Source organism: Gorilla gorilla, chromosome 12 (genome assembly GCF_029281585.2).
Source record: "Gorilla gorilla gorilla isolate KB3781 chromosome 12, NHGRI_mGorGor1-v2.1_pri, whole genome shotgun sequence".
In the NCBI taxonomy this organism is placed as follows: Eukaryota; Metazoa; Chordata; class Mammalia; order Primates; family Hominidae; genus Gorilla; species Gorilla gorilla.
Window position 1 is genome coordinate 121,307,171 of NC_073236.2, and position 72,089 is coordinate 121,379,259.

At 38.5% G+C, this 72,089-nt stretch overlaps 2 protein-coding genes and 1 non-coding gene across 10 annotated transcripts; all 3 read left to right on the forward strand.

Moving 5' to 3' along the window:
• The first annotated feature begins 12,820 nt into the window (after positions 1 to 12,820).
• Positions 12,821 to 41,401, forward strand: NT5C1B (5'-nucleotidase, cytosolic IB). Of its 8 annotated transcripts, none has more exons than XM_055378762.2 (11): positions 12,821 to 12,962; positions 14,810 to 14,899; positions 15,229 to 15,408; positions 16,011 to 16,154; positions 17,426 to 17,890; positions 18,147 to 18,314; positions 19,409 to 19,538; positions 25,471 to 25,593; positions 25,998 to 26,182; positions 38,214 to 38,488; positions 41,275 to 41,401. In XM_055378762.2, the coding sequence occupies exons 1-11, from the start codon at positions 12,933 to 12,935 to the stop codon at positions 41,324 to 41,326; spliced, it is 1,842 nt and encodes a 613-aa protein (XP_055234737.2). In that variant the 5' UTR covers positions 12,821 to 12,932; the 3' UTR covers positions 41,327 to 41,401. The 8 variants fall into 8 exon arrangements, with proteins under 8 accessions (XP_055234737.2, XP_063552118.1, XP_004028931.2 ...); XM_063696047.1 differs by having other exon boundaries at positions 12,822 to 12,962; positions 16,011 to 16,148; XM_063696048.1 differs by lacking the exon at positions 15,229 to 15,408.
• Positions 18,934 to 19,035, forward strand: LOC115933587 (U6 spliceosomal RNA). The gene has a single exon (XR_004069464.2). It is a non-coding gene; the product is annotated as a U6 spliceosomal RNA (small nuclear RNA).
• A 240-nt stretch (positions 41,402 to 41,641) lies between the features above and the next one.
• RDH14 (retinol dehydrogenase 14) lies at positions 41,642 to 47,622 on the forward strand. The gene is made up of 2 exons (XM_019021545.4): positions 41,642 to 42,172; positions 46,536 to 47,622. Exons 1-2 carry the CDS (start codon positions 41,780 to 41,782, stop codon positions 47,151 to 47,153), a joined length of 1,011 nt encoding a protein of 336 aa, XP_018877090.2. The 5' UTR covers positions 41,642 to 41,779; the 3' UTR covers positions 47,154 to 47,622.
• The last annotated feature ends 24,467 nt before the right edge of the window (positions 47,623 to 72,089 follow it).

The following is a 72,089-nucleotide window of genomic DNA, read 5'->3' on the forward strand; positions in this document are numbered from 1 at the left end:
GCAAGATTAAAATTTAATAAAACATTGACTTCCTTCATAGAAATATATGAGCGGGATTTTAATTGAATAATTATTTCAGACACCTATGTATATACAAGAACTACATTAAAAAGTTCTTTTAATGAAAATATACAGAACTTGTAGGCTTTTCATTACCATAAAAATGTTCTTGAACACAAATATTTCAGATAGCCACAAGATCTTCACAGTATATTCAAAGTAAATATGAACACATAAAAGTTGGGTTGGAATTGAAGGTACCAATATAAACCCATAGTTTTTAATGTCATAGACAGGCAGGTAGATAAAGAGGTATTGGGATAAGCGTGTGTGTGTGTGTGTGTGTGTGTGTGTGTATGTGTGTGTGTGTAAACCAGAGTTCCATCCACTGACAGGGCCTAGAAGCAAAAAGAACACTTAACACCTACATATCGACTTCTAAACACTATTGTTCACCAAAAAAACTAGAGCTGTGAAGAAATGGCTAATTCAAAGATGTGAGAGAAAAAGTACAAGATAAGTTTGGAAAATTTTGTTATTCTGGAAAGTAAGAAAGTGCTGAAAGAAACATGGGGACATTTCAAAAGCAAGGGAACCCACTTGACAGGGTTTCCAATGGCCAAATCTGGGACAATTTGAGCATCTGCATAAATCACGAACTATACCTACTGAATAAATAAGAATCTATGAGTCCATACTTACAGAAATGAGTAAATGTGAGAGAATAGGAAGTACTTTACTGAAATAGAATACCATCTAATCAACATAAAAGGAATAATGGAGCTAGGAAATCATCAATGGAAGCTAAAACTACTGATGAAAGTTTGGTCAGGATTTACACATTTCATCACAATTGCATATTACTTACACAGGGACAATTAGTAACTGAGAAACTTGGAGGGCACAAATTCAACCAAGTCACCAAATAATATTAGGACAACTTGACATTATCATTCGGAACGACACAACATCACTTCAGTGGCATTCCTGCCCCAAATCCATAACCTGAATCCAATAATAAGGAATTGTCAGAAAACCCCAAAGGAGGGACATACTACATAATATTTTGCTTATAATTTCCAAAAAGTCAAGGTCGGCTGGACATGGTGGCTCATACCTATAATTTCAGCACTTTGGGAGGCCGAGGTGGGCTGATCACCTAAGCTCAGGAGTTCGAGAAAACATGGTGAAAATCCTCATCTTTACAAAAAATACAAAAATTAGCTGGACGCGGTGGCACATGCCTGTAGTCTCAGCTACTCGGGAGGCTGAGGTGGGAGGATCACCTGTGCCTGAAAGGTCAAGGCTGCAGTGAGCCATGATTGTGCCACTGCACTCCAGCATGGGCTACAGAGCGAGACTCTGTCTCAAAAAAAGAAAAAAAAATCAAGGCTGAAGAAATATACCAGTGATAGAAGACTAAAGAGATGAAAACTAAATGCAACGTGTGATTCTGGATTTGATCCTAAACAGGGAAAATAATAACTTTAAAGAACCTTATATTGAAGCAGTTACCAAATGTGAATATAGACCATAGATTTGATAATAATATTACATCAATGTTAATTTTCAAGTTTGTGATAGCTACACTATGGTTATGTAAGAGAGCATCCTTGTTTAGTAAATGCACACTGAACTATTTATGAATAAAAGGGCACATTGACTACAATTTGTTCACAAACTAGAAAAAAGCATCTATGTAAGAGGAAGAAAGAAAAAAAGAGACAGAGAAATCAAGTGGAATAAAATATAAACAATTGGCAAATCTGAGTTAAACAAATCTAAGAATTCCTTTTTATAATTTAATTTCAAATTATCCTAAAATTCAACCCTGTATTATTTATTTATTGAATGAACATAATTCCTGTTGTCAGTTAATGGTCTAGTAGAGAGAAAGATATTTAAACAAACACAAGAAACGTCTTATCAGTAGAGATTTTTACTCTCAGCACAGTTGTGGCCTGAAATAAGAAGTGATTACCTCAGTTTGGGGAAGTCAGTGCACCTGGTGTTGAAGTTTGTATCAGAAGCGAGAAGGGCAGGAACTAGACAGTGAGCAGGAGGAGGGTGCAGATACAAGAAACATTACAGAAGATGAATCAGCAGAACTCAGTGACCAAATGAACAGTTTCATGGTGGAGCCAGGAGAGGCTTTGCATGCCTCTCCAGTCCTGCTCAGGTAACAGAGCTCACTGGAATAAGAAACAGAGGACGAAGAAAAAATTTTGGAGGTAGATAATAAGTCCAGTTTCGGACATGTCAAGTTGTAGGTATTCCTGGGTCATCAGGGCAGCACTCATACCTATATTTACTTAGAATATCCTCTGCCAAGCTCTAAAGGGGACTAATCAATTACTGAATGTGTTTTGGCTGAAAGTTGGAAAAATTCAAATAGGCATAGTCTCATTAGAGCCCAGGGTTGATGGAGATAGGATTGGGAGTCTCATTTTATGGTCCTAGAAAGTGCCTCCTCAAACCCTTGTCTACCCTATGACACAGAAAGTCTTTCTAATTGGGAACACATGATTTTTTACTCATTCTTTTATTCATTCAGGAAACATTTTGTTGAAACGCTGTATTAAGCACTGGGGACGCAGAGATGAATAATGCATAGGCTCTGTCCTTGAAAGGCGTTCACAGATTAGTGGAAAAGAAAAACATAAGAACAAGTAATTATAACTTGGCAGGCCTGGGGCTTAGGACAGAGAATGCACAGGGTGCCACGGAAGGGCCCATGGTAAGACGCTAGACATGCAATGCAGCTGTGTGTCTGATTTTTACTGGTATTAAGGAAGTCAAGCCAAAAGATGCTAGAGAGAAACAGGATGTGACAGGGAGGAAAATGCAGCAATCTGTGATTAATTTGGGATCTTTCTTGAACTATTGATTGGGAGGATGGTGGTCCTGGCCACAGAAACAGAAACATAGGAGTAAAAGCAAGCTTTTTAAAATTTTACTGGACAGGAAGAAGTGGGAAGCCAAAGGAACTAAGTGGAAAAGAAAACAAAGGTCATCGATGCCAAAGCCCAACGTTAAAAAACTGAAAAATGTCACTAGAGTGAATTCTATCCGTTTTCATCACCAAAAATACAGAATCCAAGCTGGTCCAGACTTGGGACTCTACTCTGAGCTGTGCTGCACTGAGGACATTGCTGACAGTATCGGGGGTTGGGGGCCCTCTAGGAACAAGCTGCTCACTCCTCAAATATAATAGCAAACACACATATTTTCTCACCACTGATGGGGCTTTTGCCAGGAAGTCACACAGACCCAAAATAAAAAACAGGCCAAAGGAAAACAAACAGACAAGACACACAGTCTGTCACCCATGGGGCACTGGGGTTCAGGGCAGGGCCCTCCCTAGGTGGTCACAGGGTCCAGATAAAACCCTACCCAGAGTGCCTGAAATATGTTTATGCAGGTGAATCGTGAGGCAGGGAACCTGGGAAGACGATGGTTACTGAGTGCCTGTCCTGTGCCAGGCATTGTGCTTGATCCTTCACATTCCTCATTTCCTTTCTCTCTATGAAGTCACTATTATTACCATTCCTATTTTACAAATGAGGAAATGGGCTGTGAGGCTAAGCAACTCTCAGAGACACATAGGAAGTGGCAGCACTAATATGAAAAGCCACATCTGCAGAGTATGAAGATGTTTCTTTTCTTGGCAACATGTTGCCTGTCTCAAGGAGGTGAGCATGCCACTTGGGAGCTCCTGGTGCCTGAAAGCTCCTACGAGGACCACCCTCACACAAGAAATCCCTTGGTAACAATGCAGGCAAGGTGTGATTAACTGTGTGTACGTGCAGATGCCTTGAGCCTATTTGTTTGATTATTTTCCTTTCTTAAAAGCTACCTAATAGAGAAAGTCTCCTCATCCCCTCAGTCCCTTTCAGATCATAGGTTCTCCTAGCAAACTGATAAACTCCTGAAGAACCTAGGCCAGAAGTTATTGTCCTGCGTTCTTCTACTTAAGGCCTGGCCCTGGACAGCAGAAGCATTAGGACATCATACAGAACCAGTCAACACAAAGACAGCTTCTGTGAGATCCAAGACATGATCGCCTAAACACACCACGATTCCAGGTGCAGCAGCTTAAGTGCCTATGTAAGTCCTACTTAGCACCTGTTCATCTGGCTGGCGTGGAGCAGGAAACTGGATTATTTTCCCTCTTTTGGATGAGGCATAGCACGCTGATTAATGATGTGAGGGAGAATGAACCAAAGACAGGAGTTCTGCACACAAATGTCTTTCAGGAAAGCTATCACAGGCATGGGGAAAGAAAGGTGAGCATTGTAAGGAGGGGGTGGCAGACAGCATTTGGTTGATTAGGGTTTGGTTAATGCTGGTGAGTGTCGAACGTTCCAATTCATGGCTATTACTAATGGGAGAAAGGGGTTATTTGTTAATTTTACTTACTAAAGTGAGTGTTGAAGGCAGGATGGAGGGGAAAAGGTGAACATGCACCATTTTGGCTAAGCCTAATAAAACGTGGAAAAAATTCCTCACGATTTTCTTAAAAAGAGGAAGACATCGATTGTGCACTGGCACCAAGCTCCCTTACCTTTATGAGGAAGTGGTCATCAATTTCCACTTAGCCTGCCCAGTTTTCAAGTCCTTTGGCCATCTTCCAAGTGACCTATTTCTTTGTTCATCATGCAGATTTTTGGTGGATGTGTTATAAAGAACTTCCTGTGAACTTCCTATGTGCTTTTCTTTGCATGACCACGTTCACTTTCACAAAAAAATTGTAAGATGTGCATAGGCATTTAATTCCTATTTTACAGATGAGAAGATTGAACTTCAGAGCCCTAATCTATGCAAGTAAGTGGAACGTTTATTTTTCAAGACCTTATATTTTATAGAGCATCTTTACATTTGAGACTACCTTCCCCAGGATATTTTTAAAAATTCTTTTCTTAAAGTACAAGTGCTTTTTACTTTTTAAAATTTTTTTCCCAATCCATCAAAGGCATTCTATCTAGTGTCCATGGACAGAGTTCTCTGGTGCTCTGACTCCATAGTAACCCTTGAATCATGTGGATGGTCAAGATGGACTGATTCAAGAACTATGAACTTCAAAGAAAACTTTTTTCTTCGCTGATGACTTCTGAGAGACATGCTCACCTCTCTGGATAACGTTCCCGGAACTTGTATTTTTCAGCTTTGACCTACATGAATGGAATGTTGATGTAACTGCCATCTGGGAAGAGGCCAGTAGATACATACTGACCTCTAGTCGATATTTTGGACAAGGAATTTTCACTTACCAGCGTTTGGCAAGAGTATTCTGCATATGCACCATGAGCAGGGCCAAGCTCATGAGAAGCTGCTCCTTTATCATGATCTGAGACCTGTAGAGACTTTTAGAGTGATAGGGTTTGGCTGTGTCCCCATCCAAATTTCATGTTGAACTGTAGCTCCCACAATTCCCACGTCTTGTGGGAGGGACCTGGTGGGAGACAATTGAATCACGGAGGTGGTTTCCACATACTGTTCTCCTGGTAATGAATAAGTCTCACAAGATGTGATAGTTTTATAAAGCGCTTCCCCTTTCACTTGGCTTTCATTCTCTCTTGCCTGCCACCATGTAAGAAGTGCCTTTTGCCTTCTGCCATGATTGTGAGGCCTCCCCAGCCACATGGAACGGTGAGTCCATTAAGCCTCTTTTTCTTTGTAAATTGCCCAGACTTGGGACTGTCTCATCAGCAGCATGAAAATAGGCTAATACATAGAGATACAGTCTCATTGGATGAAGCTCATACTTAGAAACTATAATGACTTTACTTATCCAATTTTTTTACTATCCAATTAATTACATAGGATTCCAGATTGGCCTATTGTTAAGATAGGTATAAAAGACCAGGCCACGGTAGAAGAGAAAGTATGATTAAACAACTGTCACTTCGCAACTTCAGGCAAGTTGTTTCACTCTACACTGCTTGGTGATTAAAAAGTACTAAACAGCATAAAATGCAATGTGTCTAGCATGTACTCAAAAATATTATTTCTTATTGTCCTTATTTTCTTAACATGAAGATTTCAAGCCACCCCATGGAAGCAGCATTCCAAGAAGATAGCCTTGGAAAGCACTGCAAGCCTTGGGAGTCCTGGGCTCAAGGACTCACATAATGTTATTTTCTCTGCATTATATTAGTTAAAGCATATCACAAGACAGAGCCAAATTCAAAAGATGGGAAATAGAATCCAGCTCCCGATGGGAACAGCTTCAAATTATTGTTCATGACTCAACTCACCATAGACCTTAACCACAAACCAGTACTTTGGGTCAAGCACATTATATGTGCTACCCATTTATTTCTTCCTAAAAACCCTCCAACTAGGTATAACACCCATTTCATAGACATAAAATAAAAAGATTTATTGAAGTTAAGTAACTAGCCTGATGTTAAGCAAGCGGTCAGTAACAGAGTTGGTTTTAAAACTCAAATTTATTTGACCCCAAAACCAATACTGTTACTTTAGTATATGTAGAGACCAACCATGAAATACACTTCCATTTCTACAAAAAAGAACTAAGAAAGATATACCACTTTATCCTTGTACTTAATTTTAGGACTATTCCAATGAAGACATCTTGAGTTTGTAAACTTTCTCTGAAGTGTCCATGTGCTCCTACATCTGTTCCATGCCCACATCAACAATCACAGACCTCAGAAAGGTACAGGAGAAAGTACACAACTCCTCCAAAAATATCCACACAAGCACATCCAGGGGACTTAGTGACAGGCTCTAACACATCCATACATGTTATATTTCCTAGTCTATACTTTTAAAAACAGAATATATCTTCAAATCAAGTGCCCATACTAGCCCCAGATAGTCCATATGCACTGAAACAGATAATGGTGGTCACCAATTTGCAAGCCTGGGTTTTATTTATTTAGTTCCCTATTTTGGGGATTCACTTAGGCAAAGTCAATTAAATGAGTGTGGAGGACAAAATTCTAAGATGATCCCTCCAAAGACCCTCACCTTTGTATAATTCCCTGCGCTGGGAATACAACGGGGCATCACTCCCATGATTATGTTATACATGGCAAGAAAGGTTTTGTAGATATAATTGAGCTTACTCATTAGTTGGTTTTGAGTTAATAAAAAAGAGATCATCCCAGTGGGCATAACCTAATTATCTGAGCCCTTTAAAAGGAATTTTTTTCTGACGGATAGGATTCAGCACAAGGAAGATTCTCCACTAATGAGATGGAGGGAGCCATAGAGCGAGGGCCTGAGAGTGGCCTCTAGGAGCTGAGGGTGATTCCCTGGTTGACATCCAGCAACTTGGACTTCAGTCCTACAACTAGAAGAAACTGAATTCTGCCAACAACCCATATGAGACTGGAAGTAGATTCTTCCCCAGAGCCTCCAGGTAACAGCTCAACATGGCTGACACCTTGATTTTACCTTTAACAGATTCTAAGGAAAGAACCCAGGTGAGCTTCCCCAGACTTTTAACCTAACAGAACTGTGTGATAATAAATGCACATTATTTTAAGCCAGTAAGTTAGTAGTAATTTGTTACATGGCCATGCAAAATTAATACAGCAAGCTGATCTAAGTGACAGGTGGAGATGATAAGAAAATGTGATGCTTTCCCCCTCTCCACAGCCTTTCTGTGAGCCTCAGGAATTATGCACCTATGCTGACTAATCTTAGGCCTGATATTTCCAAAACTATCCACCCCGTGACCTAGATTGAGTCCAGTGCTAATCATGTTAAATTTTTTAAGACAGTCTTGATTTGAAATATCACATTAGCCCACATATTATTAAAATCTGAAAGTGTAGTTACTGCTGCCATGGAGTATCTAGTTATTGGTTATAGGATCACAGCAATGATTTTTTTCAAAATTTTATATTCATAATTCACTAAAATATAATGATAACACCTATCTATTATTGCCAGGCACCTTATTATACTGTCAATAACCCTCACAGCCTGTATGAGAAGTAGATGTAACTTTTCCAATTTTGATGGCAACAAAACTGAAGTTTGGATGGAGTAAGTGATCCAAACATACAGACTAGCTAAGGTAAGATTTAAACCTAGGTCAGTCCTGCTCCAAAGTTCAGAACTCTACTGGGTAGTGATGCATTGATCTGTAAAATGGGTTATGAAGAAAGCAAATTAATGATTACTCAGGGCTGGGCAGGGGATGGGAAGATAGGGGTTGTATCTAGAAGATACTGAATTTATTTTGGGGATGTTGAAAATATGCTACAATTCATCTGTGTTTATAGTTGCATGACTACAAATATTTTAAGAACCATTGAATTGTACACTTTAAATGGGTGACTCATATGGTGTGTTAATTATATCTCAATAAACCAGGATTTTTTAAGGCAGTGAAAGTGTTTTGTTGGGGAAATCTAGATACGAGAGGCTTGCAAAGGAGGCAAGGAATGGGAGAAAGACTCGGTCATGGAGTCTTGGATATCATACTAATTTGTTTCTTGGGGGAAAAAAGGGTTCTCCACAAAGGGTTTTAAATAAGGGAGTGAAAGAATCTATTAGTGTTTTAGAAAGATCTCTTCAGTGGCTATATAACGATGGATTTGAGAAGGACACAATAGTATAGTTGAGGAGATTGGTGAGGAGACTCTTGCATAGCTCACTGGAAAAGATGAAGACTTGGCAAAAGCTAATGGAATGCAAGGGTGCCTGGTGTTTGAGAGACACTGCTGAGAAAAAAGACATGCAACTTGTAAGAACCTCAGATAAGGGAGAGAAAGGAATGTTAAGACTGGGGTTTCTACCTTGGGAGTTCAGCTTCTTGAGCAGGTGCTGCCTCTCCTTTGTGGAATCTGGGAAACTGGACCCAAGGCAATGTGGGGACAGGGAGGAAAGAAGGTAGGTACCTTAGAAATTCTACTGAGAGCCTAGGGCTCAGCCCTCCAGTCAAACACAAATGATACTGATACGTGGGTCTTACATTCAGAGATTCTAATTAAACTTGTCTGTGATTGTGACCTGGAAAGATCCAAGGCACTGGGATTTTTAAAAGCTCTCAGGTAATTGTAATGTGCAGCCAAGGATGTGAACCTACAACTTGGACAGTTCCTTTCCAGCTGAGGCAGTCAGAAAAGGACACAGCTGTTGCTGGTGAACTGCTTACAGTCCAACCAATCAGACAGGGCCCTACTGAAAAAAGGTGAGGCTTTGTCTTGAGCATTGGAGTCTGACAGGCCCATTCTAGAGACTGTTTCACTGATGATAGTCTTTACTACAAGAAATGATATTTAAGATGGTAGAGGATTATTTGATGTTGTTCACATGAAGTCGATGGACCAGCTAGAGCTTACCTGTGAGTATGAAGAATTCCTAATTACTCTGGCTTAGTGATTATCAAAGTGTGGTGCTCAGTCCAGCAGTATCAGCTTTATCTGGGAACATGTTACACATTTAGGTTTTGGGCCCTATCCAAGTCTACTGAATCAGAAATTCTGGGGGGAAAGGCCCAAAAATTTGTGTGTATGTGTTTTTTAAAAAATTCATTAAACTTTTTAAAATTTTTGAAATAATTGTAGATTCATAGGCAGTTGCAAAAAAAAAAAATACAGAATGATCCCATTACCCTTTGCCCAATTTAGACATCCTACAAAACTACAATATCACAGCCCAGGTGTTGACACTGATACAACCAAATAAAAAATACAGACTTTCTATCACCACAGAGATCTCTCATGTTGCCCTTTTCTAGTTACACCCACTTAACTTCACCCACCTCGTCATGCTGGCAACCACTGACCTGTTCTCCATTCTATAATTGTTGTCATTTCAAGAATGTTATACAAATGAAATCATATAGTATATAACTCTTGGGGACTGGCTCTTTTTTTTACCCAGCATAATTCACTGTGGAGTCATTCAGATTATTGTGTGTATCAATCGTTTGTTTCTCTGCATTGCTGAGTAGTGTTCCATGGTATGAATGTGCCACAGTTTAACCATTCTCCTGTTGCAAAGTCACTTTAACAACCTCTCAGAGTAATGCACTGATGCACTCTCAGGCTTGAGAACCCCTGATCTCTAGAAAAAAAGCTTTAAAGGACAGGAAAGAAATACAGCACTCTTCTGGGTTTTCTTCCCATGAACTAACTTCATGGTCCTCCTCAAAGGCATAGGGAAATGACTTTTTAAAATTTCCACCATGGCCGGGTGCGGTGGCTCACGCCTGTAATCCCAGTACTTTGGAAGGCCGAGGCGGGTGGATCACCTGAGGTCAGAAGTTAGAGACCAGCCTGACCAACATGGTGAAACCCCATCTCTATCAGAAATACAAAAATTAGCCAGGCATGGTGGTACATGCCTGAAATCCCAGCTACTTGGGAGGCTGAGGCAGAAGAATCGCTTAAACCTGGGAAGTGGAGGTTGCAGTGAGCTGAGATCTTGCCATTGCACTCCAGCCTGAGTGACAGAGCAAGACTCTGTCTCAAAAAAAAAAAATTCCACCACTACTGTTACCGTAATATTCCGTATCCTGCTTATCACTGTTAAGTAAATGCATTTCTTAAAAGATTCATGTATTTATTCAACAAATATTTATGGAAGTACCTCCTAGTAACTATTCTAGGCAAGAAGAAAGCAGCAGTAGAAAAGATGTATAGGTCGCTTCTCACAAGCAGCTTTCGCTCCAGCGGGACCAGAAAAGACAATAAGCAAATAAACTCTTGTGAAACAAAGTCAGGTTGGAATAAATGTTATGATTGAAAATAAAGTGATGTAAGGGTTAAAAGATGAAGGAAATGAGGTATCATTTTTAGTGACAGTCAGAGAAGTCCTCTCTGAGGAGACCGCTTGAGAGCAGAGTTAAAAAAATAAGGAATTAAGGCACGTGAATATATGGGCCGCTGCAGCGGATGGAGCAGCAAATTTAAAAGTCTTGCGACAAAAACATGGTTAACCCATTATATGGTTTGGATATTTGTCCCTTCCAAATCTTATGTTAAAAGATGACTCCCAGTGTTGGAGGTGAGGCCTAGTGTGAGGTGTTTGGGTCATGAAGGTCAATCCCTAATGGATGGCTTTGTGCCTTCCCAAGGTAATGAGTTACGAGGATATCTGACTGTTCAAAAGAATCTGGGACCTCCTCCCTTCTCTCTTGCTCCTGCTCTTGTCATGTTACACATTTGCTCCTTCTTTGCCTTCTGTCATGATTGGGAAGCTTCCTGAGGCCTCGCCAGAAGCACATGCCAGCACTATGCTTCCTGTATAGTCTGCAGAACTGTGAGTCGCATAAACCTCTGACTCAGGTCAGTTCATGCTTTTGCCTAGGCTTCCAGACTGTGAAGGAAGGGACTCCAGCCCACAGCCCTAGATTTGGGATGTCAGGCTTCCCTAAGTGAAGTCCTACCCATGAAACCTATAACAGAAGCCTCTGCTCTCTCCCTCGAAGGAGTGCTAAGAAGCCATAATGAGTTTATAATCCTGAATAGTAGAAATAAAACACCTTATTACAATGAGATGAAATTCACATTAGCTGCTCTGGCCCCAAACATAGCATACTAAGAAAATAAAGATGCTCTTGGTACTTAGGGGTGTGATTTTAATAGAAAAGGTAAGGTTCTCTGAAGTTACTCTGAAATGTACAGCACTTACAACTTTGATTGTCTACATAACTTATACAAATATTACACAATAACATCATAACCATGCAAAAACAAATGACCCCTGTACAAATTTTGGGTAGAATGCTGGGGGTTGGGTGTACAGTGGGGAGTAGGGGAGAGATGAAATAACTTAAATCCAGGCACTCTTACCTACAGCCTGAATGTTTTACTAACTAAAAGACTCCTTGGATAACTTAAATTAAAACCATCAACAACTTCCGATATTCAACCTTAGCTATCAACTTGTCCCATGAAAACAGGCTGGAAACCTGCCTCAGTCCTTGAAGATTTCACTAGCTCAGGTTGGCATGGCACATGTCTCCTCTCTAAAGCTTGGGTGAAGATAAAAGGAGAAAACTAAAATGGAGAACATGTTTAGATTCTGTAAACCAGAGTTAGGGGCTACTTTTTACAAATATCAATTCTATTTGTAACTGTATGTTCCCTGTTACTTGCCAAAATGAATCACAAACTCATTTGTGGACCCAATCATTTATCCATGTTCACTCTCCCAGACTTTGGGGGGCTTTCCTCAGATCTGGAAACTATTTTTGACAGCTGAGATTTTGTTCTAGACATGGAGTTTAGACTTGAGTTTGAGTTTAGCTTTAGTGTTTAAAGGGTTAAGGATGGGGCAGCCCAGGGTTAAGGGTTAAGGATGGGGCAGCAAAGGTAACATTCTACACTGAGTCTAGCCATGGGGAAAGGGCTTTGACAGTGTCTTCCTCAACAGGTTTTGCCATTGAAAGAAACATGAGACATTAAAGCTAAACTCAAACTCAAGTCTAAACTCCATGTCTGGAACAAAATCCCAGCTGTCAAAAATAGTCTCTAGATCTGAGAAAAGCCCTCCAAAGTCTGTCTGGCAGAATGAACATGGATAAATGATTGGATCCACAAGTGACTTTGCCATTCATTTTGGCAGTACCAGGAAACAGACAGTCACAAATGGGATTAATATAATGAATGGCAGAGAAATGCTTAAAAAGATTTAAAAAGGAAGTGGTAATATTGATATTGTTACATATTGAACATTTGAACAATGTTTAGACATCAATTTCTGAAAACAAAGACAATGGCTATGAGCAGATACACTCAAAATGAAGAAACATTTATTTTTTGTTTTTTTAGAAAAGGTTAATCACATATTCATAAAGTCAGTTTGTTACTATGGAATCACATATGATGTCATAAATTTGACATTCTAAATGCAAAGCTAGACTGAGCAAGGGAAGTGACAGGAAATGGAGCTGGGGAGACAAAAATGTGGATAACAACAAAAGAATTTCAACAGGTAAAAAAATGAGTCAAACATCTCTCAAACAGAAAAAGGTGAGTGAACCGAGTGTCTTAGAATCTTGCCATGGGGCTGAAGAAATGTGGATATCAGTCCATCATTTTGCCTCTGCAAAGGCTCTGCAATGATCAAATAATTTCAGATAATGGCTTCAGGTAGAGGAAAAGAGAAGGGAGAGAATAAAGGCAATGGAAAGAGTAGAGAAAAGGGAAGAAGGAGAAATTAAAAAGAAATTAAGACAGCAAAGAAAAAGATTAAAACGTATAGTATATAAATGATTCCAATAAGTCAGTATTCATTTAGCATATACTCATATGTTAGCAGTAAAAGGTAAAAACAGTGGCTGTCTTTGAAGAATGCATGGCCTAGTAGGAAAGACAATAGACAAAGGACAACTCATTGCTCCATAAAAGTATGTACAAAAGACACAAGCAACACAGGGCAATATTTCACTCTGGGAACTTCCCCCAGGTCACACTGAGCTGGGTTTTGAAGAACACAGGAGAGAAGAGGAGACCATAAGGAAATAAGGCTGGTGTATGCAGGCAAATAGAAGTCACTTGGTATTAGTAGAACATAGTGATAAAGTATAGAGTGAAGGGCATGCAAGTAGCAGGTACACAGGAAAACATCATGAGGCTCCTGGTCAAACCAAGTGAAGAAAGTGTTTATCCAGGAATGAAGCATTACTAGATTTACATCTTGTAAATATTACTCTAAATAAATACGGTGGACATATCTAGAAGTGGAGAGGATTTAAGGCCATGAAACTTGTTTGAAAGGCTATATTCTGAAAATGTAGTCCCAGGATGGTCAGAGACCTGGAACAAGGCAATGATAATAGAGATAGAAAAAAGGAACTGGATTCAAAATATCATTTGGAATTAGAAGTAAGAGGATATTATGGTGACTGCTATGTATATGTATAAGGGGAGTGAGGGTAGATGAAAAGATTTTAAAATTAGTTCAGGAGCCATACAGCTATGCCATTCTCTCATGCAACTAACATTCTCATGCAACTAACATTGATGAGATTTTTCCTGCGTGCAAGACACAGAGCATAAACGGATGAATATAGACTGCTCTAGTGGATCTTGGTCTAACTTAGAAGTTGTGCTCCTTAAACATATAAATAACACTAATCTTGATCACATTGCAGCTACTTACTTAGCATGAAACAGTTCAAATAATATTCCAATAAGTATCTCCTCCAAATGAAAATGAAAACATAAATATTTGAGTAGAGTTCCATAAAGTGAGTCATCTTCTTGTGCTCTTTTACTTGGTTTTCCCTATCTGTTGTTAATTTGTTGGTAAGAAATCCCTTTCCACTCTAGATCTATGAGTAATTAAATGATAGGAACAGAAGACATGACTTTCAATAAATTTGTATGAGATTAAGGTCCTTATATTTAGAAATCAAACTAATATTGGTGAGGCTAGATCCACAGAAAATTTGAGCTATAGTGATGATGAAAACAAGAAAAAATTGAATTCTAAATGGCAAGGAAAAGTAAGTTCCATAAGTAGCAATCTTCAGAGTAATAGAGAAAAAAAACAAACTTATTCTACATAAACAACTTCACAATTCTCTAATATTTCCCATGTTATCAGTCTTTAAACAATAAATGCTTTATATCTCAAATCTATGAACCAACAAATTTCTATATTAAAACTTGTTTATATAATTCTTTTTAATAAAATATGTGTTACCTTTTACTCATGCTTGTTAGAACAGGGGGAAGTAAGGTCTAGAGCTTATATCTTTTTATATTGGCAAATAAATAAATTTTGTGTTTTCTTTATCCTTTTATTCCGAAAGCCAAAGTTCCTAATGCCCTGAGATTAAAAATTAATAAACATTCTTTGTTTCCTTGTCAAGAATGAGCCCGGAATGAGGTCCTCAAAAGAGAGTCTAGAAGCAGAAAAAAGAAAGGAATCTGACAAAACAGGAGTTCGTCTGAGCAATCAGGTGAGCCGATCTCTGTAGCAGAGGTGAGGAAATTAAGGAGCAGAAAGCATAATGGAAAATGTTAGGGGGCAGGGAGTTCTGGGAGAGAAGACCAAGCTGTTGAGAATTGTATTAAGGCATCCCTAACGTCCTCATGAGGAGGTTAAGGAACTAGGAGAGGTTGGGCCCTGCCTTCCCCTCCATCCATACCCTAGTGTTCACTTCGAATGTGTGGAACCACAGCAGGCTCCTCTGCTCAGCCTACACAGTGGGGAGACTGGTCTTTGTTCAAATCAGGGAGTGGAGGGGGTCTGGCCATGGCATTGACCACTTTCTGCACAATCTTTCAGATGAGGCGTGCAGTCAATCCGAATCACTCGCTGAGATGTTACCCCTTCCAGGGTCACTCGTCGTGTAGACGCTGCCTTTGTGCAGCTGAGGGAACAGCCCTTGGCCCCTGCCGCACAATACGTATTTATATTCACATGTGCCTGTTGTGGGAGCAGGGCCAGCAGATCACCATGATGAGGGTGAGCAGAGATCGCACTACCGATTCTGGAGGGGAACCACAGACAACCTGGGTGAGGGGAAGAATATGGCAAATAGAAACTCTTTTACTTTGCTGCTCCGGGGGGTCCTTCATTCTTGTTTCTCCTAAAAGTAAAGCTTGAGGGCTCCATTCCTTTTCAGCAGCTGCCTTAGAGTCCCCCTGCTACCTCAGTGGGGCACCAGTTGCCCTCACCTTTACAGTCTTGTAAAAAATGGTGGATATATTGTTTCAGCATCTGTTAACAGGCTTATCCTTGAGGGAAGAAGTGAGGAAAAGGGAGGAACCATGGTGAACCATACTAATATCCACATAAGAGGAGTCACAGTGAAAAAATATGTTTGCATCTTGGTTTTGGATGCTCTTTCAAGTGGACCCCCACATAGATGCTCCAAACAGAAGTGAGGACTAGACCAGAGTTAGAATAGTACAGAAGAGTTCAGGTTGAGTTAAGAGTCATTGAGGCCAGGGATCTTCTCACTGGGTGCTGCTATATTCAGCCTGACATGACTATTCTGCAGGCACATGTATAGAAGGAGTTGGTGATGGGGTTTTACACCGTTGGGTTTCTTCTTTCCATCACAGGGATCACAAGAATCATCACTGCGGAAGACAGACTCTCGAGGGTACCTTGTGCGCAGTCAATGGTCTAGAACATCCCGGAGCCCATCCACCAAGGCTCCATCCATAGATGAGCCTAGAAGCAGGAACACCAGTGCTAAGGTAGAGGTAAAGATGAAAGGGAGTAGTAGATGATAGAATAATAACAATGGTTAACATTTATTGATGCTTTCTACGTGCCAGGCCCTGTTTATGTGCTTTACACGTGTTAGCTAATTTAGCCCTTGGGAGAACTCCCTTCCACCCGTAAATCCCATTTTGCCACTGAGAAACCTGAAGTACAGAGGGAACTTGTTTAAGGTTTCACATTAATAAGTGGTAGAGCTAGCATTAAAACCCAGGGGCTCTAGATCTAGAGGCTGCACACTTCCTCTTTCCTTCCTTCATTCAACAAATAGTAATTAACTGTGACTCTCAGAAGAGGGAAGGAAATAGTCACCACAAGAGAAAAAGAGTGTCAGATTGTGTGGGGCTTTGAGTTTTTAATTAGGCCTGACCACATAAGCAATTAAAAAAAAAAGTTAGTTTTGAGATTAAGATTTTGGAAGCAGAGCGAATGACTCAGACCCAGCCACTGGGAAAGCATGCATTCCTACCTAATTCATCATCTCTATCGGATTTGACTCAATCATCTAAACAAAAACATGCTTTTTTGAGTCATGTGTGAAACAATCTGAAATCATATATGGATACCTAATAACTTCTTGCTCACCTTAGTAAAGGAGTTTTTTCTCTAGAATGGCCCTTTCCTATTTAGGAAGATGATTCTATGTAACTGTGCTTCACTGGCACAAGGCGCTCTGAAGGCCCTGGGGAGATGCTCCAGTCTCCAGACAAGAGACTTTCCCAGCCATCACTGCATCATTCACATGGGGAGCGGGGAGAGACATGCCCTGAGGTGCTATGTAGAGTGTTCTGGTGAGAATGTCTGGCCCACTTTGCTCATGGAGTTAACTGGAAGTCGCACACTAAGGCACTGGCCAAGCAAGATCCATTCTGCATGCCCTCTGTCCTACCTGCAGGCCTCTGACTGAGTAGGTATATGCCAAGCAGGGGACAGAACTTTGCAAACCATGTGTCAGCTGCCTAAGGGGGAGGAAGAGGACTGGGTCCTATCTACTCCAAACAAATAAAAACGTGTGAAATGCTTATGGGGAAGCTAGGGGAGAATGAAAGCAGACACAGTCTCTGTGTCTGTTTAACAGAAATATCAAACAGCTGAGGCCTAGAAATGTCCGAGTCCCTTAAGCCCTACTTAAGGAACTGAGATGAACCAGCACCCATCAAAGGTCTAGGAATGGAATAGGCAGAAGGGACAGATCCTTGACGGGAGATGGGCAGGCAGGCCTCGACTTCAGACGCCCATTGTCTTGCTGCAGCTCCCCAGCAGCTCCACGAGCTCCCGGACTCCATCCACCTCCCCAAGCCTGTATGACTCCTCACAGCCGCCGCTGTCCGGGCAGCCCTCGCTCCAGCCACCCGCGTCGCCCCAGCTGCCCCGGTCGCTGGACTCGCGGCCTCCCACGCCCCCAGAGCCCGATCCTGGCTCCCGGCGCAGCACCAAAATGCAAGAGAATCCGGAGGCCTGGACCCAAGGCATCGTGCGGGAAATCCGCCAGACCCGGGACTCGCAGCCGCTGGAATATTCGCGCACGTCCCCCACCGAGTGGAAGTCCTCCAGCCAGCGCAGGGGGATCTACCCCGCCTCCACCCAGCTGGACCGCAACTCTCTGTCCGAGCAGCAGCAGCAGCAGCGGGAGGACGAGGACGACTACGAGGCTGCCTACTGGGCATCCATGAGGTCGTTCTACGAGAAGAACCCGAGCTGCTCGCGCCCCTGGCCGGTGAGCCAGCCCGCCGCCCCTGGCCCCCGGGGCGCCCTTCCTTGCAGCCTCTTCCAGCCGCCCTCCTCTCCACTGCGCAGGGAGGTCCTCCCGCTTCTCCTCCCCAAACTTCGGGGAGTCCCAGCCTCAGCTGTCTCCAGCATCCCGCTTCTCCAAGCAGGGGCCCGCTGTCCTACTCACCCTACCCTGGAGGAGCCCCAACCCTGTCCTCTTCGTGGCTATGTGACTATCCTCCCGTTGGCGTCCCTCTCTGCAGCCCAAACCCAAGAACGCCATCACCATTGCTCTCTCATCCTGCGCGCTCTTCAACATGGTGGACGGCAGGAAAATCTACGAGGAAGAGGGTCTGGAAAAGTACATGGAGTATCAGCTCACCAATGAGAACGTCATCCTGACCCCGGGCCCGGCGTTCCGCTTCGTCAAGGTATTCTGCAAGCCGTCTTTGGCCCGCCAGGACCCTCGATGGCGAGGGAGGGACCCAGGCCAACCCTTGGGAAGGCATCCAATTTCCCAGATCATTCCTAGCCCACCCTTGTCATTCTTGTCTCCTTCTAGCTGACCCAGGTCAGTTTATGATTTCGCACAGGCTTCCAGACTGTGGAGGAAGGGACTCCAGCCCACAGCCCTAGATTTGGTATGTTAGTCTTCCCTAAGTGAAGTCCTAATCATGAGACCTGTAACAGAAACCTCTCTCCCTCGAAGGAGTGCTAAGAAGCCATAATGAGTTTATGATCCTGAGTAGCAGAAATAAAACGCCATATTACAGTGAAATGAAATTCACGTTAGCTCTTCTGGCCCCAAACATAGCATATTAAGAAAATAAAGATGCCCTTGGCACTTAGGGGTGTGACTTTAATAGAGAAGGTAAGGTTCTCTGAACTTACACTGAAATGTATAGCACTTACAACTTTGATCTGCTTATATAAATATTACACAATAACATCATAACCATGCAAAAACAAATGACACCTCTACAAGTTGTTGGTAGAATGTACTTATGAGACACAGTAAAAGCATGGGCAGGATACAAGTTAATACATAAAGTACTCTGACAGAATATATACTAAAATTGGAATAAAACAGAGACGATTTGCATGACCTCTGGGCAAGATGACATGCAGATTCATGAAGCAGTCCATATTTTTCAAAATAAAAAAAACAATCATTAGATGATCGATAAAAGCAGATTTTAAAAATCAATCAAACATAGACAAAGCATAAAAGGGTTAGCCTGACCCTACTCTCTACCTGTCCCCCAGAGATAATTCTAGTGAACCCAAAGTGGAAACAATTTTCAACAAACATTACTCATGTATTGTGAACATTAACTGAGTTCCTATGAATGAGAGGTTGATAATACAGAAATGCATGGGATAAATCTTCCTTAAAGGAGCCAGAATCTCTCAGTGAAGATTCTTCAGAGCTTGAATTTGACTCTGATGAGATGCTTCCTCTCCGGCCTCCCCAGATCCACCCTGCCTGCCCCTCTTTACACACATTCATGTTTGTAACCTGCAGGCACTACAGTATGTCAATGCTAGACTCCGTGATCTATATCCTGATGAACAGGACTTATTTGATATTGTACTGATGACTAATAACCATGCCCAAGTGGGAGTGCGGCTTATAAACAGCGTCAATCACTACGGTAAGTAAAATAAATACCATGTGGAAGACCAGCTCTCCGCTCTGAAAGAGAGAAGCCATGTTATTTTGCTAACTGTGGCTTAACCAAATGCAGTGTCTTTGATACTGACACCCCCTTCTGCGCCAGGAATGTTTATTTGCCTATGTCAGAACAAGAGAGGCCATGTTCATTTTTAACTTCAGCGCAGAGTTGGGCTCAAAGCTCTGGACTTAACTTGTCAAGTGTGAATTTCAAAGTCTTAATCCTAGGTCCTGCAATATATTTCTCTGTTGTATGTTTTTCACTTCTGAACTTGACTTCAAGAAGCCGTCAACCCAAAGGCTTTTACTGTGTGATCAAACTTCTTGCTCACCACAGATTTGTGTTAAAGGTTCAAAGGTTTTCACCTCTCCTTTCCACTCTTAAAATCTGATTGTCCCCGGCTGCTCTCTCTCCCCACACATAAAATAATTTACATAGAAAATTTGATTGATTCCAGTCTCTTCAGTGTTTCAGTGTGTTGGGGACTTTAAGAGAAAGTTCCAACTTTTCCTATTATGGAACTACCTGAATTATTTTGGGCACAATTAGCCTATTTTCTAAATGGGTATGTGAAGTTAAAATAACATTTAAATTGGGCATATTTACAAATAATCGAGATATAAGTTATGAGTTTTACTTTATATTATTCTAACTATAAGGCTGGAATCATTGAAGCACATTTTAAAATTTTTTGCCTTTTAAAAGTGCAGTCTTCATAGTGTTATGAAGTAAAAAGAGAGAACATAAAAATTTAACATAAATGAGTGGCATATAGCAATCATCTAGTAAACAACAGCTAGTATTTAACAACACATAGCCTTAATTGATTTAGTAGGTGATTGAGGTCTATCTATCCCTCACCACGCTGACCTATCAAGGCTGGAAGCATAAGAAATCAGTTATTTACCTGTTAATTCTGCTGATGAACTGATTGTGTACAACCTTCTCATGCAGCCTTGTTCATGGAATAAAAATCTTTTGACCCAGAAGAGTTAGTTACTTCCTTCTCTGGGTACTGAAAGCAATTCGTATCTCCGTCTGCCAGGGTCTTTATTATAACAAATGTTTTACATGCCAGGCTCCTCAGTGAACTGTGATCTCCTTAAGAAGAGGGATGATGCTTTAATCATTTCTGGAGTCTCAGTGTCACCAAATAATTTCTGGGTGATGAAATTCATATGATTCAGGGATTTGTAGAATACACTTTTGTGCCACATATGCCCAATATTGACATAAGTGAAAAAATGAGAGCATTTTCTAATACCAAAGCAGATACTTCCACCAAGACAGTTAATGGACCTGACCTACTCTCTTGGTCCATACAGATGACAAACAACTAACTAGACACAGTATTCTGCTTTATATCATGTGCAGCTACCCAGTTTATCATATATCTAAAAAAAACCTCTGAATATTTTATCATATGAATAATCCTATACTTTATATAACTACTGTCACATTGTTGAACATGTTTTGCTTTTATAAATAACCCTAAACTGAGACCTTTCTGTAGAAATCGTTATCAGAATTTCAGAATATTCCTTTTTTTAAAAAAAAAAAAGGAATCTTATGTCAAAAGGTACAAACCTGTTAAAAGCTCTTGATACATATTGCATATCATCAAATCACTTTCTAGACAGCTTGTACCAATGTACACTTTTACCCGTAGTATATGAAGGTGCATATTTTATAAACCTCTTACAAACAGCCAGTGTTTTTTTGTAATTGTTACTGATTTAAAAAAGCATTTGATGTTATATTCATGTTTAATAATGATAATTCACTGTTATATGGCTAAATCACATGTCATGAGGGTTTGGTGTAGAGATTACTTCATTACCTAGGTAATAAGCGTATTACCCAATAGGTAGTTTTTCAATCCTCATCCGCCTCCCACCCTCCACCCTCAAGTAGGCCCTATGTCTATTGCTCCCTTCTTTGTGTCCATGTGTACTCAATGTTTAGCTCCCACTTATAAGTGAGAACATGTGGTATCTGGTTTTCTGTTGCTGCATTAATTCACTTAGGATAATAGCCTCCAGCTCCATCCACGTTGCTTCAAAAAAGATGATCTCATTCTTTTTTATGGTTGTGTTCCATGGTATATATGCACTACATTTTGTTTATCCAGTCTATCATCAATGGGCATTTAGGTTGATTACATGTCTTTGCTATTCTGAATGGTCCTGCAATGAAGATATGTGTGCATATATTCTTTTTGTTTTTTTTGAGACGGAATTTTGCTCTTGTTGCCCAGGCTGGAGTGCAATAGCGCTATCTCGGCTCAGGGCAACCTCTGCCTCCCAGGTTCAAGTGATTCTCCTGCCTCAGCCTCCCGAGTAGCTGGGATTACAGGCATGTGCCACCACGCCTGACTAATTTTGTATTTTTTTAGTAGAGACAGGGTTTCTCCATGTTGATCTGGCCAGTCTCAAACTCCTGACCTCAGATGATCTGCCCGCCTTGGCCTCCCAAACTGCTGGGATTACAGGCGTGAGCCACCATGCTCTGCCATGCATATATTCTTATGGTAGAACAATTTATATTCCTCTGGGTATATACCCAGCAATGGGATTGCTGGGTCAAATGATAATTCTGTTTAAAATTCGTTGAGAAATCTGCAATCTGCTTTCCACACCAGCTGAACTATTTTACACCCCCAAAAGCAGCATATAAGTGTTCGTTTTTAACCACAACCTCACCAGCAGGTCATTTTTTAACTTTTTAATAATAGCCATTCTGACTGGTATGAGATGATAATCTCACTGTGGTTTTGATTTGATTTTCTCTAATGATTAGTGAGGTTAAGCATTTTTTTCATACGCTTGTTGGCTGCATGTATGTCTTCTTTTGAGAAGTGTCTATTCATGTCATTTGCCCATTTTTTAATGAGGTTTGTTTCTGCTTGTTAATCTGTTTAAATACCTCACAAATTCTGGATTTTTGACCTTTGTTAAATGCATAGTTTGAAAATATTTTCTTCCATTTTATAGGCTGTCTGTTTACTCTCTTGATAGTTTCTTTTGCTATGCAGAAGCTCTTTAGTTTAATTAGCTCCCATTTGTCAATTTTTTCTTGTTGTTGCAATTGCTTTTGGTGTCTTCATCATGAAATCTTTGCCAGAGCCTGTCCAGAATGGTATTTCCTAGGTTTTCCTCTAGGGCTTGGGCTTTGAGTTTTATGTTTAAGTCTTTAATCCATCTTGAGTTAATTTTTGTATCTGGTGAAAGAAAGGGGTCCCATTTCAATCTTTGGCATATAGCTAGCCAGCTATCCCAGCACCATTTATTGAATACAGAGTCCTTTCCCCATTGCATGTTTTTCTTGACTTGGTTGAAGATCAGATGGTTGTAGGTGTGTGGCTTTATTTCTGGGTTTTCTAACCTGTTCCATTGGTCTATGTGTCTGTTTTTATACCGGCACCATGCTGTTTTAGTTATTGTATCTTTGTAGTATAGTTTGAAGTTTGGTTATATAATGCCTCCAGCTTTGTTCTTTTTGCTAAGGTTTGCTTTGGCTATTCCAGCTCTTTTTTGATTCCATGTGAATTTCCAAATAGTTTTTTCTAATTCTGTGAAAAATGTCATTGGTAGTTTGATAGGAATAGCATGAATCTGTAAATTGCTTTGAGCAGTATGGCCATTTTAACAAAATTGATTCTTCCTATTCATGATCATGGGATGTTTTTCCATTTGTTTGTGCTGTCTTTGATTTTTTTTCCACAGTGTTTTGCAATCCTTGTAGAGATTTTTCACCTCCATGGATAGCTGTATTCCTAGGTATTTTATTTTTGTGTGTGGTGATTGCAAATGGGATTGCATTCTTGATTTGGCTTTTAGCTTGAACATTGTTGGTATATAGAAATGCTACTGATTTTGCATATTACTTTTGTATCCTGAAACTGCTGAAGTTATTATCAGAGCTAGGAACTTTGGGGCAGAAACTATGGCATTTTCTAGGTGAAAAATCATATCATCTTCCAGTAGAGATAATCTGATTTCCTCTCTTTCTATTTTAATGTCTTTTGTCATTCTCTTGCCTGACTGCTCTGGCTAGGACTTCAAGGACTATGTTGAATACAAATGGTGAGAGTGGGCATCCTTGTCTTATTGCAGTTCTTCTAGCTTTTGCCCACTCAGTATGATGTTGGCTCTGGGTTTGTCATAGATGGCTCTTATTATTTTGAAGTATGTTCCTTTAATGCTGAGGGTTTTTTTGGGGAGGCGATTAACATGAAAGGATGTTAAATTTTATTGACAGCCTTTTTTGCATCTATTGAGATTATCATATAGTTTTTACTTTTAGTTCTTTTTACTTTTATTTGATGAATCACATTTATTGGTTTGTGTATGTTGAACCAACTATGCATCCTAGGAATAAAGCCTACTTGATCACGGTAGACTAGCTTTTTGATGTGCTGCTGGATTGGGTTTGGTAGTATTTTGTTGAGGACTTTTGCATCTGTGTTCATCAGGGATATTGGCCTGAAGTTTTCTTTTTTCTGTGTCTCTGCCAGGTTTTGGTATCAGAGTTATGTTGACCTAATAAAATGAGTCAGGGAGGAGTCCCTCCTCCATAATTTTTACAATAGTTTCAGTAGGATTCATACCAGTTCTTCTTATATGTCTGGTAGAATTTGGCTGAGGATCCATCTGGTCCAGGGCTGTTTATGGTTGATAGGCTATTTATTACTGATTCAATTTAGAAACTTGTTATTGGTCAGTTCAGGGTTTCAGTTTCTTCCTGGTTCAATCTTGGGAGGTTATATTTTTCTAGGAATTTATCTATTTCTTCTAGGTTTTCTAGTTTCTATGCATAGAAGTGTGTGTAACAATCTCTGAGGGGTTTTTGTTTTGTTTTACTATTTCTGTGGGGTTGGTAGTAATGTCACTTGTGTCATTTCTGATTGTGTTTATTTGGATTTTTCTCTCTTTTTTTCTTTGTTAGTCTAGCTAGCAGTCTATCAATCTTATTTGTTCTTTCAAATAACAAACTTTTGGTTTTTTGATCTTTTGTATATTTTTTTACATCTCAATTTCATTCAGTTCAGCTCTGATTATGGTTATTTCTTCTGTTAGCTCTAAGGTTAGTTTTTTTCTTTCTTTTTTTTTTCTAGTTCCTCCAGGTGTGATGTTATGTTGTTAATTTGTGATCTTTCTAACTTTCAATGAAGGTGTTTCGTGCTATAAACTCCCCTCTTAACAGTGTTTTAGCTATGTCCCAGAGATTCTGGTATGTTGTATCTTTATTATCATTAGGTTCAAATAATTTATTGATTTCTGCCTTAATTTCATTGTTTACCCAAAAGTCATTCAGGAGCAGGTTGGTTGTTTACTTTCCATGTAATTGTATGGTTTTGAGATACAGCCTTTTTTTTTTTTTTTGAGACAGAGTCTTGCTCTTTCACCAGGCTGGAGTGCAGTGTCGCGATCTCGAGAGCCACATCTTAATAGACCTTTACAGTTAGTGAGGAGGCTGTAGTTCAAGAAAAAGTACCCTGTTCTAGCCCAGACAAGAGTCAAACACTTGGGCTCAAGTCTGCTCTATGCATCTAAATCAGTGTGTTAGATAAGTCTTTATGTCTAACTTTCCTTTCCTGTAATGAAGATAATAATACCTTCAGTATGTTTGTGAGAATAAAATGGCATGATCTATGTGAATATACTATGCCCATAAACTGTAATGTACCAAATACAACCACTATTACATAAAATAGTTGAGGAATTTTAAATATTGGTACCATAAGATGATTTTTAAAGTTTATTTCTAAGGTAACTTTCCTTTAGGTTCACAAATAAAGCCAGTTGCATTTACAAATAAACTCAGTTATCTCTAAGGTAACTTTTACTTGGATTTACAGCATTTTGTCTTTAATCTCTGTCATAACAAAGTCTTTCTTGCCTGATAATAGGCTTACTGATTGACCGCTTCTGTCTGACCGGGGGAAAAGACCCCATTGGCTATTTGAAGGCATATCTTACCAACTTGTATATTGCTGCAGATTCTGAAAAAGTGCAAGAGGCAATACAAGAAGGTATTAGTCTGATTTTATTCCTCTAGTTAATAAAGAGGTATACACTAATGGTGACTTACATTAAGTTTCGCATATGATTATGAGGCTTATGGTCTTGTTGGATATTCTTCTGAAGTTTTTCCACATGGGGCAACACTTAAGTCTGTCCTTTAGAGCTTTGACTTTCCTGGAAATGGACATCCTCAGTAATTGTCCTACAATCCATTTTACATGTTCCATCCCTATAGAAACAGAGGCAGTGCATAGACAACTGTTCTGAGGTCTGTGGTTGTGAAGAGGAGTTGAGCCATCAGGTAATAGCTAGAGAGAAAACATAAGGTCTGGGAGAATTTGTTTTTTTTAACGGTAGAAACTATAACTCATGGACCTGAGAAGAGTATTAATCAGTCTCCATGATCTATCAGGTATTGCCTCTGCGACAATGTTTGATGGAGCCAAAGACATGGCTTACTGTGACACTCAGCTCCGTGTAGCCTTTGATGGGGATGCTGTTCTCTTCTCTGATGAGTCTGAACATTTTACCAAGGAGCATGGGCTGGACAAATTCTTCCAGTATGATACATTATGTGAAAGTAAGCCTCTTGCTCAGGTAGGTTCAATGAGTGCTAATTAATTTTTATGTACTTATTTATTTTCTAATATATAAATATCAATATTGGTCCATTCTGATGAATGTTTAAGTTATTCTAGGCAGGGCACTCCTTCTTACTGTCTTATCTTTGGAGCTTTCTCTCTTTCTTTCATGAATGGCTCACTTTGATGCATTCACTGCTGACAACTTTATTTTTAATTTTAACATTATTTTATCTATCCTTTTGGAAATACTTGCATGATCTTCCCATGATAAGAAGTCTGCCCTCTCCAAATTGGGAGTAACAGGAAATACTGCTTATCAATAAGCCATTTCTACATAATAAATTCTCAAAATAGTAGGGTCATTTCCAATAGATTAGAGTAAGCATTTGTTGAATCTCTGTCGTTGACTTCAAACTCAAGAAAGGCATCGCTTAATTGAGAAAATATGCACAACTAAGAACTTGAATCAAATAATGATCCTCAAACAAGTGCAAATTATGAATATGTAATCAAACTGAAACTAAATATTTAGATTGTTTTGGATTAGTGCTGTTGAGTACCTTTCAATCCATCCATGAACTGAAGTGTTAAAATCAAGGTCGAAAATGAACAGAACCTATAACTTTTGAACAAAAGGAAATCTGAAATCAAAATGTCACTTAATCTGAATCTAAACTGATAGGTCTTTTAATTTTATTCTATCAATTTTCCCAAGAAATTTAATTGTTCTTTTTCTCAGTTCTTGCTGAACTTAAGTTAAACTTAAATATTGTTATTTTTATATAAATTCATAAAAGTGTGAATAGACTAATTGAAAGTTGAAAAGTTTTTCTACTTAGTCACCTCTCATTAAAGCAAGCAATATTTAAACTATAGGAGTGTGTGTTCAACTTCATATTCTCTTTCTAAATAGCTCCTTTGGAAACCCTGACCTAGTGTTATAAAGTTCTGTATTAACAAAGCTTACTATTAAGAAAATTCTTTGTTATATTTTATATCAGTCTACTCTGCTGAAATTCAGAGCCTTTCACCATTACTGAAATGTGGAAATCCTCCATAAAAAGAACACTTAAACAAAAACACTTCAAAGAAAGCATTACTTCCAGACAAATGTTAAAGTAGTATTTTCCCATCTGAAGTAAATAATCTAAATTTCTTTTAGATTTTACATTTTTCAGTTCTTTTCTCATTTCGTACTTTGTTCTTTTTTTCAGCTTTATTGAGTTATATTTAATTTTTAAAAGTTGCACATATTTAATGTATACATTTTGATGAATTTGGACATATACATACACTCATGATACTGTCACTACAAATAAGGTAATAAACACATCCAGCACTCTCCTTGTCTTTTAAATTTTTTTTTGTATTGTGGTAAGAATACTTAGCATATGATCTATCCACTTAAGTTTTTAAGTGTACAATACCATATTGTTAACTACAGGTGCTACATTGTACAGCAGATCTCTAGAATTTATTCATCTTAGCAGATCTTCCAGGTCTCATCCATTTTGTTACAAATGGTAGTATTTCCTTCTTTTTAAAGGCTGACTAATATTATATTGTGTCTTATCCCACATTTTCTCTATCCATTCCCCTGATGATGGACATTTGGGTTATTTCCAAATATTGGCCATTGTGAATAATGCTGTAGTAAACACTGCAGTTTACATAGCTCTTTCAGATCCTGCTTTCATTTCTTTTGGATATATACTCAACAGTGGGATTACTGAATCATTTGGTAGTTGTTCTATTCTTAGCTTTTGGAAAAACTTCCATTCTGTTTTCTACAGCGGCTATACCATTTTACATTTCTGCCCACAGTGTATAAGGGTTCCACATTCTCTACATACTCCCCCAGCATTTGGTATCTTTGTTTTGTTTTGTCTTCTATAATAACCATCTTGACTGGTAAAATTTGATATTGGATTGTGGTTTTTATTTGGATTTCTCTGATGATTAATGTGTTGAGTACCTTTTCATATACCCATTGACATTTGTATGTGTTCTTTAGAGAAATGTCTATTCAAGTCCTTTGCCCATTTTTAACCAGCTTAATTTGTTTTTATTTTGCTGTTGAGTTGTAAGAATTCCTTGCATATTTTGGAAATTAACCCTTATCAGATGTATAGTTTGCAAATATTTTCTCCCATTCCATAGGGTGCCTTTTCACTCTGTTGTTTCCTTTGCTTTGCAGAAACTTTCTAGTTTTATGTATTCTCACTTATTTTTGCTCCTTAAATTGCCTTTTTCTCCCATTAAACAATTAAAATTGTGAATCCCAACCCTACTTATTGCAGGAATACTCAACACATTTCTAGTATACATGCTTTCCTTTATTATGCAGTACTTCTGCCAGTTTAAAAAACATGCCATTTTTTTACATGAAAAAGATGATTTTCCATAAAGGCCAGAAGGCCTTGCTGGGTGTGTTCCACTGATGAGAAAGAATGTATGAGGTACAACTCCTACTGAAGACATTCGAGTATGTTGCTAGTAGGGTGTTGGTTTGGTCATGACAGTATCTTAATTTTGTCAAATGGAAGAGGTCTGAAAGTCACCAGCAAATGGGACAGCTGGAGAGGATTAATTTAACAAGTCTGAATGTAGTTTATGAGCCTCCAATCTCCAACGTAGTACAGTGACAAGTAACTGATATCTCCTGATTTGATCCCTATCTCTTGTCTCACCATTCTGGAATAATGGTCTCTAAGTGTGTGTGTGTATGTTTGTGTGTGTGTGTGTGTATCAGAATTTTTGAGGTATATTTATATAGAGTAAAATTTATAATTTTAAGTGGATAATTTTGTTTTAACAAATATATATAATTGTGAAATAACCACGAACATAAAAATACATACTCAACAGTTTCGTTAAATCACTAAATTCCCTCATGCCCCTTTGTAGTCATCCTAGTACCCTATCTCCACACCCCATCAACCACTGATTTCTTTTTCTATAGTTTTGCCTTTTCCAGGTGTCACATAAATGGAATCATACACAATGCAATCTGACTTCTTTTATTTATCATAGCATAATGCATGTCATTGCATGTATCAGTACTTTGCTCCTTTTTATTGCTGAGTAGTATTCTATTCTGTGGATGTACCACATTTTCTTTATTCATTTACCTGTTGAAGGAGTAGGTCATTTCTAGTCTTTGACATTTATAAATGAAGCTACTTTTAAACATTTGAATACAAACTTCTTTGTAAATATAAGATTTCATTTCATTTTTAAATACCTAGAAGTGGAATTGCTAGGTCATGTGATAAATAGTGTATGTTTTATTTGATGAGATACAGTCAAATTATTTTCCCAAACGACATAACATTTTGCATTTCTAAAAGCAATGCATGATTTTGTTGCTTTGCATTGTTGCTGGCCTTTGGTAGTATTCAGTATTTTTCTTTTCTTTCTTTCTTTAAGCAATTTTAGTGTTGATTAAAAAATTATCTCATTGTAGTTTTGGCTTCATTTGTTTAATGACAAATGTTACTGAGCATCTTATCGGTGCTTTTTTCCATCACATATCTTCTTTGGTGAAGTACCTGTTCAAATATTTTCCTTATTTTATTGGGTTTTTGGTTTGTTATCAACTTCTGAGAGTTCCTCATATGTTTTGGATACTCATCCTTTATCAGGTGTGTGTTTTACAAATATCTTCTCTCAGCCTGTGCTTGTCTTTCATTCTAACATCTTTCAGTGCTTTTCAGTGAGCAGAAACTTATAATTTTGATGAAGTCAGATTTATCAATTTTTTCTCTTAGAAATTGTGCTTTTAATGTCATATATAAGAAATCTTTGCCTAATCCAAGGCCACAAGGATTATCTCCAGACTTTTTATATAGAAATTTTATGGTTTTAGGTTTCTTACTTAGGATTATCATCTATTTTGAGTCAATATGGTATTTGTGCAAAGCACAAGTTGTGGTTCATTTTTCCTGCTTATCCTAATTTCCTGGATATCTTAATTGTTCAAGCATTATTTGTTGAAAAGCGTGACTTTCTGCCTTGTTCCCTTAATACAGATATTCATCCTTTTATCAATATTACATTGTCTTGATTATTGTAGTTTTATAGTAGTTCTTTGTTTTTTTTTTTTTGTTTTTTTTTTTGTTTTGACAGAGTCTCGCTCTGTCGCCCAGTCTGGAATGCAATGGCATGATCTCGGCTCACTGCAACCTTCGCCTCCCGGGTTCAAGAGATTCTCCTGCCTCAGCCGCCCGAGTAGCTGGGACTATAGGCACCCACCACCACACCCGGTTAATTTTTGTATTTTTAGTAGAGAGTAAAATACCATATTGGCCAGGCTGGTCTCAAACTCCTGACCTTGTGATACACCCGCCTCAGCCTCCCAAAGTGCTGGGATTACAGGCATGAGCCACTGCACCTGGCTACAGTATTTCTTAGGACCAGGTGGTGTGAATACTTCAACTTTGTTAAAATTAACATATATATATATACAGAAAGAGAGAGAGAGTACAGTCTGATTCCCTTGCACTTTCATATAGATTTAAGAAGTTTATTTCTGGGGGAAAAATTTTTACGAGAATTTTTTATTTTTATTTATAGCTAGATCTTGGGATAATAGATATCTTAACAATATTAAGTCTTTCTGTCCATGGACATGGTATTTCTCCTCTCCTCATTTATTTAGATCATTTAAATTTTTTTTTTAGTCTTTTGTAGGTTTTAGCACACAGATATTACATTTTTTTATTTATACCTATGCATTTTGTAATATTTTGGTACTATCATAAATGGTACTTTAAAAATCCTTACTGTCCAATTATTTATTGCTAATACATAGAATCACAATTGGTTTTTGTATTCTGCAACCTTGTTCAATTTCCTTGTTAGTTCTCACAACAATTTTGTAGATTGAGATTTTCTAAGTCAACAATAATGTTGACTGTGACTAAAGACAGTTTTATTTCTGTGTTTCCATGCTGTATATCTGTTATTTATCATTCTTGCCTTTTTACCTTGTTAGTACATCCAGTACAATGTTCGGAACAGTGATGAGGGTGGACACCCTTGCCACATACCCAGATCTTAGGGGGACATCAATCTTTCACTCTTAACTGTTATCCATTGGTCTTTTCTAGATGCCTTTTGTCAGGCTGAGGGAGTTACCTTCTCTTTCTAGCTTTTTGGGAGTTTTTATAATAAATGAAGGTTGAATTTTGACTAATGCCTGACTTGCATCTATTGAGAAAAAACATGTGGTTTCTCTCCTTTAGTCTGTTGTTATGTAAATTACATTAATGGATTTGTAAAAGCTGAGGCAGCTTTGCATTGTTGGTATTAATTCAAGTTGGTCATGTGGTATTATCCTTTTCCTATATCGCTGAATCCAATTTGTTAATATTTTGTATTATTTATTCATTTATGTATTCATGTTCATCCTCTATAGTTTTCTTCTCTTGTAATATCTTAATCTGACTTTAGTAACAGGGTAGTACTAACCTCATAAAATGTGATACAAACTATTTAAAATGTTTGGTAGAATTTTTCAGAGAAGCCATCTGGGTCTGGACTTTTTTCTTTGTTGGAAGGCTTTTAACTACTGATTCAATTATTTTGATAGCTATAGAACTTCCATTTTTCTTTTTCTTCCTGTTCTCATTCTTTTCTTCTCTCTGTTTATGAGCTTGCATTTTTCAAGGAATTTGTTCATTTAAATAACTGAATTTATGGACATAAACTTTTAGAGTGTTTTATTAATATGTTTTTAACATTTGTAGGATCCTTAGTGATGTGTCCCCACTTTTATTTCTGATACTAGTAATTTGTGTCTTTTCTTTTTTGTTGTTGTTTTTCTTGGTCAGTTTGGCCAGAGGTAAATCAATTTTCCTGAGCCAGCTGTTACTAAGTTTTCAAATGTGGAAGCTGAGACTGTTAATTTGAAACCTCTCTTCTTTTCTAATATAAGCACTTAATGCTATACATTTTCCTCTAAACACTGCTGTAGTTGCATCCCACAAATTTTGATAGATGATTTTTTTTATTTAATTCAAAATATATTTTTAAAATTTCTCTGTAATTTCCTCTTTGAAGGAAATAGGTTAGAAGTAGGTTATTTAATTATCATATATTTGGAGTTTATTCAGATATCTTTCTATTGTTGAAACAAAGCTTAACTCTGTTGTGTTGTGATTAGAAAACATATTTTGTATCTCAATTATTTAAATTTGTTGTGGTATGTTTTATGCCCAGAATATGGTCTATCTTGATGAATATGTCATGTGTATTTGAAAAGAATATTCTGTTGTCATTAAGTATTCTATAAATGTCAATTAGATTATGTAAATTAATTCAGATCATATTGCTTGGGTTTTTTATATTGTCAGTAATTTTCTGTCTACTTGCTTTATGTACTATTGAGAAGGCAATGTTGAAATCTCCAAATATATTTGAGAATTTATCTATTTATCCTTTCAATTTTATCAGTTTTGTATCATGTATTTTGAATCTCTGTTTTTAGGTGCCCACATATTTAGGATTATTATATTGTCTTAATTAATATCTTTTCATTATGTAATATTCATCTGATACTCATATAATCACTCCAGCTTTTTTGGGGGGGCTAATGTTTGTATGATATGATTTTTCTATACTTTTATCTATGTCTTTATATTTAAATTGTGTTTATAGTTAACTTATTTTTCTTATAGATATTACAGTTGGTGGGGCTATTTTATACAATCTGGCAATCCCTGTGTTTTAATTGCTATTTTTAGGACATTTAAATTTAATGTGATCATTGCTTTGGTTGGATTAAAATCTACTATCTTCCTATGTTTTTTCTGTGTTCCAACTGTTCTTAGTCCCCTTTTTCTTTTCTTTTTTCCCCTATTTACTTACAGACTTATTGTGTGTTTTTACGTTCCATTTTATCTCCACTATTGGCTTATGACTCATTTAAAATTTTTTATTAGTTACTCTAGTGTTTACAATATACAACTTTAAGTAATCACAGTCTATTGTCAATGTTATACTCTACAACATCATATGTACTGTAAGAACCTTGCAACAACGAACTGCCAAACTCTCCCTCTCATGTTTTGTGCTACAGTTGTCATATATTTTTATTTTATCTATGCTATAAACTCTCTATACTTTGCTACTGTGAACCTCAAAAATCTGAAACAGGTCTCAGTTAATCTAGAAAGTTTATTTTGACAAGGTTGAGGATACGCATGCATGGCACAGCCTCAGGAGGATCTGACGACATGTGCCCAAGGTGGTCAGAGCACAATTTGGTTTTATTCATTTAAGGGCGATATGAGATATTAATCAACATATGTAATATGAACATTGGTTCGGTCTGGAAAGGCAGGACAGCTTGAAGCAAAGGTAGGAAGACTCCAAGCGGGTTTGAGTTTCTGATTAGCCTCTCCAAAGGAGGCAATCAGATATGTAGTTATCTCAGTGAGCATAGGGGTGACTTTGAATAGAATGGGAGGCAGGTTGTCTCTAAGCTGTTACAGGCTTGACTTTTCCCTTTAGCTTAGTGACCTGGGGACTGCAACATTTATTTTTCTTTTCCACTACTATTTCTGTTTTTGGCAATTAAATACCGTCTAGTAAATAAGGATGAGGCAAAAATATGTATTTCATATTCAAATTCCTTTTAATCATTTTCAGAGATCTTCCTTTCTTTGTGTAGATCAGGTTTTTGTCTGTTATCATATTCCTTCTGCCAGGAGATCTTTTGTTTTATTTTGTTTTGTTGAACATTTCATGTCGTACAAATCTACTGGTACTGAATCTCTGTTTTTCTTTGCCTAAAAAGTTTTAATCTTATTTAGTTTTTAAAACAATATTTTATTTTTACTGAATGTAGTATTCTGGGTTTACTGTGTGTTTCTCTCAGCACTTTAAAGATGCTCTTCCATTGTCTTCTCATTTGTATAGATTTTGATGACAAATGTTATGAATTTTGTATCTTTGGTCCTTAGTATGTAATGTGTCTATTTTTGTCTGTGCCTTCATAATTGTCTATATTTCCTTTGGTTTGAATATGAGAGGGGAGTGTGTGTGTGTGTGTGTGTGTGTGTGTGTGTGTGTCCCACAGCATTTCAATGCTCTGCTCTTTTTTCCCCACTCTTTCTTTCTCTTTCTCTTTTCAGTTTGGGCAATTTCTATCGACCTGTCTTCAAGTTCACTCATTCTTTCTTTAGCTGTGTTGAGTCTACTGACACATCCATTAGGCACTCTTTATATAGTTCCATTCAACTCTTTTCATTTCAATCTCTTCGCCAAAATTGCTAGTCTACTCATGTATGGTATCCACCTTTAAAGTAGACATTTAAAGATATTAATCACAGTTATTTTCAATTTCCTCTGTTATATTTGTGACACTTGGGTCATTACTAAGTCTAGTTCTTTTAATTTCTCCTAAAAGTAGGTTGTTCATTTTGTTTTGTTCTGTTTTACTGTGGGACTAGCAATTATTGTGATAGATTGAATCAATCAAATCAGGTATTAAAGTTGTTTTAGGTTTTGTGGTTGCTATGGTTATCTTCATGGCACCACAGGATCCAAGTTTGTCTGGTATCAACTTTGTTCTTAGGGTGCAAACTGGCTTACCAGAGGGTTTTTCTCAAGATTTCTAGTCGACTTTCAGCAGCAGGCCTTCCCTGTGTGTCTGCTGCAGAGAAGGTCTCCTCATTCTTACCCCTTCCCAGCTATTTCTTCTATCTTCCTAGGGCTTAGGGATGAACATCCTGGATCTTGCCATGCCTCAGTGATAGCCAATATCTAATGGTACCAATCCTTGATAGTCTCTTATCCTCCCAAAGTTAGAATGCTTTCTTCTGTAACAGTGGATCTTTACTCATGCCCTGGAGGATAACAGTGTTTGAAGCTCTTCTAGCAGTCTAGGCTCTTTGTTCCTGAGGGTATAAGCAACTAGGGGGTGTTTTAGTCTTTGCCCACAGTGGCAGCTGCTCCCCTCCTCCACACCTGTACCATCAAGGATGGCTTTATTCTATCACCCCACTGCCTGCAGTCTTTGTCATCAGCATCTAGTGAAGTCCATGGAGAAAAGCCTAAAAGAGAGTGTGTACTTCTTGTGCCTGTGGATCCTAGGGCTTCTATGCTCTCTCATTGGTGGACCCTAGTTCTTTGTCAATGTCTTTTTGAAATTACTTGAATTGCTTGTACTTGCTTGTATGGAAGCTGGTATAACTTTCTTTAACACTCTACCAAAAGTACACAGTTCTTGCACTCCATGTCTTCTTGAAGATGACTGCTTTTCCCTAGTTTTCATGCTAGGTGGTTACCCTGCAATCTCAGCTCTTTGATGGGCTCAAGAAAAGTTATTTTTTAGATTGGAGTTTTCTTGTTATTAGGGTGGGAGTAACAGTCTCTCCCTAGTATTTGCTTTTTGTAAGCTTCCCTAGTATTGTTATATTTTTATTGATAAATTATATGCTGTACTACTGTGCAAATATATAAATTATAAAACATACCCCAATATAGAAGTAAAAGAGAATGAGATGGGTACTTGGTTTGAATGTAGTGACATAACTCAGCATTCTCTGTTTCTTCCATTTGGAAATCATCCAAAAACAGCAAGGGAAACTGTGCCCCTCTGTGTTTTAAAGACTAACTGCAATGAGGGTGGTTCCTGCCAACAGTCACTATGAGTTTGCTGCTTTTGTCATAAAAACAGTCCCAGTTTTTTCACCTATATGTATGGCCTCTTACCGTGAGAAAGCAAATTTACTTGTTTTTTTCTAAGATATACAACCTTAAAGAACATTTAAGCAAATGGTTACACAATAAGTCATGTTTACAGAAAACTGTTTGTTTCCATGACAGCAAAGAAGGGAGCCTTTGAATCATGAAAACAAGTCAGTCTCCAAATACTACCCTTGACCTTCCCCTAGAAACCCACCAATTATCCCAAGAAAAACCAGTCTACTTCAGTATAAGTAATAATAAAAAGAGAGCTAACATTGAATACATTCAAAGATACTATGAGAAAAAGGCAGATTAAGAAAGAAAAAAATTTAATAACAGATGAAGAGCTCTTACAAGAAAAAGTTGACATAATACAGATAATTATGACTGAACATTTGCCATGACTTTTAAAGACTTAAAGCAAGATCATAAAGTAAAAATGCAATAGTCAAGGAAGAGATGATAAAATGTGAAAGTTATAGAATGCTGTAAATCTTTCCTCCCTTCCAATAGCGTTATTACCCATCTGTTACTGTTAAAAATACAATTACATATAGAAAAATGACAGAAATAGATAACAGGTAAAGAAGACCCAGCATATGCCTAAGTAGAATCCCTGAAGAAAAGCTTTAAAATCATGTTGGGGGAGGGGGATTGATGTTAAATATAAAGATGCAAATTAATGTAAAAATATAAATTAAAAACTGCTAAATTATCAAAAGATGTTTATATATATTAAATGATTAAAATATTAAAGATTAAAAGCCCATATTGTATGACAGAGGTATAGAATCAAAATGACCATCACTGAGACATGGCCTAGTGAAATTACTGGGCTTCAAAATGAAGAAATAATTATCTGGGCTGCCTACTCATATAAGTGGTGGAAGAGGTGGGATGGCAATCAAGAGGCCCTCAAACTTCTCAAGAGCAGCATTCCAAAGCAAAAGACAGTGGAGCACTACTTATAAGATCTTGTGGAGAATCTTATATGTAAATAACGGATTCTATATCTAGCCAAAAGTTTATTCAAGGACAGTGGAAATAGATATGTAGTTGAGAATATACTATATTCTCAGAGATTATTACCATAAGATGTTTTTGAGAAAATCAGTACTACAGGACAAATTTCGGCCAACATGCAGAGGACTAGAAGCACAAAGGCACAAATGGTCATATAATATACTTAACCATAGAATTAAAACTAAAACAACTGTACAAATGAACAAATTTGTATGATGTACAAATTATGTAACTAACAAAAAATGGAAAAATATGGGGAAAGAAGGTCTACGGAAGAAGTATGCTGGAATTTTCAGTTACAATAGCCAATCAAGGATGAAATGTAAACTTGATAAACAGAAATAAAACAAAATGTAATAATGCAAAGGAAACACCAAGGAAAAGTAAATAAATGACTAAAATTAGATGGTGGAGAAGAAATAGAGGACTACAGAGACACTGAAGAAATGCCCTGCTTTCATTATTTCTCGTTATGAAGAATAATAGATCTGGGATTCTTTTTAAAATAGAGGACTGAGGGTACTATAAAAGGTTATAGTTGTAAAGGTAATTTATAGAAGGAAATAATGTAAACCTTCTTAAATATCAGAAGAACCACCCATACACAACTACAAAGAAGAAAGACACAGATTATTGAACAATCCTTTAAAAATTTTAAAACATGGAAAATGCAATAAAAACCATAAGACAGAAACAATCTCAAGTATATTTGTAATATGAATAAATGTAAATGAACAAAAACTTAACTATTGTTTTAAAAAATAAGATTTTCAGGTTGTATCACATAGCAAAATCCAATTCTAGGCTCTATACAAGAGATACTAAAACTAAGTGTTTGGAAAGGTTAAAAATGAAAGACACAGTTAGATTCAAGCCAAACAGCATTAAACTAGACAAAAGCATATACTTCATAAAGTTAAAATGCACAATTCACAAAAAGCAAATTAAAAGAGTAGTGCTTTGGTAACTAATTAGAGTTTATTTAGAGTGACCCTCTATTCCAGCTTACCATGGATAGTTTATGTCTGTTGTCCTGGCTTAAGTATTTATTGAACATTCTTTCATACCTAAAGTATATAGGTTTACATGTTAAATAATATGGTCATTTTAGGCACATTCCAGGAATGCAAGGATGGTTCTATATCAGAAAACATATTCACATAAATTCCTATCAAGTTTTAGCATTTTTCCATCAGCTTCATAACACTGCATGTCATGCTGTATTATATCCTTTGTATTGTATCGTATCGTATAGGTCTCTGCTTTTTAGCATTCACTTTCTTTGGCTCACTGTATCACAGCTGTGATATATGTTCCTTTTACAGGGTCCCCTAAAAGGCTTTCTGGAAGATTTAGGCAGACTGCAAAAGAAGTTCTATGCCAAAAATGAACGGTTACTTTGTCCTATCAGGACCTACCTGGTTACAGCTAGGAGTGCAGCCAGTTCAGGTGCCCGTGTGCTGAAGACCCTTCGACGCTGGGGTCTAGAGATAGACGAAGCTCTTTTCCTTGCTGGAGCCCCCAAAAGTCCCATCTTGGTGAAGATCCGGCCCCACATCTTCTTTGATGACCACATGTTCCACATTGAAGGGGCACAGAGGTTAGGTTCCATCGCAGCTTATGGCTTTAATAAAAAATTCAGTAGTTAGGGGCAGGGAGGAGAAATAAAGTGGTGATAGTCTGGTGTTACAGAAGCCACTTCTTTTGGCTCTCTAGGATAATTAGATAGGTATTTCAGAAAATTGGACCTTAAAACTTTGCTTCTTTGGAAAGGTTTTCTCCTGATTTTTTGGAAAACCTTTTGAACCCTCAAGTTACCATCAAACTACTTCTCTTTGAACTACCAATACTGTTGAATGCCATTACACCTATCTCTGTGTAAGTCATAATGATGACTCTTTAGGATAAGTTTAGAACTTGAATATTTGCATGCTTAAGGCACTGTTTTAGAAGCTTACTTAGTTTTATAAAGCACTGCTCATTTTTGGATGTTTGTAGATAACAATGAATTGTTACCCATCAGCATTGTAGAATAGTGTCTTCAAAGGCAGAAGGAGTACGGTTAAGCACACTCTTGAAAACTGGAGCTTTGTATTCTGTGACTGCTATGGCCAGCTTTGTAACCAAAGCAAAATGAGAATTTCACTCTACCTGCATGAGTATAACAATTTTGATACTGCTCATTTAGAAATAAATCATCTGGTTGTTCCTCCAGGGTACTTTCTAACATAAGCCTTAAACAGAAACCCCTAAGAAAGGTTCTCTGAAAATTATTTGGTAGGTTAAATGCCTCTGGTCCACAGAGTTTCATATTTGAAGTCTCCAGCTTTGGGCCTGGCAGGCTGGCACATCCATATTTGTATGGAAAAAAAAAAAAAAGACCCTACGCTACCACTTCAAAAAGTGACACGAAGTGTAGTATCCTGGCCCTTCATTGTCATTCTCTCGTGATTTTTGTTTTGTTTTCAACAAAAATTGGTTGGTCATTAAATATATCATATGTTAGGCACAGTGACCTGGTTATTTTCACATGTTACTTCATTTTCTTATCAAATTAAATGTTTGTGACATAGTATTATTATTACCTTCCTTTTTATCAATGAGGAGCCTAAGATTCAAAAAGATTAGATAGCTTGTTTAAGGATATGGAGCTAATAAGTGTTAAGACTAATTAGATTCAAATTCAAATCTTACTTCAAAAGTTATAATGAGGTCTCTTTCCTCCCTTCCAAATAGAGTTATTAATTTCATGGCCTTTGGACCCATCTGGTACAGATTAATCATTTCATTAAGTTCCATGCATAAACTACACAGCAGTTACACTGCAGGTCTAAGGATTCCTCCCTCCTCTTTTCCTCCTACCCTCTCCTGCTCTCTCTACCTCCACCTTCATCTCTACTCCACCTGTACATATGTATTCCACCCCTGGCTCTAGATGAGAGAAGACCACAGCTGAAACACATCTTCTGATGCTCCCTAATTTTATGTAAACCAGTCCAAAATATATCAGTTGTGACATGTGACACTTACTGAGTACCTACCATTTTGTAGGTGTCCTCCCATGCAAAGACCACAAGAGGTATGCAGACACAATCCTATCCTCTAGGAAACTTGAAACCTTAACAATCTGGTCAAAGAAGTCAAATGTGCAAACTCAAACAGCCAGTACCAGAAGGCTGTTTGTCTTCAGTGCCAGTGAGGGTCACACATGACCCTGAGGGTCACACATGAAGGGAGCAGAGATCTTTATAGGCTGGAAGTGGTCAGGAAAGAAAGACTTGAGGTAGCCTGTGATTTTGATGGATGGGCAAGATGTGGATGGGTAGAAAGGACAATAAAGTGGAAACATATGCTGGAGGATCAATGAGTTTGAGTAGCAGCTTCAAATTGGGGATAGGGTGGTGTAGGACCACCTCTCATGATTCCTGTTCCTGGTGCCTTGTATAATCCCCAGTAAGAGTGCTCTTTCCCACCTCTGAGCTCCATTCTCATTACTCATAAGAAACCTCCTGGAATCCATCCCTTTTTCTTTGTATTCTGACTATTAGTTGCATGTTACATCCTTCCCAAATGTAAGGGAGTGGAAGATGGATTATCACAATTATTGGGGAGTTTGTCTCAAACTACATAAGCTGTGGTTCTTTTTCCTTGTCTGGAGAACCTGCAATGGGTGGAGGGTGGGAAGTGGGAGATCACAGTTCCAGAAAGTAAGCACCCTGAGAGCAGAAATGGTGTCCCATCTCTCTGTGGCTCTAACAGGGAACAGGCAGGGCCAGGCACATATTGGATGGAGAGGCAGACGAACGAATGAGTCTTTAAAAGTAGCTTGGTCTACAGCTATGAAGTTTGTAGCTTAAAGAAGGGTCCCTGTGACACTAACCCTGATATTAATGAGGCATTTTACAGTGAGCCAAGCACTTTGCCTTCCATTGTTGTGTGTAATAGTCCTATGGAGAGGGCAGGGAGGCATTTGTAAATGGCCTGCTCAGAAGCCTATATTTACAATAAGTCCAAGCTTTTCCCACTGTACCTCTGCCAGTGTCAAGATCATTTGAAGATGCCTTTCTTTTTTTTAATAGGGACCAATGACATAATGTCTTGTTCAGTGGTTCTCAAAGTGTGGTTCCCAGATCTGCAGCAGCAGCAGCACCTGGGAACTTGTTAGAAGTGCAAATTATCAGGCCCCATCCTGTACCTATTGAATTAGAAACCCTAATACTGGGGCCCTGGTTTTTTGTTTTCGTTTTGCTTCATTCCCCCACCCTGAACCCCCACCCCAAGTCCTCCAGGTGATTCTGATGTGCATTTAAGTTTGAGAACTACTCGACCATTCTATTTCCAACTGATTCATGTTGCTTAATTCTTTGTCTCATCTATGAAAAACAGTCCTACCTCAGACTTCAGCTTGTCAGGGCCCATTCCTCAGAAGGTGAATTGAACTGAATTTACAAGTCCCAGGAGCCCTCAAAGGAAAACACACGAAATGCCCTGAGGAGTGGCATTTGTAACAGGGCCTGTACAGAGATCTGTGATTCAAAGTACTCATCAGACATTCCCATGGGGAAGTCCGCCACTACTCTGGGATTTCAATACGTATGAACCCCAGCACCCTGAACACTGTGCTGGTTGCCCAGCCTCCATCATTAGGCTGGGAGCAGCTTCTACCGAGGGCGCAGGACCCAGGGCGCAGGACCCAGGGCGCTGAACTCTTCCAACCAATCAGGCGCCCCCCCCAGAGGAAAACTACAAGTCCCAGCATGCCCCACGCGCACCGTCAGGGGCCGACCCGCCGCGCCCCAGAGTTCTCCGCGTACAGGTGGTCGCTTGGGTTCCGGTAAGGCGGCGGCTCCGGAACTCCCGTGGAGGGGCCGGTGGGCCCTCGGGCCTGACGATGGCAGTGGCCACTGCGGCGGCAGTACTGGCCGCTCTGGGCGGGGCGCTGTGGCTGGCGGCCCGCCGGTTCGTGGGGCCCAGGGTCCAGCGGCTGCGCAGAGGCGGGGACCCCGGCCTCATGCACGGGAAGACTGTGCTGATCACCGGGGCGAACAGCGGCCTGGGCCGCGCCACGGCCGCCGAGCTACTGCGCCTGGGGGCGCGGGTGATCATGGGCTGCCGGGACCGCGCGCGCGCCGAGGAGGCGGCGGGTCAGCTCCGCCGCGAGCTCCGCCAGGCCGCGGAGTGCGGCCCAGAGCCCGGCGTCAGCGGGGTGGGCGAGCTTATAGTCCGGGAGCTGGACCTCGCCTCGCTGCGCTCGGTGCGCACCTTCTGCCAGGAAATGCTCCAGGTGTGGGCCTCGGGGGGCCGGGCTGGTGGGGAGGGCCTGGGCACGGTGTGGGAGGGGACTGCGGGCTGGGGCTGAGCCGCGAGGGACCGCCCTGGGGTTCAGGGTGTCACCTTGGGAACCGCTGAGGCTGAGAGGAGTCCAAAAAGCCACTTTGAGGCGGCCGGGAAGCTGCAGGGTTGAGAGGGAAAGAGAAACTAACTGGGAGGGCTGCCTTCTGTCCTCTAAGGATGTCGAAAAAGAAATGGGCCCAAGAGAAAAATAAATAAACCAGTTTCTGAACATTTCATTTCGTTACGTGAGGACCGCCCCAGAGTAGATCCATGGCCTCTGAATTGTTTTTCCTGTGTCAGAAGTGAATTTGCACCAAGCTGTGTCTTCAGAACCCCTGAGCACTGGGGGAAGTTGCTAGCTAAGGACCTCAGATCAGTCCTTTAAAAAAAAGTTCTCCTTCCCCCGGCCTCTGCCCCTTTTCTGCTGGGGTAAGGAGCTCGCTGCCACCAGTAAACTCAGCACCATCCTTAACGGGACTGTGGCCTGATTTCCAAGTAGAATACATTTTGGAACCCAGTGGTCATGCTCCATACAGAGACAGGAATAAAAATAATACCCAGCATTATTGAAGATCTGTATGCCAGGAGCTGTGCCAAGCATTTCAGATTTTCCTTTTTGTTTTAAATGAAAATGAAGTGTCCTTGCCTATAACTGTCATTGAAGCTACACAGTAACCCTGTGGAGTAGACATTATTATCATCCCTATTTTACAACGCGAGGAAACTGAGGTATAGGAAGGCTAAGAAACTTGCTTGTGGTCTGTCTCCAGAACACTTGCTTTTAACCCTTGTTCTTTCCTCCTGCTGCCTGGCAGTGAGGTGTGAGGATTTCTTTGTGCAAATGGTAAGTAATTCCACATAAGTGGATGTTCTCCGTTGAGATTGAGGTAGAAGAGTTTCTTGCATGGATAACTGGCATTCAGAGGGCATTTGTTCAGAAGAGTGAAATTTAAAATTAGCTGGGACAAGAAAGGTGCCTATATGACGTGGAGTCTCTTGAGTCTAGAGAAGAGGTTCCCAAATTTTCTCAGTAATTTTTTCATGATGCCCTTAGGCCAGAAATATTCCCTAGTTCATTTATTTAGAAAGTTTATTTTGCCAAGGTTAAGGATGCACCCGTGGCAGAACCTCAGGAGGTCCTGAGGACATGTGCCCAAGGTGGTCGGGGCACAGCTTGGTTTTATACATTTTAGGGAGACATGAGACATCAATCACATGTGTAAGGTATACATTGGTTCTCCTGGAAAAGTGGGACAACTCGAAGTGGGGGCTTCCAGGTCATAGGTAGATGGGAGACAAAAGGTTGCATTCTTTTGCGTCTTTGATTAGCCTTTTACTGAATACAATTTACACGTGCAGGAGGGATAGAGGAATAATCACTTATGTCTTAGACTGGCTCAGTGAGTCTGCATTTTCCCATAAACAATAGGGCAGAGTCAGCAATCAGATAAGCATTTATCTCAGGTGAGCAGAAGGATGACTTTAGAGTTCTGTCTTTTGTTTGGCACTTGTGAAGATGAGCTATCAATTTATTAATACATTGCCAGGGTGAAATTCAACAGAAGTGTTTTAGGGTAAAGATCTTGAGGCCCATGTGGGCAAATTATGAGAGTGATATGTAGCTTCTTTTTCTTTGTAGCTATCTTATTTAGGAATAAAATGGGAGGCAGGTTTGTCTGAGGCAGTTCCCAGCTTGACTTTAACCTTTGACTTAGTGATTTTGGGTTCTGAGATTTATTTTCCTTTGACACAACCTAATAAGTAGTTATGTCCTAACAACTTAGTAGCTATTTGAGAAGATAACATAATTGAAAGAAAAAAATAATATGTTTATTTTGTTCTTAAACAGCCATAACTACCAATGGGAAATGTATCTCTGTTGGTCATTACACCAGTGTCTGAAACCTTGGAATCAGATTGGACACTGCCACCCTCATTTCCTGTTCTAGGTAGATTTTTAGCATTGTTCTTGTTTTTTATTACAGCAACTGCTAACAGCTGCTTAAAAGTCAGCTCCACAAAGAAATAATGTCATTGAAAGGAATATAGCACAATGTAATGTTCAAGCTGTGAACCACCTGGAGCTAGTAGTTTTTGAGATATTGAGCAAATATCACTGTGTTTCCCTCGAAAATTTAAAATATTCCACAACACCCTGAGAGTTTGCTGCAATGCTGTAGGCCACAGTTCGGGAGCTGTTGCAGAACTAGAGAGTTGGTTTTTTGTTTATTGCTAGTATTTAATTATGTGTAACACAGGTTAAGAAATAATACTCATCAATGAGATTTTGGAAGCATTAAAGATGGATCTTTCTGTTCCTCTTTAAAATATAGATGGGGCTGGGTTTGCTTCTTTGGCACTTGAGGCAGAACTAATTAAAAAGTGAGGACACAAAGAGATAATTAAGTTGTCCTTGCTTCTAAGTATTTCTGTTCCTGCCTGGCTCTGAAGTCAAGTGACTATAATTAGAAGGAAAAAAAATGGAAATGTAGATTTCCCACAGGTTGGTATTCTTGGTATTTATTTATCTCCTAGAATTTAAAAAAATAGTAAATGATAAAATTTTAAAATAACACAAGCCCAGCAAAGAATGCTGGCTAACAAATGATTAATTCAGGAAAATCTTCCAAAGGATTAGTGAAAAAGAATACTCCTTTCTTTCCCCCATGAGTGAACTCTTGCCTTCTTTTTGAAGTTGACTATTGGAAAACCCAAAGATGCTTAGACAGGGCAGAATGAGAAATAGTTAATCCTCTGACAGGTGGGCTTCGATAACAGTTGTGAAATGTAACACATTTTTCTTTTCACTTATAGTTGGCAGAAGGGCCAGTGAAATTTGAAATTTGACCTCATATTAATCATGGGTCATCACAGTGTCTTTACACTTGGAACATGTTGTGCATTTCTTTGTCCATCAAAAGAAACATAGAACAACCGAGAAAAGGCTAGAGAAGACCATCTTACATGATTTAAGGAATAAAAAAACTTCCCTATGAGAACAGTCTAAATTTTAGGACTTTAATTTGGAAAGATACAGAAGCATAAGTTCAAAGTATAAAATGTTGACTGTACAGATCTCCTAGAGTTCCCTTTACGCTGGATATTTTTATATTACCTGTTTATTTTTTTCTTAATCTTTGATTATTCTTTATGAATCTCGATGTATTCATGATGTTCTCTCCAGTGTTAAGTTTGCATTTCTGACCTTTTCTATTGCTTGTTTCACTTTTAAGGAAATGACTTGAAGTTGTTCCACCCCCATGGTGCCATCTACCCTGAGAGAACTACAGAATAAAGTAACCATAAGTTTGCCCTTGGTGTTGATAACTAGTAGCTCTGGGAATAAACTATGCTTACCTGTTTTCTACAGCATATGGTCTGTCTAGCTTTCATTGCCTCTCTAGCTGTTTTGAAAATCCCAATTAGAAAGCCATGCTAGGTTACTAATTAAGAAAATAGGCCTTGGTGTCAAAGACTTCATCTTCAGATCTGATCTTATTTTGCTACTTATGAGTTCTGATACTGGGCAAGTCACCTAGCCTGTGAGCTTCATTTGCTTATACAGTTGTTGGAATTAGATGTGGTGACATGTGAAAAGCACAAAGCCTGGCTCCTATCAAGCTTCTGCATCTATTTTTTTTTCTATGTTTCTCTCAATTATTGGAAGCTCAGAAGCATTTTCTAGAATTTTAGTAGTTTGCAAGTATTTTTAAACATTTTATCATAGGTACACTTATAATTTTGATATGATCTCAGTATTAACCTGATAACTCCCAAATTGATATTTTCCTAGTTCAACTGAAATTAAAGGGAGAAATATGGGATTATAGGAGTGCCTTGTCCTCAAATTGACTGTATTTCTGTTTTGAGAAAGATCTTGGTACTGATCACGTAGTCAACTTTCTAATGCAATGTTAAAGTTTATATATTTGTAAATGTTATTGTTATAAAAGCATAAAACCAGAAATTAAGTCTTAGATTTAGTTTCTACATCTTTTATTGGAAGATGACTGTGGATAAATATCTTTCTGTATATCATTTTAATAAATGAGAAAAAAGAGCTGTTGAATGAAAGATCATGAACATCAGTATTTATCTGAGGAACATCCTGCAGAGGAATCCCTTTCCCCATTTTTTAAACACAAAATTGCCAGTGTTTCAAGTAGTTCTCTGATTGATAGACCAACAACTGAAATTAAATGCTTTTAGTCTCAAGTGCCCATTTTTATTAAAATGTAATTATCATGAACAGAAAAAGCAATACAAGGTGTGTGTTCTTAATAATTCTGCCATTCTCTTTTTGACATTTAAAGGAAGAGCCTAGGCTGGATGTCTTGATCAATAACGCAGGGATCTTCCAGTGCCCTTACATGAAGACTGAAGATGGGTTTGAGATGCAGTTCGGAGTGAACCATCTGGGGCACTTTCTACTCACCAATCTTCTCCTTGGACTTCTCAAAAGTTCAGCTCCCAGCAGGATTGTGGTAGTTTCTTCCAAACTTTATAAATACGGAGACATCAACTTTGATGACTTGAACAGTGAACAAAGCTATAATAAAAGCTTTTGTTATAGCCGGAGCAAACTGGCTAACATTCTTTTTACCAGGGAACTAGCCCGCCGCTTAGAAGGCACAAATGTCACCGTCAATGTGTTGCATCCTGGTATTGTACGGACAAATCTGGGGAGGCACATACACATTCCACTGTTGGTCAAACCACTCTTCAATTTGGTGTCATGGGCTTTTTTCAAAACTCCAGTAGAAGGTGCCCAGACTTCCATTTATTTGGCCTCTTCACCTGAGGTAGAAGGAGTGTCAGGAAGATACTTTGGGGATTGTAAAGAGGAAGAACTGTTGCCCAAAGCTATGGATGAATCTGTTGCAAGAAAACTCTGGGATATCAGTGAAGTGATGGTTGGCCTGCTAAAGTAGGAACAAGGAGTAAAAGAGCTGTTTATAAAACTGCATATCAGTTATATCTGTGATCAGGAATGGTGTGGATTGAGAACTTGTTACTTGAAGAAAAAGAATTTTGATATTGGAATAGCACTGCTAAGAGGTACATGTGGGTATTTTGGAGTTACTGAAAAATTATTTTTGGGATAAGAGAATTTCAGCAAAGATGTTTTAAATATATATAGTAAGTATAATGAATAATAAGTGCAATGAAAAATACAATTATATTGTAAAATTATAACTGGGCAAGCATGGATGACATATTAATATTTGTCAGAATTAAGTGACTCAAAGTGCTATCGAGAGGTTTTTCAAGTATCTTTGAGTTTCATGGCCAAAGTGTTAACTATTTTTACTACAATGTTTGGTGTTTGTGTGGAAATTATCTGCCTGGTGTGTGCACACAAGTCTTACTTGGAATAAATTTACTGGTACAAATTCTTAACTGTGCATTTCTTTGGAGGCTTCACTGAATACAGTTCTTTATCATGTCACCATTAGCCTATGCTTATCTTGGTCTGCCCAGTCTCTTCTTGCCACGTATCTTATACACTGCTCTGAGAGATAATATTCCTAAAACCCAAATCTATCACATTCCTGCTTAAAAAACAGTGGGTTTTGAGCCTTAAAAAAAAAAATTGGCAGAATTCTTTCTTAAAAGAAGTGTTTCACTGAAACGTAGAAGCTGGAGGGGTAAAGCAGGTTATCGCAGTGCCGCCAAGGTGGAGTCCCCCACGGCAATTCCTAAAGGGATTTCATAGAATATAGTGGTTTATAAACCACTTTTATTTAGACTAAAGATTAAACTGTTGAAGGTAGAGTTGAGGCTCCATGAGACAGCACCATGCTTACCCTATACTCTCATACTCAGCACTGTTCAGTAGAACTTTGCAGTGAGGAAAGGAATACTCTGTGTTGTCTGATGTGGTGGACTCTAGAAACATGGGATTATTAAGTACTTCAAATTCAACTGAGAACTGAATTTCTAATTATATGTAATGTTAATTTAAATAGGCACATGTCTAGCAACTGGTATCTTGGACAGTACATCTCTGGTCATCCCATCAGATAATCCAGTCCTGATTTTAGAACAGTCACCTACTCACTTGCTTTGGGCCTTTCTTTATATTGTTCTTTCAGTCTGGAATACCATCTCCTTTTTCCTTGGAAATACGACTTACCCTTCAGGTTCCTTTCAGATGTGTTCCTTTCTCCAGCCCCCGTAGGCAGAGACAATTCTCTCTTCCTACTTTTTTTTCCCCTTTGATCTTGGTACTTTTACAAGGAGTTTAGTGAACTAATTATTCATTCACAGGTTCAGTCAGATAATCAGAATAGAAATTCTCTAAGGAAAGGAGATTTATTTTATTATTAGCTTTCCTCCATCAAGAATCAAGTGTAGTGCCCAGCACACAGTAAAAAATCAGTAAATAATGGTATGCATAAGAATAATTGAGCCCAAATAGGAATATTGCAGACATCTGTGTTACAACATCAAAAGTATCTACTTAATTTTAATTATTTGTTTCACTATCTCATATCGGAAAAAGGAATTATAACACTAAAGTATAGACAGTTACACTGAATTTAATGACTATTTAGCCCAGGGATAATTCTTGGTTATTATTTTTAAGACCATTTATAATATCAGCTTATGAGTATCAGTTATTTTCAAGAATGGCAGGATCTTGGCATATCATGCAGAAGGTCTGTTTTCTCTTAGAGCATTGCCTTGTGAATTGGAGAAACTGTATCATCACAGGTGTGTCTCTGCAGGTGTAGTGGATATAGCTGCATCATGTTCTTTGAAACATCGTATTTTTAAAAAGTAATCCTACAAAGAGACCTGCTGAACTTAGAAATATAGGCAGGAAATACACCAGAATGCAACTTGGAAAAATGGAAGCTAATAAATCTGTCCTACACCTCGACTTCATTAAAAGGGAGCCCCTTTTTTTCATTTAATACCATCTTTTCTGGCTGCATTTTGATACTTGATGCTTTTCAGGGGATTTGGACCTTTTGTAAGAGTTGAACCTTTCAGAGTTCTTGTTTGTGGCACCATAATAAAATAGGATATATTAACTTATCATGATGGAAAGCTAGAAACTTACCTGGAAACACCAACTATTAAGGTAAAATGAGCTGCCATTTGAAAGATGTCCTTCGCACCACTGTGTTTGATGGAATTGAGGACTAAGAGCTCCAAAATGATGAGGTAGATTTTGAAGAAGTCCTTAACTTCCCCTCCTTCTTTCTCCCTTTTGCTGACTCACTTTAATCCATTTTACTGGGCAAAGAAATAAGTAAAAGGCAGTCCTGTTATTTTGGTATTGTTCTCACCCTCAGCAATATATTAGTGGGGAAACTGTAACGTGCCAGATCATGGAAGAAATGAGTTGAAAGCCCATTTTCCATGCTGGTTCTCAGCTTCATTTTTTTTGAAAAATTGACTCCTGTTTCAAGCAGCTTATTCTGAGGAGGGTTGAGGTTGCTGGCCTTGTGTTTCAACTTTGCTCAGAGTAACTATTTTATATAGTGGGGTTCTAAGTAGGATTTAATTGGACAAGGGGCTTCACAGCTTAAACACACCACCACATTGGGTTTGACTAACAGCTCTACTGTGTAATGCTTCCTGTAACCGTGGCAAGTTACTTAACCTTTCCGAGCTATTATTTTTTTTTTTTGGCTCTATATTGAAATATAAGTGTCTACTTTAAAGGATTACTCAGTGAATGAAAGAGACAGAGTAGGTAAAGTGTTTAGCAAAGTGTCTGGCACATACAGGCACACATCCATTTTTCCTTCCACAATGCACATAATCATTACTATCCATTAGTGGTAATAGTAATTAGCGATGCTAATGGTTAGGCAAGTACATATCATGGAAACAAAACTCTAAACCAAGGGGCAGCAAACTTCATCTAAAAGGCCAGATTTCTTTTTATAATCTTTAAAAAATGTAAAAACCATTTGTAGCCAGCACATACCATACTATTGTACTTAAATGACTGGTACAGTCTTCCAGGCCCAATGTACTCACTTACTTGTTTACCTTTAAGACACCTCGTTTGAGAGTAGTTGTCGTATATGCTGTGACTCCTATTACTCTATAAGGCTGCTGTTGTTTTTCCATATTATTTCTAATGTTGTGGACAACTATTTGCTTGCAGACCAGGAAGCCTAAAGGGTATATTTTAAAAGTCTGTCTCCAGCTATAGATTCTGGTGTGAGGAAGAGCAGTTATCTGCCTTCAACTCCCTCCCCCTGACAAACTTGCTGGGCCTGGCCAGAGATCTGAGGGACTCTGTGTTTGAATATTTAATTGATTCCAAATGTCCTATGGAACACTGAAGAGAGAACATGTTACTAATCACCCTTCAGGAGCTTGGCCCCCACAGACAGCTTCAGATGTTCCACAAGCCTTCTCTGGGCAATGGGGAGTTAAATTAGTTACAGGTTAACATGGAGAAAGGTAGTTTATTCCTAGAGGAAACTAAGACGGAATGCTTAGTTTTATGCAGACAGTAAGGAAAAGCTTTTGCTAAGCCAGATGTGTAATCAAAGTGCAGTGGAAGCACTTTTAAGCAACTACCATCTAAGAGATTTGCTGTAATAACTGATTCTCCGTTCTTTTTTTCTAAAAAAAAAAAAAAAAAAAACTAATGCACATAGCATGTGAAACTCTAGGCTGATAGGCTTTCTTCTAGCACACAACAGCCCTTCTGCTTCCTCTTGTTCTATTATATACTTAAGAGTGAGTTGTGTACCATTTGTTATTCACTTAGCAAATATTTATTGAGTACCTATTATGTAACCAGGCATTATTCTAGTTCTGGGCATGCAGGAGGCAACAAAGAAAACCCAACCCAATTTGTGCATGCATATGTCAACTGTGCTGGTTAATAATCACATTACAAATTATTAATCATACTGCAAGTCAATGAAATGTGAGTACAAAGAGAATTTATATGAAAAGTAGAAAAGTAGTTTTGTAAAAACTAAATGAAAGCAAGTCACTAAAAATTTACTGTTGACTAAAGTTTCAAAGCAACTATCAAATACTAAAAATAAATACAAAATTATAAAAGGAGTCTGTAGTTAGTGCTTTGCAAGTAACTTTAAACTTTGAGTCCATTTTAAGGGCAAAAAAGCTAGAAATCCGACTCTACTATTTAAGTGAATACAGGAATACCACAGAGATACTTCTGATTTTGTTCCAGATCACCACAATAAAGCAAATATTAAAGTGAGTTACACAAACTTTTTTGTTTCTCCATGCGTGTAAAAGTTATGTTTATACTATACTGTTGTCTATTAGGTGTATAAGACCATTATGTCTAAAAAACAATGTACATACCTTAATTTAAAAATACTTTTTTTGCTCAAAAACCTCTAACAATTATCTGAGCCTTCAGTGAGTCATTATCTTTTTTCTGGTGGAGGGTCTCACCTTGATGGCTGCTGACTTCAGGGTGGTGGTTGCTGAAGGCTGGAGCAATGTCTGAAAATACAACAATGCAGGTTGCCAAATTGATAAGACTGTTCCTTCCATGAAATATTTATCTGTAGCATGTGGTGGTATTTACCCACAGTAGAACTTCCTTCAAAATTGAAGTCAATCCTATCAAACCCTATTGCTGCCTTCTCAACTAAGTTTATGTAATATTCCAAATCCTTTGCTTTCATTTCAGAAATGTTCACAACCTCTTCACCAGGAGTAGAGTCCATCTCCAGAAACCACTTTCTTTGTTCATCCCTAAGAAACAATTCCTTATCTCTTTAAGTTTTATCATGAGATTGCAGCAGTTCACTCACATCTTTAGGCTCCACTTCCAATTATCTTGTGATTTTTACCTCATCTGTGTTTACTTCCTCCAAAGAAGGTTTGAACCCTCAAAGTCATCCATGAGGGTTGGACTCAGATTTTTGAAATTTCTGTTAATGTTGATATTTTGACCTTCTCCTTTGAATTATGAATGTTCTTAATGGCATCTAGAATGGTTAATACTTTCACAGAAGATTGTCAATTTATTTTGCCCAGATCCATCGGAGGAATAACTGTGGCAGCTTTAGCCCTAGGAAATGTTATTTCTTAAATAATAAGACTTTAAAGTCAAAATTACTCCTTAATCCATGGGCTGCAGACTAGACATATCAGCAGACATGAAAACATTAATCGTTTTATACATTTCCATCAGAGTTCTTGGGTGACTATGTGCATTGTCAATGAGCAGTAATATTTTGAAAGGCATCTTTTCTAAGCAATAGGTCTTAACAGTGGACTTAAAATTTCAGTAAACCATGCTGTAAACAGATGTGCTGTCATCCAGACCTTGTTGTTCCCCTTATAGCACATAGGCAGAGTAGATTAAACATAATTCTTAACAGGCCCTAGAATTTTTAGTATGGTAAATGTGCATTGACTTCAACTTAAAGTCACCAGCTGCATTAGCCCCAAACAAGAGAGTCAGACTGTCCTTTGAAGCTTTGTTTCCATGCATTGACTTCTCTCTCGCTATAAAAGCCTCAGATCGCATCTTCTTCCAATGGAAAGCTATTTTGTCTGCATTAAAAATCCGTTGCTTAGTGTATTAGTCCATTTTCACGCTGCTGATAAAGACATACCCAAGGCTGGGCAATTTATAAAGAAAAAGAAGTTTAATGGACTCACAGTTCCACGTGGCTGGGGAGGCCTAACAATCATAGCAGAAGGTGAAAGGCACATCTTACATGGCTGCAGGGAAGAGAGAAAAATGAGAGACAAGCAAAAGGGGTTTCCCCTTATAAACCCACCAGATCTCTTGAGACTTATTCACTACCATGAGAACAGCACAGGAAAGACCCATCCACATGATTCAATTACCTCCCACGGGTCCCTCCCACAACACATGGGAATTGTGGAAACTACAATTCAAGATGAGATTTGAGTGGGGCACAGTCAAACCATATCACTTAGTGTGGCCACCTTCATCAATGTTCTTAGCTAGCTCTTCTGGATAACTTGCTGTAGCTTCTGCATTAGCACTTGCTGCTTCACCTTGCACTTTAATGTTGCAGAGATGGCTTCTTTCCCTAAACCTCATGAACCAACCTCTGCTAGCTTCAAACTTTTCTTCTGCAGCTTTCTCACGTCTCTCAACCCAGATAGAGTTGAGTTAGGGCCTTGCTCTGAATTAGGTTTTGGCTTTAGGGAATGTTGTGGCTGGTTTGATCTTAGAAGATCACTTTAGACAGCCCACTAAAACTTTCTCCATATCAGCAATATGAGGCTGTTTCACTTGCTTATCATTCATGTGTTTCCTGGAATTGCATGTTTAATTTCTTTCAAGAACTTTTCTTTGTGTTCATAACTTGGCCAACTGTTTGGCAGGAGAGGCCTCGCTTTTGGCCTTTCTTGGCTTTCGACATGCCTTCCTCACTAAGCTTAATAGTTCCTAGTTTTTGATTTAAATTGAGAGATGTGAGACTCTTTCTTTCACTTGAACGCTTAGTAGCCATTGTAGGATTATTAATTGACTTAATTTCAATATTGTTGTGTCTCAGGGAATAGGGAGGCCCAAGGAGAGGGAAAGAGATGTGGGAATGACCGGAGCAGTCAGAACACACACAACATTTATCAATTACATTTGCCATCTTATATGGGTGGGGCTTCTAGTGCCCCAAAACAATTACTATGATAACATCAAAGATTACTGATTACAAATCACTATTACAGATAAAATAATAAAGTTTGAAATACATTTTTTTTTTGAGACAGAGTCTTGCTCTGTCGCCCAGGCTGGAGTGCAGTGGCACGATCTCAGCTCACTGCAAGCTCTGCCTCCTGGGTTCACGCCATTCTCCTGCCTCAGCCTCACGAGTAGCTGGAACTACAGGTGCCCACCACGACGCCTGGCTAATTTTTTATATTTTTAGTACAGACAGGGTTTCACCGTGTTAGCCAGGATGGTCTTGATCTCCTGATCTCATGATCCACCCACCTCAGCCTCCCAAAGTGCTGGGATTACAGGCGTGAGCCACTGCACCCGGCCATAAAGTTTGAAATATTGCTAAGCATTACCAAAATATGACATAGAGACATGAAGTGAGCACAAACCATTGAAAAAATGTCACCAATGGATTTGCTCCATGCAGGGATGCTAGAAACCTTCAGTTTGTTAAAAAAAAAAAAAAAAAAATGCAGTACCTGCAAAGCACAGTCAAGTGAAGCATGATAAAACAAGGTATTCTTGAACAATGTAAGAAAATGAAATTCCAAGTGAGTCTATGCTCAAAAAGGAAAACAACAAAGATATCAGTTGAACCCGTAGCCTTATATTAGAAGACAAAGAAATGAACATGTTATATGTTTTAAGTTCAAACATTTTGTGGTACATATAATTCATCTTTTTTATTTTCTGCTTTAATCAACTTTTTAAATGTAACCAACCAATTCAAAATAAGAATGCTTCTATTGTACAGCAGAGGTATCATTTCATATCAGAAGAGTTTTCGTTTGGAGGGATTGACAATAAATGTGTTCTGTGTAGTGAAGCATGTTTTTCCAAGGAGTTCTAATCTAAATTTGGGAATAGTTTTATTTTTTAAAATGCACCAGTATATTGAATTGATAACTTGATATATTTGGTCCTAAAGTGTTTTTGTAGCCAGTTCTTAAAATTTAGTTTCATCATCAGATTTGTTTCTCTCTCTCTCATTTTAAAATCTCCTATTAATTGTGATAAATGTTTCTGAATGTTTATAATAAAGTTATTTTTCGTATGTCATTTTATATTTGGAAGTTGCCATGTTACATATGAACTATTCCAGCCTGGTTTGTCCTCAGTTGGGGGTTTTAGAGTCTATTAAAAACAAAAAAGTTTCTACCTTCCTTTATAATGTTGAACTTAAGCATTTGTACCTTCCTCTTTTTTCTTTTTGGTATAACCCACAGAGGTAGATAGTTCTCCAGCTTTTGACAGAATGAAATTGGTTCTAAATCTTCCTAATAGCCCCCATTTTTGCTACTATGAGAGTAGTAAGGTGAATAAATAGTAGAATTTTAAGTTGTAAACAGATTCAAAACATTTTATCTGTGTAGGCATACATATATGTTGGCATTTTAGTTACATCTTGAAGTTATCCACACGGTTTGAGGAAATGTTGAGCACAGAAAAATATATAATTATTATTAGTTTGTGAAAAAAGCAGAGCGAGTTTCTGCCACCAACCCATGAAAGCACAGGAAATGGCTTTGTGTAGTAGGTGTTTGAGTCTAGGCATTCTGTTGACAGAAGTGGGTTCTACCCAGGGGTTTTGTGTTAATGTAATCAAACACTTCAGAGCTGCAGCCTAGCAAGATCAAGTCCACCCACCTCAGAGTTTATCTTTAGCTCATCTGGAAGAGTTTATTTTAAACATTGAACATTGTTTGCTGCTGTTGAAATGAAAGTGAGAGAGTTACAAGCTTTCTTCCACTGCCATCTGGCAGGTTTACTGATGGATCGGGTTCTTTAATCCATGTAACCCTGTGTGTGGGAGCTATTGTCTTTGTGTTGATCATGCAGCTGGCTTGGCTGAACTTTAAAAAGCTTACATAAAGCTATCAAAAGCCATCCTATAGATAAATGAAGTTGAGGATGTTGCAAAAGTCACTGAGGCCTTTTTGGAGAAGGCTTGGATATATATTTTTCATTCTTCACTGAACACACATTTTGCATATTCTCTTTATGAACTGGAAAAGAGGAAGATAACTGTATTTGGATATTTTGAAAGAAATAACTGAAGCTACCAAAAAAAGTGATTATTCTTAATTAAGAAAAGTATTGTAGCATAGTAGAAAGGAAAGAAACAGCAGATTAGGGCGTCCATATTTCATTAAAGTAAATGTGGGATGTAAAAAGTCACATGCGTGTGCTCTTTTCTCGGTGGAGGTTTGTCTGACTTTTTCTTCAGCCTACATATGGCATAGGGATGTTCAACAATACACTTATTACATACTTAATAATTAGCTATAGCATCCTTAGGTATAGTACTACACAGAATCTCATGTAGTATGCTACTAAGTATAATAATTTACAACCAACTCCAGGGCACAGTTTCAACCATATTCTCAAATGCATACATACATCTGCATTAAGAGACTGCATGCAAAGAGTAGACTATGTGTAAGATAGGGTATCTTGAAAAATTTTTATATTACATTTGTAGGAACATAAGAAGACAAATGGAACATGAAATATCTTGGATATGGTCAATTGGTATTCAGTTTTCTTTCCTACCTACATCTAGAGTGCCCTTTTTTTATCTTGCGTGAGTTGGACAATTTAAAAACAAAAACAAACTACATTGCCTACATCAAGAATGAAAACCAGTTTCCAGCAAACATATACCCATGAAATTAGATGTTGAGGGGACAACTGCGCAGGCCTTTTTACCTATAGTTTTTGGCTATTTTCTGCTGGCAAGAAAGGCCATAGAAACAGAGTCAATTTTGTTGAGTTTTGTTTTCTTTGATAACAAGAGGCAATTGGGGCAGACTCTACAATGATTCCGTGTCGACTCACCTCCTGATGGGTGTTGAGAGGAGGTTGCAGTCGTGGTGGTATCTTGATTCCAGTTCGCTGATGTTTAGATCCTAGTATGACACACATGATGCCATATGTTTTAACTTATATTTCCATTGGCAGTCTTTAGGTCTTACAACTTCCTGAAGGTGCAGATTTGGGCAGAAGTAGTACCTTCCCCTCGCAGGTCAGTTCTTGTGTATTCTTGCAGTAATTTCTATTTCTAGAACCTATGCCATTCTTCCAGCCCTTCCCATTATTTTATACATACTTACTTTAATGTTTTCTGTTCCTCTCTCCTTAAAATATCTGGGATGGATTCTGTTTCATATAACAAATATAATCTACCAGGATTGCTGACTAGAAAGGAAAAACATAAGTTGGTAATTAAAATCACTTTGCAAATGACCAAGCCATGGCAATATATAGAAGGCACAAAGAAATTCAATATTACTACTTGAAGGGCTGGGGGTGGGTTGGGGGAAGAGAGGCAATCAGTATGACATTTCTTTAATCACAATTGTACAATGTTGAAGCCTTAGCTTAGTAGCCTCAGATATTTGAATTTGTCAAAATATCTGTCAATAATGAGAAACCAACAAAAGAACAGGAAACTTTTCTTTGGGTAGCAAAATGTATCCCAATAAAGAAAATCCATTTGGGAAGCCAACTTATACTCAGAATCTTAATTAGTTCTTCTAGAATCAGAGCACAGGAAGTGACTTCTGAGACTGAATGTTTAGTGGCATTAGCAGTAATATCTGCATTAGGCCCATCCTTAAGCAGGAGATTTATGCTCTGGATGTGTCTCTTTAAGTGGGCCTTGTAATTATGTGTTCTGTTTTGCTGACTTTACTGCATCTGAGTGACATTTTTTTAAAAAAAATATGTGTTTATCATTTAAATGTTTCTAGTCTAGCTGAGGAAACATTTTGTCTCTGCTGTATGACAGAGAAGTAGAAGGGGCCAAGTGAACCAGCCGCATTCAAAGACACAGGTAAGGTAGAGGAAGATATTATTCTTCCTCTTCCAGTTGGAGACACTGACAGTTGAGAAAAATCTATATGAGGATATAGATATTCCTATATGAGAAATATGAGACTTCATTTCCTAATATGAGATTTCTGGTGAATAGATTAATTTATCACAGCTGTTTTCCATTTAGGAAAAATGTAATAAATATGAGGCTTCCTTCAGCAGCCAATGTGATTAGGACTGTAGAATGACTCGTGATGGATAATCCTGCATAAGTGTTTTGGGTAGTGTGAATGGATTAGAAAGACATTCATGACCGAATCCTTGGTTACCTTAGGAATATTTATTCCTATGTTTATGCTGCAAATCAAGTCAGAGAAGTAGAGATAGGAAGGGACTCAAAGGTTAGTTGTGAGTGGCCAAGCACTAAACTGTGAGTACACTGAAAGCAGGAATCTGTTTGAACATTTTCTGCATCCTGCTAACATCTGGAATGGGGCTATTATATATCAATCACTCACAAAATATTAGGTTGACAAATTAATTAGTTAATTAATGACCTGAAAGATCAGGTGTCTACCACATTACTGATGGTCAGGGTAGATGGGGCTGATTTGGCTGTCCTGGTAGATGGTCTCTCACTATACCCTAGGAAATGAGTTCCATCTTTATTGAAGAAAAGAGAGCTCTTCTGGCTTATGAAGCCAATGCTGGATTCTTCTTTAACACTCGTATTTTACAGTCAAAACAGTAAGCATGAAAATGCCGTTAAGTAAGTGTGGCATTATTTTTGACAATGATAGTCAATGGTAATTGGGAATTAGTATAAGGAAAACTAGAATGTCTACAAAGAAAGCATACAATCATAATCATCACCATCATCATCATCATCATCATCATCATCATCATCATCATCCTGCCACAAATTCCCCTGGAAATTTCTGTATAGTTCAGTCAAATTATTGACTCCATCTTCTAGTTCTTTCTGCAGATGCCTGTGTATTTTAGTAAGCAGCCTGTCTTCAGTTGACAGATGTGACTTGCTAAAGCCAACACAATTAATTTTGCCATATTTAGTATTAATTTACTCCAGCTGTTAATTAATTTTCAAATAAGTTTACATGTAGAAAAAAAACTAAAGAAGACTTATTTTCTTTTTAAAATAGTGCCACATTCTTGCAAATCCCTAAGACTATGGCTCATCAGTTAATAGAATAAAATAGGACATGTGATTAAACTCATTAGGGAAAATTCTTTCCAGAATAAAAACTACTATTTATTTGCGATAGTTTACATATATTATCTCTAATTCTTGTAACAACATTGTAAGCTATTCTTATTCCTAATTTATAGATAAGGAAACAAGTCTTCAGAAAACTCAAGTGACTCATCTGAAGCCACGATTTGGACCAAAATGTTTAGGGTTTAGAACCTTTGGCTTTTTTACTCAACCAGCAGATCCTTCTTTTAGTGAACTAAAACGATGTACTTAGAAAAAGTTAAAATTTCCTCTGAAATCAAAACAATCATAGATATTTAACTCTCATATATGGTTATTATTCAAAATTTTTCTCTTTCATATATTCATTTTCTAGAGTAGATGTTATTTTAAACAAGATTATTTCTGCCTGATAGGTCAAGAATGTGTTAAAAAAATTTCACTGACTACTATATTTAGTTTCTCTGTCAACACAAGTTAATTGAAAAGGTTTCTGCATAATATCCCCAAGTGTAAATTATTTATCAGGGTGGTTAAATAACCCAGTGCCACTCTAGAGTGTTGGTTTCCTGCCAGAGGGATATATGTCATCTTTCAGGGGTTTGGAGAAATTGCACAAACAATGAACATGTCTGAGTTAAATCACAATATGGTGATCAAAAGAACCATATTACAGTACTATATCGTAAATGCAATTATTTCTTTTGAAATGCAACCGTTTTAACTCTTCAACATCTGCTGAGAATTCAGTGATTAGACATAACTCTGAAAACCCACTAAAGACTCCAGATATTTAGTATAGCTTTCCCACTATACAACCAATAACACACTTGACATAGCAATATTATTTCATAAAAACTGTCTGAATAAAATTAGAGTTCACAGAGAAAATATTGTATTTTCCTTTTCAAAAACATTATTTAAGGGAATGTCAGCTTATAGACATGATGGGCTAAATTACTTTGACCAATTTTTATTCCAGAAGAACTAGAAATTCTGGATGAAATTTAAATAGATAGATAGATAGATACATAGATACATAGATAGATATCCATATGTCTACTTTTTTTTCTTAAAAACATCATAATGCTACAAGCTGGTGAAAAATTTTTAGGTCAAAATCAAGCCAACATGAAGGTGAGAACCCTACCTAAAAGTTAAGAGAGAATGCAAAATCACTTTTACCCAGAGGGTATTTGTCTTCCTAGAAGAAACGACGATGAATGTGAACGTTTGTTTTGACTGCCTAGCACCTCAAGTGACAACAGAAGTGAAAGTCTGCAAAAAATCTGGGGTTTGATAGATACCCACACAGATTCACAATAAGCTGGATTCTGAAGGACTACATGTTTATCTTAAGGTATGCATGAATTAACACTATTACACTCCTAACTCTCCCATGGAACAGGAGAGTTGCCTTAACACTGAGCAGAGAGGGTATGTATAAAAGGGAAAAAAGGAAAATCTTTCCCAGGAAGATTACAAGTTAAGCACTGGCCTCCATGCAGAAATACAAATGATTTTACCAGGGCAATCCAAGAAAGTTCAAACCATCGATTTGGCCTAAAATTGTTAGGGACTGATAGTATACTAAATGACTGGCAGGAAAAAACCCACATCTTCTTTGAGGAAAATAACTTCATAAAAAGGCTTGGGCAGCCCCTGTAAATAATTTTTTTAAGGGCAGTGAGTAGCACCAAGGATACAGGTACAGATACCATGAGTGAGAATCAGCAACACTGATCCACATATTTCAGATATGGGAATTGTCAGACATAGAAAGAAAATAGAGAATAGGAACAGAGGCAATATTTGAGAAGATAATGAAAATTTTCTAGAATTGATGAAAAACAACAATTCACAGCTCCAAGAAGCCTAATTTTAAATAGAAACATTGAAAAGGCATATATTAAAAACGTGTGTGTACACATGAGTGGACATAAGATCCACAGATGTTCAGAGAAACTTTATTAATAATTGCCAAAACTTGGAAGCAACCTGCCCTTCAATAGGTGAACAATAATAAACTGTGATACATTCAATCAATAAAACAGGATTCCTTCTAACAAGAAAAATGTGCTATCAAGCTATAAAAATACAAGAAGGAACCTTAAATGAATGTTGCTAAGTGATAGAAGCCAAACTCAAAAAGCTTCATACTGTATGATTTGAACTATATGACATTCTGGAAAGGCAAAACTATGGAGACAGTTTAAAGATTAATGGTTGCCAGAGGTTGAGGGGAGGGAAGAATGAACAGGTAAAGTACAGAGGATGTTTAGGTCATCGGAACTATTCTTTGTGGTATGACAATGGTAGATGCATATCAAAACCCATAGAAACTACTATGCCAAAAGTGAATCCTATTTAGAAAAAAAACAATTCATACTAAGATACATCATAAAGAAACTATAGACAACAGAAGGAAAGAGAAGATCTTAAAAACCACAGAGAAAAAGAGAAAGATCATCATTAAAAGAGAGACAACTGATAAACAACTACCTTTTCACCAGCAATTATATAAGCCAGGAAAGAGGAATTAATCTAATGAATAAAAATAACTGCCAACTTAGAATTCTATACTCAGTTAAAATATATATCAAGAATGGATATGAAACAAAAATGTTAACAAAGGTACCCAAACTGAGAGAACTGGCCATAGCTGAACTATAACAAAGGACGTTCTAAATGATTCACTTCAGTTTTAAGGAAAATAATTCCAGATGGAGGTTCTGAGACTTGTAAAATAAGCAAAACCAAAGAAAATATTAAGTAAAAATAAAACTGAAAATTATATTAGAAAATAATAATATAAAATAAAGTAAAATGATAACTTATATCTAACAATATTTAGGTATAAGTCAGGAAGGGGTAAGTTGAGTTAAAGTATTCTAAATGTTTTCCATTGTCTAGAAATAATATAAAAGCAAAGATTGATATTAAAATTTAAGTCAAGGTTACATGATACAATTGAGAGTAGCCATTGAAATAATATTAAGATGGTATAATCTCCAAACTAAGACAGCAGAAAATAAACAGAAAGATAAAAATAATCTTTCTGAAAAAAATAAGATAGTATGAGTCACAAAATAATGTGAGAGATTTAACCAAAACTGTATAGTTACAATTAATGTAACTGATTAAATACTTCTGTAAAAAGAAGAGATTTTAGACTTTTTAAAAAGTCTAATTTCATGCTGTTTCAAGACATGCATCTTAAATGTAAGTATGAGGATAGGTTGAAAATAAAAGAAAGAAAAAAGATACTTCAGGAAAACAGTAACCAATTGAATAACCAGTTATTCAATTAAGTTACTGAACTTATTCAACTATATTAAGACAAACTAGAATTTAAGCCAAAAACCATTAGCATACAAAAAGACGGTCACTTATGATAAGAAAAGTTTTAATTCACCAGGGAAATATAACAGTTTTACAAAAAATTGCAAGAATTTAACTGTATGAAAATTTAAAATTGTAGAGTCTCAAACGTACAAAACAAAAAGCAAAACTGTGTATCTTCAAGAAAAATAGGCATATCTACTGTCACAGTGGATTTTTAAAATGCATCTATCTCAGTAATTGAGAAAGCAGACCAAGTATCAGTGAGCCTACAGATGGTTTGAACAACAATTTGAATAATAAAGTTGATGCAATGTATAGATATGGAACACTGCACTCAACAACTCCAGGATACATCAAGTTTCAAGCACATGCAGAATTTCAAAATGTGACTTTCTATCGGAGTATAAAGCAAGATTCAACATATATTATGGATTTAAGATTACATGGAATGTATTCTCTAGTCACAATTCAGCTAAAATAAACATCAGTAACTAAATAATAATTTGAAACTCTCATAAGTTTGAAAGAAGGGAAATATACTTCTAAATTATCCATGGATCATATAAGAAATCAAAATGGAAGTTGTTTTTGTTTTTGTTTGTTTTTGAGACTGAGTTTCACTCTTGTTGCCCAGGCCGGAGTGTAGTGGTGCGATCTCGGTTCACTGCAACCTCCACCTCCCAGATTCAAGTGATTCTCCTGCCTCAGGAGAGGCATGTGCCACCACACCTGGCTAATTTTTGTATTTTTAGTAGAGACGCGGTTTCTCCATGTTGGTCAGGCTGGTCTCGAACTCCCAACCTCAGGTGGAAGTTTTAAAATATTTGGAAAAAAAAAGATAATGAAATTATAGTCTTGAATAAATATATAAAAATAGAGCATAACTGGAAATCAATCATTTATGTGGTTATCTCCAGAAGTTAAAGAAAATAGAGCAAAAACTAAAGGAAGTTTTAAAAAAAATTGAAAGCAAATGAAATGGTTCCTCTATTGCTAACCCTTCTGACACCAAATGTGTGGGGTACCAGTTTTTCAATTCTCTGCAATCACCAGCTGGGAGTCCAATTATTCAATTATATTCTGACATTATCTATGAATAATTAATGTCAGACTCCGAGAGTTAAAGGCCCAGTCTCACAAGACCACTCTCCCCTACAACTTAAGGCATTGATTCCAAGTAGCGGGTCCACAGGTTACCTACATTTTGTCCAACTTGGCCACAAACCACAGGTTTTCACCAACCTATCCTCAGGTTCAATAATCTGCTCACAGAGAGTGGATCATCCTTCCAGCACATGGATGCCTTCAGCAACCCAGAAGCTCTCTGAACCCCATTGTTAGGGGGTTTTATGGAGGCCCCATTATATAGGCATGATTGATTAAATCATTGTCCATTGGTGATTGAACTTAATCTCCAGTTCCTCTACCCTCCCCAGAGGCTGGGGAGTGAAACTATAAATTCCAACCCTCTGATCCTGTGGTATAACCTTTCATTATGAAGAGTTAATCCAATCAAATATTCAGCGGCTTAAGAAAAGTTGCAAGAAGTAGGTTGGTTAACATGCCCTGTTCCTTAGGGAGCACTCTGGGTTGCTGAGCCTCTTCCATCACATCTACCAGCAAGCTCTCTTTCTACTTTCCATTGACCAGGTCAGAAGCAGTCATACTTACTGGCTTATGGATGGTGCCCCATCTAAGACTGAGAAAACTGGCAGATGCTTTGCAAGTGGCTTACTTCCTGAGAAGCATGTTATTTTCCCTGGCTCCTTCTGGCATCCGTATCCTCTCATCAGCCTGCTTCATTTGATAATATTATAAGATCTCTCAGAAATGCTGTTCATGTCTACCTATTTTAGCATTGTCTACTAATACAGAGGAAAGTAGTATATTTTGAGCAGTTTTTCATGTATCAGATGTAAACCTAGACAGTTATCTGTGATATAGATCAGTAACCATTTTAATGAGAAAATTGTTATACAAAAGTCAAGTCATTTGCTCACTACAATGCTGTTTGTAACTGAAGAAGCATAAGTTCAAACCCATGTCTGCATGCCACCCCAGAAATTCTAATGTAATCAACCTTGGGTGGGCCCCAGGCCTTGACTTATTTTTATGGGAATAATAAATGTTTTGAAGAAGCAGCCAGGATTGAGAATGTCTACATTAAGAAGCCCTCCTGAATAATGAAGAAAAAAAAATGAACTTGATCTACGCCAGCTCTCAGGAAATGCATGATGTCTTTGAATAGGACTTACCCTTTGCCTGCATGCTTTCTTGCTTTCTTCTCTCACTCTGGCATCACCCTCTGATGTCCCATTCCTGATATTTCTTTAGATTTGGAAGATGCCTTAACCAAAACATTTTAGACACATCACTAATGGTTTTCAACTTTTTCTACTATCTATATGTTACATTGATACCCCTGAAACTTACGTATATGTTGAATTTAGACTTTCATGATCACTAATAAAAAAAAAGCTGTGTGAATTATCCCTAGGACATTTGTGGAGGCCAAAAGTTCTGTTTGACAGTGGCATGTACGTTCTGCAGTGTTTGTGGACTTACATGAATATTGACTGAATTTTATAATTTTTTAAAGAAAGGTTAAAATTTTAAAAAAGAAAGCGATACATCAATCTAAGTTTCGTAATTCTAACACATTTGAGACTAAATTGCCAAGTAGTTGATACTCATTTTGTTGTTCCAGTTGAATGATTGAATAAATGAATGAATGAAATGAAATGCGTGTACTGAAAGCAAACAATTGATGACCTTAATGAACCTCAATATGCATTGGGCTTACACTCATTATTGTTGTGTTCAATTATAAAATACAATTTAAACAATTATTAAAGAATAGAAATAAAATGCTAAAAATATTTCTAAAAATAAAGATTTTTATACAGAAATAGTAAGGTGTAATTAGAAATTTTGCAATATATATTTATCTGGGACCAGCTTTTTCTTACAATATATCTATATGCTTGTTCAACTTAAATATACTTGACTTTTATACATGTCTAAGAAATATATCATGTCTAGGAATAGGTGTCTGACTTTGGACTTTGATCTTTATAACACTTTATGAGGTAGGTATTATTAGCCCCTTCTACAGATGAGAAAACTGAGGCTTAGAGGGGGAAGGTGGCAACTGTTAATGAGTAGGGCTGGTGGCCAGTCTTAGGCTTCTACTCATTTACTTCTCATCCTGCAATCCCACAAGCTTTTAGGCCTTTTCCTCACTCAACTTTCATGAATCCCAATGAATGTGATCCAACAAATCCTAAAGAGAGACCCACCTTCTTCCCAGATATTTTTATTTTCATTTGCATTTTAAAGGCTGTTAAATATCCAGTGGAATGATTATCTACTGGTAGACTTTCAACAGCCCTAAATTAAACTAGAAAAGTGGGTGGCTACTCCTAAATCTCACCTTTCTATACATTAATCCCAGTTATCAGAAAAAAAGAATCTCCTTGGTGAGAACAAGGCTCCAGCCTCTTCTGAGTAGAGGGAAACCTTTTTCAACTGATCACCATCATCTGAAGGGGCTTCAACAGAACTGCATAGTATCCCAGAATTAAATAAATTACACGTGTGGTTATAAGAAAGTTAAGCACTATTTATCCACATCATTAGTCATAGAAGTTCTCATAGGGAGGAACAGCCCAGCCCCACAGGTCAGCCACTTCATGTTTCCCTAACACTTCCACTGTTTTTTAAACACCCGCTTCTTGATTTATGACCGTACTGTGGCCTCAGGCTGGGCCTAATAACGCAGCACGTACCACTCCCGATCAGAGTGACACACACATTTCCTCGCACCAATTTAAGTCATCCCATATGTGGGCTCTCGTCTTTTATGCTGCTATCTGGAAGTTCATGAAAACAGGTGACCTGTGTTGCAAGCCAGGGACCCTTACTTCAACATGAAGACTTTCAGCAAACGATTCTTACTTCTCAGCTAAACTGCAGCCACTCAGTATTCTTGAAGTCTTTTAGCCTTTTTTCTACCTGCTCCTTATTTTCCTCCAATTGGGTCACTTACTTCCACTAGGAATGCTTTCCCTTATCCTCACCCAGTGTGAACAAGAATTATTTTTCACTTTCCTTACAAAATTGCTACCCAGATGATGAGCTCCAGGTCACATACCACCACCACAGGAAGCCTTTCTCATTTCCACCTCTGTTGATCCCTTAGCACACTACTGCAAGTCATGGCCATGTTGTGTCCATACCTGGGTCAGATCCATATGTGTTTCTATGCCTGGCACATTTAGGCAACCAGAAAAAGTCAACTAACTATTTTGAAATTATCTATAAGTGTAAGTATCTTTTATATTCTAGATATGTACTGAGTGCTAGTGATATATTGATTAATAGGACTGATTGGCCAGGTGTGGCGGCTCATGCCTATAATCCCAGCACACTGGGAGGCCAAGGTGGGTGGATCTCTTGAGGTCAGGAGTTCGAGACCAGCCTGGCCAACATAGTGAAACCCCATCTCTACTAAAAGTACAAAATAGCCAGGCGTGGTGGTGGGCACCTGTATTCCCAGCTACTCGAGAGGCTGAGGCAGGAGAATCGCTTGAACCCAAGAGGCAGAGGTTGCAGTGAACTGAGATTGCGCCACTGCACTCCAGCCTGGGCAACAGAGCGAGACTCTGTCTCAAATAAAAAAAAAAATGACTGCTTTTTTTCCCCATCAAAGTACTCACAGTCTAGCAGATGTAGATAAACATACACATGCACAAAAAAGCTATAATGCAAAATGGTAGAGTCTATGGTAAACAGCTCAAAGTATAACTAAACTTGGTTCTTGGGAAGCTTTGGATAAGCATGTAATGTTGAGTTGGCCTGTGAAGCATGGGATCCTTGTGGGAGAAGGGGAAGAGATGTGTTGCAGGCTGTAGAAAAACACATGAGGAGGCACAGAGACGTGGCCTTGGTGTGGCAGGAGAGTGAAGACGACAGGGGACCCTGGAGAGATGGATGAAATCAATATCGCAAAAGGTCTGAAGGGCGTGTGGAGGAATGTAAAGGGGACCTAGACTTTTAGACAGTAGGGCAGATCAGAGCTTTCTTAGCATATGAATGGCACAGTTAGCACTGATTTCAGATAGATTACAATCACAAGGATAGGGTATATTAAAGTGGGGACGGTGGTGACAGACCAGCTAGTTAGGAGATTGGTACTCTGATCTAAGAAAGAGCTAGTCAGGGTTTCTGCCAGCCTCACAAGAATTGAGAGAAGTGATAGCTACTCTAGGAGAAGAACTGACAGCTCAGGAAATTTACCAGATGTGGGAAGTCAGTAAGAGAGTAGAGGCTAGAAAGATTTTAAATGGGATTAAAATAACAAAACTGATTCTTGGCCTTTGGCACGTAGGCATCCCCTTGGCACCTGGCCCACCCTGAAACAGGGCAGAAGAAACTCCAATAACCTCAGCCTTCTCTGGAAGACTTCATTTTCCCAGACCAGTCTGAGGAGAGACTAGAAAGTGACCACTGGTGCCAAAGGAAGGATCTGTCTAGGCCTGAGGCAGCACAATGATTTCTCTTCATTCACTCATCTTGTTAATCCTTTCTTAATCAAACATTTATTAAGCAGCTTCCATCTGACCTCAAGTAACTTGGTGGAGGAAGTAGGAAAGTAGATTTTGTGGGATGAATTTTGTCCCTCTAAATTCATATGTTGAATCCCTAACCCTCACCTTAGAATGAATGTGACTGCATTTGGAAATAGGGCCTTTAAAAAGGTAAATAAGTTAAAATGAAGCCATTAGGGTGGGCCCTCATGTAATCTGACTCATGTCTTTCTAAGAAAAGGACATTTAGACACACATAGAGATACCAGGGATGCACACAAAGAGGAAAGGCCAAGTGAAGACAGGGTGAAGACAGGGTGAAGCCGTGGAGAGAAGCCTCAGAAGGAACCGTCACTGTCGACACCTTGATCTTGGACTTCCAGCCTCTGGAACCATGAGAAAATACATTTCTGTTAAGCCCCCCAGACTGTGCTATTTTGTTATGGCATTTCTAGCAAATGAACACAATGGATGACTACAATTTGTAGTGATGAATTTGATACAGTTGAAACCTGGTACCATGGGGCACAAAGGGAATCGTGATCAATTCAGCCCATGAGATCTAGGGGAGCAAGAAGTCCTCGAATGAGGTTCTGAAGGATGAGCAGGAATTTGCCAAGCAAAAATTGAAGGATGCCATCCTAGGCAGAGGAATTTCTGCTTTTGGCTCCGCAGTTTGTCCCTCCATATTAGTCCTGTCCATTCCCAGGGTCTGTTTGCCTCAGCTGTCTTACAGCTAGACCCTATTTTCAAAAAGAGCACGAGGTCTGTTCTTTCTCGAGGCAACTCTCTGCTTTGCCTGACGCTGCTTGGCTACATCCCAAGCAAGCTCCCTTCAAGAGTTTGTAAAATCACTGCTGACAGCCACAGCCCACGTGGCCCTGCCAGCACAGGCTCCTCCAAATGGCCCTTCATCCAGAGAGCATTGACCTAGTCTCATGGATTGGCCCTGCTTGAAACGCATGCCTTTTTGTGCACCACCATGACCAGGGAAATGGTGGTGTTCCCTGATTGCCAGGGCAGCCGGGGTGACCATAGCAACTCTGTGATTGCTGCTATCAGAACCACATGAAATGGGTTTAGGAAAGAGGAGCTCTCTTATCAAATGTAGAAGGAATACCAGGTAGACAAAAGCAGCAGCCGTTCATTGCAGTATTATTTTTACTGCCATTTAGAGAAGAGAAAACGGAGGCTTGGAGAGGAAGTGGCTTGTGAGCATTAAACATTCATTCATTAATTCAGCCATAAGTTATTAAGCACGTACCATATGTTAAGCACCATGCTAGGTCCTTGGAATCTATTAATGACTGAAACAAACAAACACTTCTAGTTTTATGTAGATTGAACTAGAGGGGAAAGTGGCATCCAAAAAAAATGAAATTTATAAATCAATTAATTGTATACCAAGAAGGTGATCAGGGAAAAAAATCAGGGAAGGAAAAGGGGTGCAGGCAGAGATAGTAATAATTTCACAGGGTGAGTCTCATTAAGAAGTTTATATGTAGGCAGAAACGTAAAGGAGGTGAACCCGTTGGTTAGGCCAAGGAAGAAGCAATACAAGGGCCATCAAGTAGGAGCTGCGTCTGGCATTGTTGGAGGACAAGTAGCCAGGAGGACAATGTGGCTAGAGAAAAGTGAACAAGGTTAGCATATGAGTCAGGGTGATTGGAGCTTAACAGTTATCACCTTAGGTGGCTTGGGTTTCTACTAAGAACTTAAAAGGACCTCAGGCCAGTGCTTCCTGTAAGGACGTAAGCTGCCATTAAGGGAAGTGGGGAGCCATCGCAGGATTTTGAGCAGATCAGTACTTTGATCTGATTCAGAAGGATCACTCTGACTGCAGGGGTGAGAACGGACTTCTCTGTATTTTCAGTAGGAGAAGGCACACAGCTTAAATCCAGCCCTGGCTTTCTCTGACTCCAGAATCACAGCACTTATCCTGTGGTGTATATGGAGGGCCTGGAGCCCTTGAGTGTGGAAACTTTTAGACAGCGAGACCCTGAGGACTTAGCAAGGCCTGTGTCCTGATAACCCCCATCTTCCTACCTCCAACCAGGTAGAGGGCATTTCCTAACCAGTATTTCATACCTAGAGAATCTTTCGAAAAGTCTCCTTGGCGACCCCGATCTCTGTGTCAATGAAGAGATTTTATGGGCTTGTTTAAGAACCCCATTTGCTTTTTATACAGATTTTTTTTCCTAGTCTCTTTTATACCCAAGTGATATTTTTAAATTAATTTCATTGAAAAAGATATAATTATGAAGCTTGCTTATATAAATTGTACGTGCAAAGATTCTCTAAGCCTCTCCTTCAACGTAGAGCTCTTTGTGGGCAAATGAAGCCTCCTTCTGGATTATATTTCTACGTCCAGGTTTGCATAATTATTATTGCTAAAAATGTACCCTTTCCCTCAGGCCTAGCTCTCTAACCTTAGCAGGCAGGATGCTCCCAGAATTGGGCCGGCCCTCTACAGAGGCCTGGATCTGAGGGAGGAGAGGTGGGCCAGGCAGAGGTGGGCCAGGCAGAGGTAAGCAGGGAGAAGAAGGGCATCCCAGCTCTCTGAGGACTGACTGACCATTAGCGTTACCTTGGCTGAGTGGGGCTGAGCAGGGTATCTTCCTCTCTTCTGACACTGCATCACCAGCACCCTGTGAGGGAAGCTCAGGACCTCTGGAGTTGGGAGATGCTTGGTGTATGCGTAAAAGCAAAGGCTCTAGAGCCAGAGACCTGGGTTCCAGTCTCAATTCTTCCTTCACTAGCTGTGGGTCACCAGGCCAAGTGACTTAATCTCTCTAAACTTAACTTGTCAGTGTGCAATATGACTATATATGGGATAACATGTATAAACACTCAATGTGGGGCCTAGCACAGAGTAAGAACTCTGAATATTCACCATGTCAATATTCATTTAGATGCAAAAGACCTGAACTCAAGCCCACCCATGTCCTTTTAAAGCCCACCCCAGTCCTTCATAAACCTGGGCAAGTTACTCCCTCTTCTGAGTCATTTATGAAATGGAGTTAATGATTCCTGACTATCTTCCAGCATTATTTTAGAGTCTGTATGACATCATAAATGTGGAAGTACCTTGCACATTCTTATCGTTACAAAGCAAATAATCTCAAGGGCTTTGGACTTTCAGAAGCTTCTGATCTGGATAAACTGACAAAAAAAATATGCTTCACAGACTTGGCACAGTTATTTATAGCCTGGATCCACTGAGCTGTAAAGTATTTCCTATGGGGGAGCATGCAACAGGACCCCTTGTTTTGGTTTTACTAATGAAATGGGTTTCATATGTTACCTGAGACCTGTAAGCACCACCTGAAACATCCTTGCCATCTACTGCCACTGCACTGCCAACATTTAGGATACGCTTACTCACTGCCATGTAGTTCACGGGCAAGGGCGGGAAGAATTGAATAGCAAATGGGCAGAAGGCAATAGAGTGAAAGTGAACGTCGGTACCAAAGAGACCTCCAAGGGAGTCGATGTCAGACAAGCACATGTAAAATCCCCTTCAGGTAGCTAGTGTTGCACAAGGGTGGAAAGAAATACAAAACCATAACCATAATGAAAATAGCTAAGGTTTTCAGAGGAAGGAGAACTCACTTCGTATGGGGTCCGTATGAAAAGGCTTCCTGGAGAAAATCAGAACCGAGAGCAGCTGGAGTACTGGGAAAATAGAAGAGAACAGCAGGAAGGTACTAAAATCCGAGGCCATCTCTATCCTTTGGTTGTTTAGGACTAAGGGACGAGACTACTCTGGTGCTTTCAAGATAGCCCATCTGAAGGAGCCACTCCTGAGATTTAAAACTGCAAGAATGCTTTGGTCAGACCTGTGATCCAATGGGCTTCAGTGGGGGTTTGCGGGAGGCAGGACTTGTTGTCAGCCTTAATTTTGGTAAAAACACCCACTGCCTAACTCTTCGGCAATGAGTAGGAGAACAGCCCCTAACATTCATGAGCCCTTACCATGTGCCCTTAACACTTGTGTTAGTTACAGGTTCTCCTTCATTTACAATGGGGTTATACTCGGATAAAACCATCATAAATTGAAAATATCCTAAGTCAAAAATGCTTATTTTCCACCAAATATTTTCGCTGTACAATGGTTTTGTCAGGACATAACTCCATCAATGTGTATCACTTTCGCACTACAGTAAAGTAAAAAAAAAAAAAAAAAAAAAAGTAAGTGGAATTACTGTTAAGTCAGGAATCATCTGTAATTTCAGCT

Bases quoted from the DNA above. Each gene is read 5' to 3' on its own strand.
- RDH14 (XM_019021545.4), top strand. From the start codon at position 41,780: ATGGCAGTGGCCACTGCGGCGGCAGTACTGGCCGCTCTGGGCGGGGCG. The intron at 42,173-46,535 runs GTGTGGGCCTCG...TGACATTTAAAG, and splicing joins TCTGCCAGGAAATGCTCCAG to GAAGAGCCTAGGCTGGATGT.
- NT5C1B (XM_055378762.2), top strand. From the start codon at position 12,933: ATGAGTCAAACATCTCTCAAACAGAAAAAG. The intron at 15,409-16,010 runs GTGAGCAGAGAT...TTTCCATCACAG, and splicing joins AGCAGATCACCATGATGAGG to GGATCACAAGAATCATCACT. The intron at 18,315-19,408 runs GTATTCTGCAAG...TGTAACCTGCAG, and splicing joins CGGCGTTCCGCTTCGTCAAG to GCACTACAGTATGTCAATGC.